Here is a 72,089-nt window from a genome sequence, read left to right as displayed (position 1 = left end):
ATAATGATACACAAATCACCTCGGCGGACAGTTGATGCCGAACGACCATTGGCGGCTGCGACCGCCACGGGCGGCAAGTGGACTCAACAGCAAGAAGTGCACACATTAGATAGGCGTCTGACACACACACACCTGACACACATCCAGAACCCCATAAAACACCCCCAGACACACCCCACAATCCCTTGCAACGAAAGCAGGACAAGAAGACGGAGAGCACCAGAGCCAGACAGTGAACGCCAGCATACAGGAGACGCACACGACCCACAGAAGAGCATCCTTACCTCGTTATCAGTCCCGACACCATCCACCACACTCACCATGTTCCCCCCCAAAAATCCACGCTTCACCGAAAGGGACTTAAGGACCATGGTGGACGAGATCTTGAAGGTGGAGCCACAAATCTTCGGGACGAGGTGCAGCACACACCCATCGCCCGGAAATTGGAGCTGTGGCAGACCATTGTGAACAGGGTGAATGCAGTGGGACACCATCCACGCACCAGGGATGACATCCGGAAGAGATGGAACAACCTGCGGGGGAAGGTCTGGGGCATGGCATCCAGGCACCACATCGCAGTGCAGAAGACTGGGGGAGGACTGCCACCAACACCACCCGACTACACCGACTGGGAGGAAAAGGTACTGGCCATCCTGCACCCAGAGGGACTCACAGGACTCACTGGAGGAATGGACTCGGGTAAGTCATCTACAATTACCCCATATCCACCACAGCTGCAATGCATGCTAAACCCCACCCCACCCACACCCACTTAGACCTACACCCCACCCAGCCATTACCCACTACATCAGCCTCCCTACATGACCTCAAACCCACTAACAGGCCCACATCACTCCCGCTGTGCACAGCCACCCACCCCTGCATGTACCCACAATGGAACACTACCCCCCACCACAATGCAACCCCACACTGGCGCTAAATGCAATGTCACCCTCACAAAGGCACCCTGGTTAGACCACTGAAAGTAACACCAGCACAAAATAGCCCAGTCCTGTATACCTCAAACCTTCATGCTTGTATAACAGACATGTCTATGCCCCCCAACAGGCACCACCACCCATGCAACCCTAACGGATGGGACAAGGAGTGCCCCTGCCTCCAGGGAGACAGAGGCACCTTACAAGACACTGGCGAAGGATCCCTGGACACTGATGAACAGGCAGGCCCCTCACAAAGTCCTGGACTCTCACCATGCAGCAGCCCCACCCAGGAAACCACTGTCACCCCTACCACCCAGTCAAGACCAGCAGCCCAGGGCAAGCGTACCTACATCAGTGTACCCAGGGCACAGACTGGTGGAAGACAGGTACAGAGGCCACAGTCTCCCACTCCCAACATGCAGAAAGAGGCAAGGGCCCCAGTACAAGTGGTACTGCCAGACCTGTGCAGGGGACACAGGCACAGGGGGCTACGGCATGGGTCTCAGTGGGCCGGGGGAGGCCACAGGATGGATGCAGCAGCCCAGGACGTTATTTCAGAGGTATTGGGGGCCTACCAACATACCCAAGACAGGTTGGCACAGATTGTGTCCACCCTGGAGCAAAGTCAGAGGATGCAGCAGGAACAACACCAACAGGCCATGGAGCAGTGGAAAGAGCACAATGCCACAATGACCACCATAGCAGGAGCACTGCTGCAGTTGGTCAAAAACCAGTCTGACACCCACACCGGACAAGAGGCCCCCACAACAGCCCTGGAAACCAGCATCAGATGACCCAAGCAGCAGAAACAACCCAGGACCTACCCTCCCACAGGAAACCCAAGGGCCAACCATGTCACCCCTCGAAGCTCCACAGCAGGCGCCCAAACGTACTCTCAGGCCAAGATATGGCACTGGAAACCCAGCTAAGAACAAGGCCCCCTCCAACAATTGACTCTGCTACAAATGCAAAGCAACCATCCCACCCATTCCCCAACAACACTTAGCTGAGGGCAATTAGAAGTACTGTTCGACAAAATGGACCCATCAATACTACCAACAAGGCTGCCACCATGTTGGTTTTGAGGACCTCCCCACCCCTACGACTCCCATCACTGTAAATAGCACAATTCACTCACTTCTACCAATAAAACACATTTCACGCCTGTAACACTGTACCCTGTCTTAAATTGTGAACAAAGTGGAGTATTGATGCAACTGGCAGAGAACAACTTTATGGTCAATTCTGTGTATGATGGTAGTCCTGTGTGCCCAAATGGTGGCAAGGAGGGAATGCATATATTTTCAGTCAGTACCATGCAGAAGTGGGCCATGTATGGCCTATCATGACCACCCCCTATATGACAGAGCACACTGACAGTATTAGTCACTAACCCCAATGACAAGCTTAAGTCCCACACAGTTATTGGAAGTAGAGTTATATCAGTTGGTTCCTGGAATTGACATCTTCCCCTTCCTCATCCTCACCATCACTCTCCTCACCTCTCTGAGGTAGCTGATCAGGACCTATAGCACCCTCCACCTCCAAGAGAGGGATAGAATGTCTCACTGCCACGTTGTGCAGCATGCAACAGGCCACCACTGTTCTACATACCTTATCAGGCCCATAGGCCAGGGAACCCCCAGAGATATGTAGACACTGGAATCTAGCCTTCAGGAGACCTATAGTTCGCTCTATTACCCGCCTAGTACGTCCATGGGCCTCATTGTAATTCCTCTCTGCATCCGTCCTGGGATTCCTCACTGGTGTCAGGAGTCAACGCAAGTTTGGATAGCCAGAATCACCTACAAAATGGTGCAATAGAGACTCGTCATTGTTATGTCCCTTAATCAGACAGGCTGGTTTTCTGCAACTTACCTATGATCCACCCTCTGTCCTCTTATAGTTGTTCCATCTTCTGTGGCACACTACTGTTCCTCAACACAAAGGAATCATGGATTAAACCTGGAAACATGGCATTCACATGGGAAATGTACTGGTCTGCAGTACATACCAATTCGATGTTCATGGAGTGAAAATTCTTCCTGTTCACTCACTCTTGGGGGGATGATAGCTATGTGTGTGCCATCGATGGCACCTATGACATGGGGAATGTTGGCAAAGGCATAGAAGTCAGACTTTATGGCAGGGAGGTCAGCACTTTGGGGAAACCTCACATAGGACTGCAGAGGTTGTACAAATGCATTCAGAAATCTTGTCAGTACCTGGCTGAACATTGGCTGTGAAAAACCAGCACCCATGCCCACTGTCACTTGAAATGAGCCCGTGGCCAGGAAATGGAGTGCGGAGAGCACCTGCACTTCAGTTGGAATGGCATGCTGATTACAATTTCCCGGAGTTAGTGCAGGATCCAATAATGCAGAAAGGTCCTGAATAGTTGCACGTGTGAGTCTGTAAATGATTATGATCTGACGCTCCACCAAGGTCCCCATATCCACAAGTGGTCTGTACACCGATGGGGCCCTTCCTCGCCACAAGGGTTGGTACCTACGAGAGGTTACAAAAAGGAGTGATGAAAACACATACATAGGCACACTTGTCATCATTTGTGCACAGCATTGTTCATTGCGGTGTCCCTACAATAACTGCTACCTGATAGATATACATGTACATCACAATGAGGGAACAGAGTATTTCATGTGTGCTACAATACTGAATGGACAGAGGCCTATGAGCTTCAAGTGGCTAGTAGGGCCTGCATTGTGAGTATTAATGAATTGTAGATGCATAGGTAAAGGCAAAATGTCTGCCCACTGTTGTTCTGCCCTTTCGTTGTGGAAATGACCTCATACCGCTAGCGGTTGACATCACAGCGTAAGGCGGTGTTTACCGCTGTTCGCACCCTCATTGGTTAACATGGATCCAATGGGGAATCCTGGCGTATCATGATCGCCGCCGCTGTGGAACGTACGTGCGTTTGTCGTTTGATCACTTGAATCCCTGATCTTGTGCGGACAGGTACTCCACTCTGTGTACTGCTCTGGACTGCCTCTGGCTATGGATGTGCCACGTGTTGCAGGTGAAAGGGCCCCGGCCTTCACCCAGGAAGAACTGGAGAAGCTAGTGGACGGGGTCCTGCCCCTGTATGCAAAACTGTATGGACGGCCAGAGGTACAGGTGAGTCTGGGTTTCGGGGTCACTGTTTGTGTGTAATGGATGGTGTTGATTGCACATGTTTGCACCTCTGAGCCTGCATGGGCCATGGTGCATGGCATGCTGCGTGCGACTGTCTTGTATGTCTGAGAGTACTGTCCGTCCCATAGTGGACGATTAGCCAGCTGTTCCTATCGTGCAAGTGCCTGACCTCTGTGTTCCATTTCTGTGTCGCTGTTTTAGGTCAGCGCCCACCAGAAGAGGGCACATTGGCATGCCATCGCCAAGGAGGTACGGACATTGGGGGGTCTACAACCGGCAGAGCACCCACTGTAGAAAGAGGTGGGAGGACCTGTGGCGCTGGGTGCGAAAGATCCGTGAAGCCCAGCTGGGGAAGTCCTCCCAACATGGAAGGGGTGCCCGTCGGGCACTGACCCCCCTCATGCGATGGATCCTGGCGGTGGGGTACCCAGACCTGGATGGGCGCTTGAAGGCTGCACAGCAGTCACAAGGGGGTGAGTACTCATTGACCATACTTCAGTCTGGAAGGATGTCCGGGTGTGTAATAGGGCTCATACTGCTTAGAGGCAGGGAATTTGACTGGTGTCCATCTACTGTATGTTCCCCAAAGGGTGTATGGGTGTCTCTGTCAGGTTTCACCTACTTCTGCTCCGTAGGCATTTCAGGGGGTGGGTGTAGAGCAGTATTATGGTCAGTAGTCAGGGGCATGGCCAGGGGCATAGTGAACGGTGCAGCCTGTTGGGTGTGTTTTCTGGGTGGGTGTATGTCTGGCCATTATGTACCTGCATTCAGCTATTTACTAGTGTCTCTCCTGTTGTGTCTCCCCATACCTGTTCTCTTGTGTTGGTTTGGTACAGCATCAACATCAGGCGAGGGAGCTGAGGCACCGGCATGTGGGGAGGCAGCGGCCCATGGATCCTCCAAGGCAGAGACAACCGACGCCCAGGGGACCAGTGGGTGAGAGGGCGAGGGGACTTCCAAGGGGAGGCTACTACCACAGGAGGTAATGACTCTGAGACCTCCTCCGATGGGGCCCTCCAGTGCACGCACCACTACCGTTACATCTTCTGCCACCCCCCATTCCATCACCGCCCTCCCTTCTGCTCCCCACTGAATTGCCTGTGCCCGCCCACCCAGGAAGGTGGGCGTCTCCTTCGCCCCAGGCACCTCCTCCCCTGCCCCAGTCAGCCCTGCTGCCCTCACAGAGCAGGCTATTGACCTCCTGAGAACCATCTCTGTAGGGCAGACAACCATCATCAATGCCATCCAAGGGCTAGCATCAGAGGTGCAGCAGACTAATGCCTATCTGGATAGCATTCACGGTGCTGTGTCTGCCCTACAGAGATCTTTTCAGGCTCAGGCCTCCTCTTGGACGGCAGCCAGTTTCCCTGGCTATTCCGTCCCCCCTCCAACCTCCTCTACCCCTTCCAGCACCCCACTCCCTTCACCCATCCAAAGCACACATTCAGACACGCTGACAAGCACATCAACACACAAGAAGCACACTTCAGAACACAAGCACCACACATCCCACCACAAGCATTCACACAGCCAACAGACACCTGCACACACAACAAGGTCCACTTCCCCAGTGTGCCCACCTCTTCCGCCTCCCTGTCTGTCCCCTCTACATCCACACCCTCATGCACTGCACCTTCACTCACTGTTACTGCTCCTCTTCCTGCACTCACAATAGCAGACAGCCATACATGCACCCCATACACCACACCTGCACTCACCACCTCTACTGCAGTTGACACATGCAGCACACTCACCAGACTTGCAGACACCCACACAACATACATACACACTAGCTGTCTGTCTTCTCCCACTGAGTCCACCCCCCACCTCCCAAGACACAAAAACGCACCAAGACACCCACCCATCAGACATCCACCACACCACAGCATGCTGAGCAGTCACCTGCACCCACTACACGCACCCCTACACTACATACATCCACTCCCTCTGCCTCCACTCCCACGCCCTCATCCACGCCTACCCCAATTGCTCCAAAGAAACTTTTCCTCTCCCGTGCTGACCTCTTCCAACCCACTGGCCCACCCCGTCTTGTCCCCAAATGTGCTTATCTCCTTGCCCTTTCCGCTCCTTCCACATCACAGCCCACCCTTGTCCGCCCTTCACATTCCTGTGCCCCTTCCACAGATAAGAAAAAGGCCCGGACAGAGCCTAGGCCATCCAGCTCCACCCGAGCCAAACAGCCCCCACCCCTTCAACGGAGTAGCCCACCCCCCTCCACCTTCCCAAAGAAAGTCAAAGGCCCACCCCCACTGAAAATCCCCACCCCACCACCCCCTGCCCCCCTTCTGTGAGGTGCCTGGATGCCCATATGGTGCCCCATTATGTGGAGTACCAAGCACTTGTGGGAGTCAGGTTGGGCCCATTGTGGCCCATGACAGCTGTCAATATACGGACTGGCCATTGGCCCTGTCTGGACTGTTTGGCTCTGTGAGCTTGTGATTAAAGTTTCTGTGTGGCCTGTGTTTGGGCTGCACGCCGTTAAACCCTGGTCATTTGTTTCACTTTTTTATGGGTGTGGGGCTTTTGTATGTACTATGGTCAAGTTGGATTAGGCTTGTGTCGGGTAAGTACCTCTTGCTGTGGAGTGTATGACTTGTGCTGCTGTGAAGGGTTGGGGGCGTTGCAGGGTGGGTGGAGTGGGTGGGTATGTAACTGTGCCTTTTCCTCCCTTGTTTTGTAGGTTGTGGTACTTACCGTCGTCGTCTTTGTCGGCGGTCTCTGTCGTGGAGGTATATGGCAAGGAGCAGGGCTGGCATGATCTGCAGCTCTCTATCCATGGCTGCCGCAGCGCCTTCTGTGGGACTCCGGTGCGTGGTTCCTTAAATTTAGTTAGTGGTTCATAATTTGATGGGCGGGTTGGGCATTTCCGGCGGCCTGTGGGTGGACTTTGCTGTCATCGTCGGCACTCCTCTCCTGGCGGTGGGTGGTTCGTGGGATGCGTGTGTTTCGTTTGGATCATTATTTGGCGGTTCGGACCGCTCCTCTGTTGGCAGTTTCTACCGCCACCGGAGCAGAACTGACCGCCATGTTCATAATGAGGTCCTTTGTTTGCTTTTAAAAGACTTAAGACACTTTATATCACTTTTCAGTGATATCTCAACATATACTTATTGCATTTTTAATCGTTTTGACCTGCATTTATCCAGATAAATATCATATATTTTTCTAAACACTGTGTGGTGTATTTTTGTGGTGCTATATTGTCATTGTATGATTTATTGCACAGATACTTTACACGTTGCCTTCTATGTTAGGCCTGACTGCTCAGTGCCAAACTACCAGAGGGTGGGCACAGGATAATTTTGGATTGTGTGTGATTTACCCTGACTAGAGTGAGGGTCCTTGCTTGGATAGGGAGTAACCTGACTGCCAACCATAGACCCCATTTCTAACACTCTCCTGGAAAATAGTAACTTTTACATATTAAAATGGATTATACATGCACTGATGTACACATCCATTATCTACATACATATTATGCCATTGTGAAAAGGGCTAGTACTAGATTAAAGCTATTATAGGCATCTGTCCTACAGTATTACTACAAAAGACCACCAGATGGCAACAGATTGCAACAAATGGTCATGCTATTATGTCAAAGAGCGCACTGAAAGAACAAAACATAATTTTGCCCAGGGCTTCGAAATTCTTTGCTCTGGAATATTTTGTGCATTGCTAAAAAATTTACCTCATGTGTACCTTATGGATTTTACCAAGAACAAAACACCCTAGAGTAGCTATTTAAGCTGGCAGTAATATTTTAAAGGTGAGCTTCATGGTGCTCTGGGCTTTACAGCACTGCCTGCGAAAAAGCCATCACACAGAACTGGGCTTCTTGCATCTTCTTGAACAGTTGGATGGTTCGGTCCTTCGACTTCTAGTCAACTTCTTCTCTCCCATATGTGCCTCCATCTTCACTCATCTTCATCCACCATATCCTTGGGCACTCCTACTATGATTATGATTCGGCATCAATAAAATAAAGATGACAGAGTTTCCCCAGCACAGATAGATTTTCTCCACCCGGATCTCAGTGCACTTTTAGTTTACAAGGGGTAAGATCAGCGACACGGCATATAGATCCAATAGGAAAGTATCCACTGTAGATTTGTAGGATATCCACACTAAATACATTTACAAAAATCTAAGGTAAATAGAAAGGATGCACCATTTTCGTAACTGTCATGGGAAATTGGCATGCATCAAGACCTGCTGGACCTACGGATACCTTTGGCTGCATTATTTTAAAAATAAGAGCCACCAAGCTTTTAAAGTAATTCTTAAAGTTATGAAGCTGGTTCAATGCATCCTGATTTGGAAGGTAAATTAGGCTGACAAATATTTATTTAATCTCAGAATTTGCTGCAAATATAAAATGGCTTCTGACTGTTGCTGGGATACTGCAGAAACAGAGTGCACAGAAAGATCTAGATTTCTTCTAAATCTGGTGCAAGTCTGTTTGGATGTTTTCTCTGTATTCATGTTAAATTTTCACTATGGAAAAACATTGACAACATTTTTTTCATTTAACATCCTAGAGGATGTTAGTTTAAGTTGTGAATATGTTGTTTTAGCTGTGAGTGGCCATGTATGGTGCTTGCGTGCACCAAGGCTGAGCTGGAGTAAATATACAACTGTTTTATCACCTTTAGGACAATAGTAACTATAGAAGGGCAGTTTGTGAATACCAATGGGCTTGCTCCTTGTGGGTCTGTGGTTGTAGTATCCTGTCCCTACTACATCCCTCCTTACATTTGATTAGATACCTTCCATTTTATAGTAAATGTTCCCCATTTCCTGCCACTCCCCCTTGTCCCTTCCACATTTACCACCAAAAGATTAAGTAGGAGTAGAGGAATCTCCACCACCGTGGTAGAGACCTCTACACATAAAAGGTAGGAGAGGTAGATGTGTCTGTCTTTAGGTTAGTCAACAGCATTTTGTGCTTCATGTACTACAAAATGCAGTTTCTGACTAGGACCCCTAGTGGATGAGAGAAGAGAGTAATTTCCTCCATATATGATGCCCTGCTTTCTATGCCAGAGGCAAGTTCATTCACTTTATTTTGGGTTAACAGAGACTCCAGGATCTTTCTACTATGATTTTTTTTCAACCGCCTGATTCCTAATCCTTTCGCCTTCAATGGCTTTATAGTGACTCTTTGCCCGATGGCAACCGTAAAACTCTATGGGTTCACCATCCAACTGATACCTTCTGTAAAATTTGTGCTTCTTGGTAATGAGGTTTCCACAGGGTTTGAAATGAATGCCCAGCATCTCTTTGTCAGAATAACGGTCATCATCTGTACCTCCCTCCCACATGACTGATTTATGATCCAGTGCTAGACAACCTTCCTGCTTTCTGGGCCAAGGCAATGCTGGAGCAAAACTGACTTCTTTTGGGTAAAAACATCACACTCAGTGGCATCCAAGTAGGCTTCAAATGTTTCCTTCCATTGATGCCAGTCCACATCTGGGAGGCCACGATCTGTATGAAAAGATGGAGGAGGAACAACATTCTGCTGCATGGTGAGTAAAAGAGAATAGATCCACAATCAAGTGAAATGTCCCACAATCCACTAAAGAAGAGAGGCCACTGAACCCAATTGTATCCATGGTGCCACTTACAGTGGAAAAGACTTGCAGTGATGAGTAATGCCAGAATGACGATGTACAGGGTGCCAAGTAAGAATCAGGAGCTGTAGCAAGTTGGCTCTGTATATACTATCTCAAAGTAAGAGATAGTGTGCTCAGAGTCCAAGGCTTCCCCTTAGAGGTAAGATAGTGGCAAAATTAGATAATTCTAATGCTCTATTTTGTGGTAGTGTGGTCGAGCAGTAGGCTTATCAGAGGGTAGTGTTAAGCATTTGTTGTACACACACAGGCAATAAATGAGGAACACACACTCAAAGACTTAACAACAGGCCAATAGTTTTTATATAGAAAAATATATTTTCTTAATTTATTTTTAGAACCACAAGTTCAAGATTTGAAGTAAATACATAAAATGCAAGGTACTCCACACAGGTAAGTTAGGAACTTTGAATTAAAGCAATAACATATACAGTTTTTGTTAAAATTGCAATAAGCTATTTTAAAAGTGCAAAGATCAACAGTTCCTAGGGGAGGTAAGTATTTGTTAGGTTGTGAGGTAGGTAAGACACATACAAGTCTCAGTTCCTGGGCATAGGCAGCCCACCACTGGGGGTTAAGGGCAACCCCAAAGTTACCACACTAGCAGCTCAGGGCCGATGAGGTGCAGAGGTCAAAGAGGTGCCCAAAACACATAGGCGCCTATGGAGAACATGGGTGCTCTGTTTCCAGTCTGCCAGCAGGTAAGTACCCGCATCCTCGGGGGGTAGACCAGGGGGATTTTGTAGAGCACTGGGGGGACACAAGTGGGCACACAAAACACACCCTTAGTGGTACAGGGGCGGCTGGGTGCAGTGTGCAAAGCAGGCGTTGGGGTTTGTACAGGAAACAATGAAGGGACCCGGGGGTCACTCTAGCAGTGCAGGCAGGGCACAGGGGAGCTTCTCGGGCCAGCCACCACCTGGGCTAGGCAGAGGGTCGCCTGGGGGTCACTCCTGCACTGAGGTTTGGTTCCTTCTGGTCCTGGGGGCTGCTGGTGCAGTGCTTGGTCCAGGTGTCGGGTCCCTTGTTACAGGCAGTCGCATCGGGGGAGCCTCTGGATTCTCACTGCAGGCGTCGCTGTGGGTGTCCAGGGGGGTCGTCTCAGGCTACTCACGGGGTCACAGTCACCGGGGAGTTCTCCCTATGGTGTTGGTTCTCTGGATCTCGAGTGCAGAGGGTGAAGTCTCACGCTTCCGGCGGGAAGGGTGAGGTCTTTGAAAGTTTGTTGCAGGTTGTTGAGCAGAGCCACTGCTCACGGGAGTTTCTTGGTCCTGGAGTTCAGGGCAGTCCTCTGAGTCTTCAGTGGTCGCTGGTCCCTGTTGGATGCGTCGCTGTTGCAGTTTTTCGAGTCAGGAGACAGGCCGGTAGGGCTGGGCCCAAAGCAGTTGTCGTCTTCCGTCGTCTCTGCAGGTTTACAGGTCAGCAGTCCTTCTTCTTAGTTCAGGTTGCAGGAATCTGATTTCCTGGGTTCTTGGGTGCCCCTAAATACTACATTTACGGGTGTGTTTAGGTCTGGGAGGACAGTAGCCAATGTCTACTGTCCTGGAGGGTGGCTACACACTCTTTTTGCCTCCTCCCTGAGGGGAGGGGGGCACATCCCTAATCCTATTGGGGGAATCCTCCAAACTTAAGATGTAGGATTTCTAAAGGCGGGGGTCACCTCAGCTCAGGACACCGTAGGGGCTGTCCTAACTGGTGGGTGACTCCTCCTTGTTTTTCTAATGATCTCCTCCAGCGTTGCCGCCAAGAGTTGCTGCAGTGGCCAGAGGGGCCGGGCATCGCCACTAGCTGGGATGCCCTGTGGCGCTGTAACAAAGGGGTGAGCCTTTGCGGCTCACAGCCAGGTGTTACAGTTCCTGCAGGGGGAGGTGAGAAGCACCTCCACCCAGTACAGGCTTTGTTCCTGGCCACAGAGTAACAAAGCCACTCTCCCCACGTGGCCAGCAACTTGTCTGGTTTTGGCAGGCTGGCAGAAACTGGTCAGCCTAGCACTAGGAGTTTGACTGGTAGTCAGGGGGCATCTCTGAGATGCCCTCTGGGTGCATTTTACAATAAATTCCACACTGACATCCGTATGCATTTAGTGTGCTGAGAAGTTTGATACCAAACTTCCCAGATTTCAGTGTAGCCATTATGGAACTGTGGAGTTCGTGTTTGACAAACTCCCAGAGCATATACTCTTATGGCTACCCTGCACTTACAATGTCTAAGGTTTTGCTTAGACACTGTAGGGGCATAGTGCTCATGCACATATGCCCTCACCTGTGGTATAGTCACCCTGCCTTAGGGCTGTAAGGCATGCTAGAGGTGTGACTTACCTATGCCACAGGCAGTGTGAGGTTGGCATGGCACTCTGAGGGGAGTGCCATTTTGACTTAGTCATTTTCTCCCCACCAGCACACACAAGCTGTGAGGCAGTGTGCATGTGCTGAGTGAGGGATCCCCAGGGTGGCATAAGACATTCTGCAGCCCTTGGAGACCTTCCCTGGCATCAGGGCCCTTGGTACCAGGGGTATCATTTACAAGGGACTTATCTAAGCGCCAGGGCTGTGCCAGTTGTGGAAGCAAAGGTACAGTTTAGGGAAAGAACACTGGTGCTGGGGCCTGGTTAGCAGGGTCCCAGCACACTTTAATCATAACTGGCATCAGCAAAAGGCAAAACGTCAGGGGGTAACAATGCCAAGGAGGCATTTCCTTACAGAAGCGCTCACAGGCCAAAGAAGGTCTGCACGTCACCGGTGCAGAAGTAAAAGAGTGTACTGTGTAAAGCCCATGAGGCTCGGGTAGAGAGTACTGCTGTGTCAACACCAGAGTGCACAGCCTGGTGCTGTGCCAATACCTGAGAGTACCAGGAGCAGCAGGGAGAGCCAAGTGCTCTGCCCACACCAAACAGTGCAGGGAGCCAGGTCCAGCTTCAGTACTGGTGGCGCCTGGTGCGACCATCTTTTTTGGTGCCCCCCACCTCACGTCGGTTTCCCTCACTACTACTGAGCAAAAGTGTCCCTCATCTCTCCATAGCCTCTCTTTCACATACATTTCCTTTGTTTTAAAGCGCTAGTAAAAGCTGGTTTTACCAACAAGAATGTATATCTACCGAAAAGGACTCTTTTTAGCAACATTAGGTATAGAGAATCAAAGACTAGGGGAAAAACACATAGGCCCTCATTGCCTGCCAATGTCATACCGCCATCAGGTCACACGGGCGGCCTGAACCCCGCTGGCGCTATTTTGAGTTCCCTGCTGGACAGGCGGGGAACATGGCCTTAACATTGCAGACGGCTCCTAATGGAGCCGGTGGCAATGTGGCGGTGCAGCAGCACACGTCGCGCATTCCACTGCCTGTAATTTGGGCAGTGGAATGAGCAATTGGGCTGTGCATGCGGGGCCCTGCACTGCCCATGCCAATTGCGTGGGCAGTGCAGGGGCCCCCATGAGCCCCCCCACTGGATCCCCCATTCTGCCAGCCTTTCCATGGCGATGTAAACCGCCATGGACAGGCTGGCGGATGGGAACTCGTAATCCCCAGGGCTGCGCTGCCCTGGCGGATTACAACCATCGGGACCACCAGGCTGCATTCTGGCGGCAGCCTGGAGGTGTCGGCAGTTGGTCATATTGTGGTGGTCGGACTGCCACAATCGCGGCGGTCTGACCGTCACCATGACCCTGGCGGTCTGGGGACCGCTGGGGTCATAATCACCCCCATAATGTCCTAACCTGTTTTATGCAGTTTGCATGCACCTCTTTGATGACATTTGGTAACAGTCAATGTTCTATATTAGAGTTTGATCTTATGAACTGCAGCAACAAAAGAACCTCTGTGACAAAAGCAGTAATCCACTGAGCAATCCACATAAAATACAGTTCTGTGATCTGCGCCGTTGCAGCAGGCATATCAACCCTCTGTGCAACTTTATGGTGAGCCAAAACTTCCACTAGTCAAAAATCCATCTCTCTAGCAGGACCAGTCATCACGGGAGTTATCTTGACATTTGTATTGCTGCCTGAAAGCTGGACGTACAAGGAACTTTGCAGCAGGAGGTTTTAAATCGTGAGTATTTGCTAAACGGAGTGCCACCCCATCCCCTGTGCGGCCGCACCAGTCGCACTGCCCCAAAGCCGGCCTGCAGGGAGCCCAAGGGACAGCCTGTTGATGAGAGTGCCAGATGACCCAAGGAGAGACCAGCTCTATGAAGAGAGAGAGGGAAAGAGTGTTCGGTACCGTGCCCAGGAAGCTGAGGGAGAGCTTGGTGCTGCACCAACACCTGAGAGGCTTGGGAACACCGTAGAGCGATGCCAACCCTATGAGTGCCAGGAGTAGTCAGGAGAAACGCTCTGTTGTGCCTTGGAGCCTCAAGGACAGGTCGGGGTGTGCCAACACTTGTGACTGTCTGGAGTACTCAGGGTGAGCTTGATAGCGCGTCCAGTCCTTATAAATTACTTATGCTTGGACACGCCGGAGGTCGGTGAACCTTTTGACCGGGTTGAGTTCTCCTCATCCAAAGAATTGTCGGATCTCTCAAATCAATAATCATTTATAATCAATAACCAATACTCGATTAGTAATCAATCAACAAATTAAACAGAAAATCAGTAATTAGACACACCATGACCTTTCAGTCATGAATAACCACACCTGTTTATTAAAAGTTAATGAGTTTATTTCCCTATATTAACAAAGCTAACACAATATAAGTAAGTCTCAAAAGCAAATGATATACATATACGAACATTACTGGCTGTCCATAGCGACGGAAGAAACGCAATCTACGCAAAACTTGGATTATAATGCACTCGGCTATAGCAATGCAAATCACTAATAAAAGTAACTGAATTTGACTAATTGCATACATTTGTCAGCATAACAAGATTTCAATTCAGCATGGTGCATCAAATGAATACCTCAACTAACCTCTGATTAGCATTGGCATGTGGGGCTTCATGCAAAACTAATTTAGTCAACATAAATTTAGAAAACTTCTAGCTTGGGCTCTGTCAAAATAAGCAGTTGGTACCTAAGAAGGAAAATACAATGAATAATACATTTATCCTTTCATAATTACCAAATACAATCAGCATTCAAGGTAAGTCTTCGTCCTTCAGGTACCAGTTCAATCAGCATGGGGCAAACTTCAAGAGGGCAATGTTTAAGGCAAGTTTTCCTTGCAGCAGCAAGGAAAATGGGGCACAAGTTATTGTATGGGCAAAACACTGTAAATTCAAGTTAAAGTCTCTAGGGTGAGAATTCTTTAGACTCTCACTCTCTCTCTGGGATAGAGAAAAAAGGCATCAAAGTGTCATTAAGGTAAAAGTGGCAAATGGCATCAAAATGGCGTCTCAAAAGTGGCGTGAATAAAAATGGCTGTCTTCTCTTTGTCCGGTGGGTTTAAGTAAGAAAAGTTCCAAATTCTTCAGGGTCTTCCATTGGAGGGTTCATAGGGTGACTTCCCTTTGACCAATGAATAGAGTCTTTTCTCTTAATACTCATCTACGCATAAGGTGTCCTTGGAGTTTTGGAACACAAGTAGCAACAAAGTTGCCAATTAATTCTGCATCAGTGTCTTTATTGTCTGCACCTGCAGAAACTGACCTTGCTTCAAAGGGGATGAAAATTGCCTAGCACGCAACCTTGAGATAAGGGTATTAGTCATTCTACTGGAAAAATACAGCTTTTAAAGGTTTAAAACTTCGTTAATACAAGTGAAAACTACGCAGTTAAAATTGAGACCAGGCAACTAGGCCAAAGCCTCTGCTAAATTTAAGCTAAGCATATAACAGTTTAACAAGAAAATCATAAAATATAGCTGCAATTATGACATATTCATGCATTTGTCGATTTTCATGATTAATTAAGCTTGTTTATACTAAGTGGTGATCTACTTCGTGGGCACAATTTTCTACATACATTATTTTCTTTGCTAAAATCACATTGTCTTATACGATTTTGTTACATGATATATGAATGTTTGTTAGTCTTTCTTTTCCTGCTTCATCAATCTCTCTGCCGTGCCCAGGACCCAGGAGCTTCAAAGACAGGTCAGGATGTGCCAGCAATGAGTCTGCCAGGAGCACTTAGGCGGATCCCTTTGCTGTGCCCAGGAGCCTCCAGGACAGGTCTGGGTGTGCCAACACCTGAGAGTGCCAGGGGGACTCAGGGGCGGCCTTTTGCTGTGCACAGGAGTCTCAAGGATAGGTCGGGGTGTGCCAGCACTTGAGACTGTCTGAAGTACTGAGGAGAGGGGAGGAGTCGGGGGGGGGGGGGGCTATGGTGTACCCAGGAGCCTCAAGGACAGGTCTGGGTGTGCCAACACTTGAGAGTGCCAGGGGGACTCAGGGGCGGCCTTTTGCTGTGCACAGGAGTCTCAAGGAGAGGTCGGGGTGTGCCAGCACTTGAGACTGTCTGAAGTACTGAGGAGAGGGGAGGAGTCGGGGGGGGGGGGGAGCTATGCTGTGCCCAGGAGCCTCCAGGACCGGTCGAGGTGTGCCAACACTTGAGAGTACCTGGGGTACTCCGGGGAAGCCCTCTGATGTGCCCATGAGCCTCAAGGACAGGTCGGGGTGCCACGACTTGAGAGTGCCTGGAGTACTGAGGGGGCTGAGCCCTCTGCTGTGCCCAGCTGCCTGAAGGACAGGGGGTCGTGCCCAGGAAACTCAGGCAGGGCCTGGAATAGACTGGTGCACCTTGTACTGTGGCGGAAGAGCAGGGGAGTTCCGGCGCTGCACGCACACAGCCCTGAGCTGCCTCCAGCCCGGGCCACACAACAGGTGACAGCCCACCTCTGCGCATGCTCCAGGTCTGGGCGAGCAGCCAGGGACATCATGTGATGGGGCTCGGCTTCCCCAGCAGGAGGGCGGGAGAGGGGCTTCAGTGAGCGGGGCCGGTATCTAGGCAGGTAAGAGGCAGATGAGGGGAGGGGGCATGGGGGGTAATGGGAGAGGATGTAAGAGAACAGGGGGAGAAAGCGGAAGGCGCCAGAGGAGGGGGAGGGGCTAGGGAAGAGGACGAAGAGCCCCTTGCAGGATATGTCTGAACGGGTGGGGGGCAGCGAGAAGACCAACTGAAGAGGGAGTGAGGGCAGACGACCCAAAGGAAAGTGACAGGGCAGGGAGCAGGTGAAAGAAGGGAGATAGATGCGCATGGAGAGAGAGAGAGCGCGACAGAATGAGAGAGTCTCAAGGAGGGGCAAGAGACAGCTGGAGGGAGATGATAACGGAGGTGGGGCAGAGGTTATCGCGAACAGTCGGCGGGAGACACTGCAGTGCAGAGGGAGAGGGTGAAACGGGAGAGAGACCCGTAAGAGGCATCTGACAGAGACCTCTCTCGGCGGAGAAAAGCAAAGTGAAAGTAAGTAAGACCGAGAGGGCGTGACTCAGCCCATGGGCCAAAATAGCTCTGCGCGTAAGTGCCCCTGCTGCAGAGATCGTGCGTGCAAACAACGGGCAAGTACTTCGGATTCTGGAAGAAAGCTCAGGAGGTTACTGCACCCACTGCACATGCTTATGCGCAAACTGTTGGCCACGGGCTCGGATCCTATGTGATATTTCGGGCCATTATTGCGTGCGGCAAAGATGTTGTGACCCGTCGGAGATCGCAGGTTTGAGTCCCGAAGGAGCCAGACAGTCAGTTAGAGCCGGATGTAATAAGGCACACCTTGTCTGGAATGACGTTAGGGATGCAATGCCTTGGAAGGCTTTCAGTTCATCAGTCGAGGTGTCCAAGCAATGTTAGCTTCTCGAGATTGAAACTGAGTGTGGCGGACCCCGTAGGGCCCTATGGTGGTGCCACTGATATGAGTAGAACTTTGATTGAACTGCTGGTGATTTTGCAACATCTTTATTATTGCAATGCTAAGATTTTTAAAAAAATGATTACCCTTAATTGTATTGTACGGAGCACTTGTGCCATCTTGTGGCTAAAATCATTAGGTCACTAAGATTATTATTGATTTCCAGGGCCCTGCTATGCGCAGGTCGGTCAGTAGTTTACTTCCACAACCGCTTTTATGACCCCAGAATTGTTTTTTTGTTGTTGCTGCGATTGATATATTAATGTATCAAAGCGCAAAGAATGACGATGCCATAGGAGTCACATAGTCGCACAACATTAATATCAACAAGGCTGGACTCTGCTTGCAAATGTTTCAGAAAGGGCTGCAAATGCAGGTACGGAGGCCTGCGAGGGACAGCAGATCGGCATCCCTTAATTCACACAATGCCCTTCTAGTTCGGGACAGGGACTGGCACTGCGATACAAATGGCATGATGCAAAGGGTCCAGGGGAGCTCAGTGCTGTGCCAACTGACCTTAGGGAGTGGCTGGTGCTGTGCTAACACCTGAGACTATCCGGAGCCTAAGAGAGAGCACAGTGGTGTGTGGACACCCGAGAGTGCTGGGGTGCCTCTGGAGTGCCCGATGAGGTGCAATCCCCTGAGAGTGCCAGCGAGCCACACCATCTTCTGCCAGTACCAGGAGCCTCAGTAAATGCTCTATGTTGTGCTAATACCTGACAGTGTTAGAAGACTCAGGGAGTGCCCAATGCTGTGCAATCGCCTGAGAGTGGCAGGGTTCCTCAGGGAATGCCCGATGGTGTACCATATCCTAAGAGTGTCAGAAGCCTTAGAGAGCGCCCTATGCTGCGCCATCACTTGAGAGTGTCAGAAGCCTCAGGGAGCGCCCAGTGTGGTGCCATCACCTGCAGGGGGTGCCCGACACTGTCACATCACCTGAGGGTGCCAGAAGCCCCGGGGAGCGCCCGGTGCTGTGCTAAAACCTGAGAGTGCCAGAAGCCTCAGGGCATGCCGGATGTTGTACCAACACCCGATAGTGCTAGAAGCCTCAGGGCATGCCGGATGTTGTACCATCAGCTGACAGTGCCAGAAGCCTCAGGGAGTGCCCGATGCTGCGCATCAGCTGACAGTGCTGGAAGCCTCAGGGACTGCCCGATACCGCCCCATCAGCTGACAGTGCCAGAAGCCTCAGGGAGTGCCCGATGCTGCGCATCAGCTGACAGTGCCAGAAGCCTCGGGGACTGCCCGATACCGCCCCACCAGCTGACAGTGCCAGAAGCCTCGGGGACTGCCCGATACCGCGCCATCCCAGACAGTACTAGAAGCCTCAGGAGTATCTAGCACATCTGTGACTACTAATCTTGCAGTTTACGGGTTTGAAGTCAAAACCCTAAGCTGCCTATGACTTTGGGAATCGCAGACTTGCCGTCTGCAAAACCAATTAATGCATCTTGCTGTAGACCTCATGGGGATCTCATTCATTTTTTGATGATATCGGTCGTGACATGAAATGACTTTTGATGCTATGAGTGACATAATCCTGCACATCATCATTGGTGACATCCGTGCTCTCAACACATTTGACACCACTGATGACATCAGCGTTCTCGAAACCTCTGGTGACATCAGCGCTGTCAACACCTGTGGCATCACTGATGACATCAGCGTTCTCAAAACCTCTGGTGACATCAGCGCTGTCAACGCCTGTGGCATCACTGATGACATCAGCGCTCTCAGCACCTGTGGCATTACTGATGACATCAGCGCTCTCACGCCTTTGGCATCACTGATGACATCAGCGCTCTCAACACGTGGCAACACTGATGACAGCGTTCTCAGCACCTGTGGCATCACTGATGGCACTGGTGAAGGACATCTGGCGGCAGTGAGAAAGTGACACAACGCGTACATGGTACGCGCTTTGTGGTTGTGCTGTACAGAAGTGGTGAGTGTGGTGTAACGGTGTCTACATATCCCCTTCCTTTCCGCTGCCACATGTTCCTTTTCTTCAACGCTGCGGTGGACGCGGTTTGCATGTTTCCTTCTTCACACGTCTCAGACCTGCTGGCTGATGGCGCAAGCGCATTGTTAACTACAAACCTGCAGTGATTTCTCTTCTCGCGCTTGAGTAATTGTCACTTCTGGCCCCTCCGGCACAGGATGTGGTTTCCCATCCTGCGGTGTCTTGTCTGTGGGCGCTTGACTCGACCGAGTGGTAGGTACATCTTGGCTCATTTAGACATCTCTTTCCTCACTTCCCGCTCTAGTTCATCGTTGCGTCGCCAGGGAAGGGACGTGCCACCTGGGAAAGGTGAAGACCTGCTCAGGATGCTGGCGGTGCCCACCAGATCTCTAAAGGAGTCTCGGGAGGCTCCGCGGTAACAAACCAGCATGGCGAGAAGAACCGAAGGCTACGTGTCCAGCGAGGACGAGGCTGTCACTGGCGCCGCCCCATGCGTGGAAGAGGAAGGTGTGGGATGTGGTCCTCAAGGTGAGCGCATGGTGTTGGGTGACTGTGGCATTACACGTCCGTGTGAAAGAGGAGGTGTTTGCACATGCTAGTGGTGACATCCGAAGACTCAGTCGGAGATCTAGGGCTCTAGTCCAGTGGTTCCCAAACTTTTGACTTCTGTGGACCCCCATTTTATCATTACTGTAACCCGGGGACCCCCACTGAATCAGTATGGGAATCCAGGGACCCCCTACTAAGTCATTACTGAAACCTGGGCACCTAATCTGTTAATATTATTTAATTTTCTTAGCAGTCGCGGACCCCCTGAGAATGCTCCGTGGACCCCCAGGGGTCCCCGGACCACATGTTGGGAACCACTGCTCTAGTCCTTGATCCTGGGGGAGGTGTAATATAGATAGGACAGGACAGACAGGATGTGCGGAGTCCATGGTTCTTGTGTTTGCTGTTGGGGGACAAGTACTGTACCAGGGGAGACTCATGCCTGTGTTGTCCAGCCTGAGCTGGAGCAGGCGTGGGGTAGAGGTGAGTGTTTAGCCATGAAGTCAGAGGCTTACAGGTGCTGGACCTGGCTCAGCTAAATGATTCAAGATTATCTCATGTGAATTAATGAGTTGTAGTATAAACAAAGTAAGATATGACATTGCCTTTTTTGTACCACTGTGTTGGACCTGGCCCTTTTTGCAGGGTCATCCTCAAACTTTTTGCTTCCTTCCTCCTAATTTCTGACCCATTGTTGTTGGCTTTAGGACTCTGGGCACTTTACCACTGCTAACCAGGGCTAAAGTGCATATGCTTTCCGTGTAAATTGTATTGTTGATTGGATTATCCATGATTGGCATTTTTGATTTACTAGTTAGTCCCTAGTATAGTGCACTAGAGGTGCCCAGGGCCTGTAACTCAAAAGCTACTAGTGGGCCGGCAGCACTGGTTGTGCCACCCACATGAGTAGCCCTGTGATCATGTCTCAGAGCTGCCAATGCAGTGTCTCTGTGTGCATTTTAAACTGCCAATTCGACCTGGCAAGTGTACCCACTTGCCAGGCTCAAATCTTCACTTTTATTACATGTAAGGCACTCCTAAGGTAGGCCCTAGGTAGCCCCATGAGCAGGACACAGTGTATTTAGAAGGTAGGGCATGCACTGGTGTGTTTTACATGTTCTAACAGTGAAATACTGCCAAATTCGTTTTTCACTGTTGCAAGGCCTATCTCGCTCATAGGTTAGCATGGGGGCTGCCTTTAAATATCCTTAAAGTGCAGCTCCGTTTGAGAGCAGATAGTAATATGGAATTTGAGGCATCTGAACTCACAATTTAAAAATACATCTTTTGGTAAAGTTGGTTTTTAGATTGTCAGCTTGAAAAGGCCACTTTTAGAAAGTAGGCATTTTCTTGCTCAACCATTCTGTGCCTCTGCCTGCTTGTGTATTCCACGTCTGGGTCAAACTGGCAGTTGGGGTGTTGTGAATTCCCTCTAGGCAGTGACACAAAGGGAGCTGGGGTGTAGCCTGTATATCCTGATGGGCCATCTGGGCTAGAGTGGAGGGAGGAGTGTTCACTTACACCTGAAAGGGCTGTGCCTGTCCTCACACAATGCAGTCTCCGACACCCTGGAGTGTGTCTGGGGCCAGGGCTGGTCAAGGCAGGATCTTGTCAACAACACAGACTTTCCTTTGATGTTTGCCTACTTTAAAGGCAGAACTGGGTGTAAGTAGTGGAACAAAAACCACAGACTTTTAGAATCTTTCTGGAATCAAGAGGAACCTCTGCCAAGGAGAAGAGCTGGAGGAGGAGTACTGCCCCTTTGCTGTGGTGCCGGGTTGGCCTGCAGTTGCTGCTTCTGCCTTAAAAGAGAGCAAGCAAAGGGTGAACTTTGCTGTGTATCCTGCTTAAGAAAGTTCTCCAAGGGCTTGGAGTAGAGCTTACCTCCTGTTGGAAGTCTCAGGGATATCAGTTTTATCTGTCTACAGCACTGGGAACTGTGTGTTGTGTGCTGTTCAGGAAGAAAAACCACAGCGACACCCTAACGATGCCGCTGGCCTGTCCCGCGACCTGCCGATGCCGCACGGAGTCGCACTGCCCTGCTTTGCAACAAGCCGCTGCTTGCACAGTAACCTGTATCCCCCCCCCACTCTGGCATCACCTTGCTCACACCGCAGCCTGGGCATCCCCGACGATGCCTCTCCTGCTGACACCTGCGCTGCTTCTGAGATAAGTGTGACTGCTCGTGGCAAGCTTCCAAGGGGATGAGCAGGGGTTATCTGAGCGTGTATCTCCCTTATCCTGACTAAAGTGAGGGTCCCTACTGGGACAGGGTCTAAACCGACTGCCAACTAGAGACCCCATTTCTAACACACAGAAAAAACACCTTGATGAAGGAGCTTGTCAGGTCAGAAATTCATTAGGATCTGTATAACATTTATTAAGAGGGGAATACAAATACCTTTGTTGTATAATTGATTTGGATAAAAAATGAAAAATAGTGGAATTTGGAATCATTCAAGATAAACAAATGATAAAAACGTATAATAGGAGATTGAAACAAATGAAAACAACATGGAGACAAAGATGAAAATCCATTGGGGTGAATAAGTAGTGCCAGAGGGAGAACATTTCCTAGGAAAGGAATAGTGCGATTTAACTATATGAAGCTGCACTAATGATCAGAAAGTGACACCCTTCTGGTACACAAATGTCAGAGGAATGTTGTTGATTAAACCTCGAGTACAACAAGATACCTGGCTTAGCTGAAGCAGGCATGGCTAGTGGTGAGAGCTCACACATGAAGTCAGAGGTATGTTGGTTCAAGTCCTGGCTCACCTGTAGCAAGCGTAGGGAAGTGGTGGGAGTTCATTCATGAAGTCAGGGGTAAATCGGTTCTAGTCTTGACTGTGGGAGGAGTTGTCGATGGTGGAGAGAGCTCCTGCATGACTTCATTGGCATATTGATTCTGGTCCTGGCTCAGCTGAAGATGGCGTGAGCTAGCGGTCACACATGAAGTCAGGGGTGTATAGATTCTAGTCTGGGCCCAGCTGGAGCAGACGTGAAATACTGGTGAGAGCTCAACCGTGAAGTCAAGGGTATACTGATTCTAGTCCTGACAGAGTTAAAGCTAGCGGTGAGAGCTCACACTTGAAGTCAGGGTTATTCTGGTGTTATTCCCGGATGAGATGAAAGAAGTGTGGGCTTGTAGTGAAAGATCAGGCAAAAAGTGAGAATTCCATAAGTTTAGTTCTGTTTGTGGGAGGAGATGTGGGCTTGGTGTGAGAGCCCTGACTAACTTAACATTTATTGGTTCTAGTCCTGATTGAGGTGGAGGTGGTGTGGACTAGAGATGAGGTCTGAAGCATGAAGCCACTAATCTATGCTTCTAATACTGTTGAGAGAGCACTGAGAGCTACTTGTGAGATTTCAGGCATGACGTCAGAGGGTCTGTGGCTTCAATTCTTGGCTGCATGGGGAAGTGGTGTGGTCTACTTATAAGAACTCAAACATGAAGATGTGGAGCCCTTGGCTCTTGTCTGTGGTTCTAGTTGTGGGTGTTGGGAAAGGTGTGGACTATTGTTGAGTGTTGAGGGCTTAGTTAGGAGTCCATGGGTTCTATCCTGCTGAGAGGGAGATATGGGCTACTGGTTAGAAACTAGGCATGAAACCATAGTCTACTGATATTAATTCCGGCTAAGGAAGAGGAGGAACAGGCTAGCCGTGAGAGCTCACTCATGAACTCGGGGGTCCGTGGTCCTAGTGTTGGCTGTGGGATAGTAGTCATGCTGAGAGCCCCGTCTTGAAGTCAAAGGACTATTGGTTCTGGTTCTGTCTGAGGTGGGGGAGGTGTGGGCTAGTGGAGTGGGCTCACGCATGCAGACAGGAGTCCATGTTCTAGTGTATGCTGTGTGAAGAGGAGGTGTTTGCTAGTGGTAGCTCAGTCAGGGTCAATGGGTCTGTACTTGTATCAACAGTGATGTTAGGGCTAGGGGTGAGAGGTCATGCATGAAATCAGAAGGCAATGGTTTTACTCCAGGCTTCAAAGAAGCATAAGTTGCCTGAGGAGAGAGGTCAGAGTTCAGCCAGGGGTCTATGGGTCCTAGACGTGGTGGAGACAGAGGCGGCATGGGTTAGTAGTGACAGTTCAGGTATGAACTTGGGAGTCAATGGTTCTAGTCTTTGCTGTGTGGAGGAGAGGCATGCTGAGACCTCAGGCATAAAGCCAGGGGTCTGTCCTAGGCATGACTGAGGTGGAGGAGGTGAGAACTGAGGTATCAAGTCAGAACGTAAGTCCATAGTTCGATCTTTGGACACCTAGAAGGTTAAGTGGTTTGAGGAGAGAGCTTCTGGCCAAATCAGAGCTCAATGGGTTCTAGACCTCTCTGAGAGGGAGGAGTTGTGGGCTAGTGAGAAGAGGTCCGACACAACATTAGGAGTCTGTGCTCTAGTACTGGCTCAGAGGTAGTAACTGTGGGCGTGTATGAGCTACCCAGGACTCCATATGTTCTAGTTCTGGCCATGAGAAAGGTGTTGTGAGATAGATCTGAAACCAGAGCTTCACCGAGGATTCTGTAGGATACCGTAGCTTGTCAGGTGGCAGAGACGTGTGGACTAGGGCTGAATCCTCAGCCACAGGCTCACGGCCTGGGTATTTCACTTGCATTGCTCAATATCGTAATCAAGAGTGCTTTTCCCTTTTCCTTGGGTGAAATTGTCACTCTAGCACCAGTGGTTAGAATCTAAAACATTTTAAGTCCAAAAAATCCAAGTCCAAGAAGTCTTCTGTGTGCACTTAAATTTAACAATATAAGCTGATAATTAGGTGATCTGATCTGTTTTTAAATTGTGTCTATACCATGGATAATGCCCCCACAAAAAATACACGAAAATGAGTTTTCTCAAATTAAGTATACAGCAAAATGGGTAAATAACTAAACAATGTGTAAGCGCACACAGTCGTTCATAAGTACAATACATCTTCCATGGTTAATAGGATTTAAAATTATTCAAAGATAATATTCCTACTGATGGAGTAATTGGGGTAAAATGGATCAGCAGAAACGTGGAAGAGAAGACGGCTGCCACTCAACACATCTCTGGGACAAGCCGACAGGACAAACCACTTAAAATACACCCCAGTGGAAACGCCTGTATGGAACAAGTTTGTTATAATCCACATATGTATATATATGTAGAGGCGCATTTTCTCGTTAAGTAAGATATGAATATAGTTATTACAATGTACAATGTTATAAAACAATTTCAAGAAAAAGATAAGGCAATATATATATTAGAGATAGGAATTGGTATGTTCCGTTGTTCCTTGGAATGTGGGGAAATTGGTATACCCGGGAGCTTACTGTAGAATGTTGAGAAGTGTGAGGCATGAGAAGATGTGAAGACGGAGTTCGAGGAGCGTTGAAATAAACAGCTGGAACCAGTAATACTTCTTATTTCTTGATTTCATTACTGTGAAGATTACAACATAAATTATTGTGGCGACGAGTGAGGGACAGCTGTGCAGGGGACAGAGAACGCTCTTTGCCCCTGATTGTTATTACCGTCTTCAGTGGGTGGTACAGAATTGGTGCCTACCTCGTATTGAAGTCCAGTTCTGGTGTCAGATTGGAGGGACGGTGGAGAGCTGTCTTACCGGTGGACACCACTGGTGCACGGTTGGCTGAGAGTAAGCTGAGAGGAGAGCTGCAGTCGGAGGATCTGTACGAAGACGCGCTAGTGTAGATCATCGGCGGGGGCAGCGGCATTCACACGAGGAAAGATCCACAAGAAGTTTCCGGAATCGAGGTGAGGAGAGCTGCAGACGGAGGAATAGCATGCGCGGGAGAAGTTTCTGAAAGACGCGCTCTTGCAGATCAAAGGGGCGGCAGCGGCACTCACACGAGGAAGGATTTCCATCATGCTGCTTTCAAAATAGGTGAGCTGAGGTGGAATTACACGGTGTGGCAGCTCGCGTTTCTAGTGACAATAGCCAGGATCGTATTGCAGCTGGAAGAAGAGTGTCCTGAACGGGAAGCGATTCCCAGGGGCAATTTCAGGCAACACACGTGACAAACAAGGTGGAGTCACGTTCAGCAACCACAGTTTAAAACACTAGAAAGCATTGCTGAACTGAACAGTGGGGATATGTTGGACCCATCTTTTCAGGAGGAATTTTCATTATAGAATCTGGATTTGGTCTGCACAGAAAGTGACTATTGTATGAATAGTTACAAAAGAAGTCTGAAAAAGCTGAAAGTGGAAAACTTCTGGCAATACACAAGTAATATGCGACAGAGCGATTAATTGCAGACAGTGTATAAGGAGTAGATAATTCACCTTTTACAGGAATTCAAAGCTTTATAGGATTGTATAAAAGATTTTCACGCAGCATACAATGGCGGCAGCGAGTATGTCACAACCACCTCCCTTCCTTAGTAAATTTGATGAACCGAACCTTTCTTGGAAGGAGTGGATAAAACTATTTGACTCATATTTGATAGCCATAGGAGGGGAAAGATTCACAGCATTGAGAAGGCAACACATACTACTCCATAATTTGGGTATTCAAGGACGTAAAGTGTACGAGAGTCTTACAGATCTTGATGAGGAGGAGGATGATGGGGGAGAAGTATTAGATGACTATGAAAAAACGATCAGGAAATTAGAAAGCCATTTTGGGCATAAAGTTAACGTGGTGTTAGAGAGACATACGTTTTTCAGTAGAATCCAGGGCAAGGATGAAAAAGTTTCTAGTTATATTGCATGCCTTAGACGTTTGGCTAACACGTGTGAATTTGGAAGCTTAGAGGACTCTCTAATACGAGATCAGTTAGTAAGATGTACTAACAATCTTAAAATTCAGGAGAAATTATTAGTTCACAATCCTGCTCTAAAAGAGGCAATCAACATAGCCAAGGGCATAGAACACACAGTTGAATGTATGAAACTAATTAAGCACACCCCAAATATGGAGGAAGTGAAAGAGGTCAAGACATGTTCTAAACAAGAAGACAAAGAATCGGATCCAGAAGGAGGGAGTAGAATTCATGAAATAGCAGTTAAAAGGAATATTACGAACAACATAGATATGGGTAAAAGTAAATGTTTTAGGTGTGGCAATAATAGACACCTAGCTAACAACCCCATGTGCCCTGCTAGAAATTGTGTATGTAGGAAATGTGGTGTTAGAGGACATTTTGCGCGTGTGTGTAAAAATGAAAAGAGTGAGAATAATGAAAAGAAGGTGGTACACAAAATTGAAGACTCCCAAGAGGTTAGAAACAGGTATGTGCTACAATTAAAAGAAACAGATGAAGGGAAACAGTGCGACAACTCATATCCTACGTGTAATATTGAACTTGATGGGGTGAAGGTAAAGGCATATGCTGATTCATGCTCTCCGTTTACATTCATTGAGTATAGAGTGTATGAGACATATTTCCAAGGTAGGGGATACAAATTACAGCCAGCTGATATCTCTCCGGGTGGGTACAACAATGGTCCCATACCCTTAAAGGGTAGGTTAGAGTTACAAATAACATTTAAAGGCCGGCAAACCAAAGGTAATGTGCATTTTACTAACAAAGGATCAAACCTACTAGGATGGAAACATCAAAAGGAATTAGGTATTAAATTAGACCCAAATAATGATGAACAAGTCCTTGTGGTGGCCAAATCCAAGGAAGGAGAAAAGGTGTGTGAAGAATTTCCTACATTGTTTAGTGACAAATTGGGATTGTTGAAGGACTACCAACACTTAATAAAAATAAAGGAGGGTACCATACCGGTTGTTCACAAAGTCAGACCTATCCCATATCTAATGCAGGAACCTTTGAAACTGGAGTTGGAAAAGCTGGAAAAATTAGGAGTCATAGAACCAATAGAGAGCTCATTATGGTTGGCTCCCATAGTGATTACCAAGAAAACGGAAGGCAGGGGAATACGGGTATGTGTGGACTTGAGAGATCTTAATTCCAATATATGGGTTGACAGGTTTCCCCTGCCCAGAATAAGTGAAATGCTGAGTACCATGAGTCCAGCTAAGTTCTTCAGTGTGATAGATCTATCATCGGCGTACCATCAGGTAGAGCTTCATCCCTCATCCAGGTCACTCACCTCCTTCATCACTCCATATGGAGCCTTTAGACATTGCAGAATGCCATTTGGCTTGGCTTCTGCTGCTGCAGTTTTCAAGCGTATTATGCAAAGAGTATTACAGGGAATAGACCAGGCATTGTGTTTTCAGGATGACATCCTAATATATGGTGTTACAAAAGAGGAACACGATTCCACCTTGAGGGAAGTTTTTAAAGCATTGGAGTGTTCAGGAATGACCATTCGGAGAGACAAATGCCAGATATGTGTACAATCAGTTGAATATCTGGGGCACAAAATAACAAAGGAAGGAGTAGAGCCAAAATACGATCTAGTAGTAGCAGTGAAAGAAGCCCAGGCTCCCACCAATAAGCTGGAACTCAAGTCCTTTTTAGGGTTAGCTGAGTAGATGGCTAAATTTGTACACAACTTTGCTGATGTAACAGCCCCCATGAGAACACTGCTAAAAAACCCGTTATCTTTGATTGGGATCAAAATTGTCAGGAAGCCTTTGAAAAAGTAAAGGAAGCCATTGTCAAATCCCCTAATTTGAGAAATTTTGATTTCAGAAAAAAAGCCATAGTGACCACAGATGCTAGTGGTAAAGGGTTGGGGGCTACCTTATCTCAGAGCGCAAATGGACAAGAGGATATTATAGCTTTCGCTTCAAGGTCTCTTACAGTTGCGGAAGCAAATTATTCTACTATAGAGAGAGAGACATTAGCATGCTATTGGGCTATAAAACACTTTAAGTTCTTTCTATGGGGTTTGCCTTTTACCATCGGAACAGATCATAAACCCCTTACTGGGATGTTCACCACTAAAGGGAGAGAGCGAGCTACTCCTCGTATTGCAAAATGGATCCAAGCTTTAGAAAATGTTAATTTTAGAATAGAATATGTTCAAGGGAAAAGAAACATAATTGCAGATTTCTTGTCTAAATCACCTAGGGAGGTAGAAATAGAGGAAGATACCGATCTATTGGAGCCAGTGTTGCACATAGACCTTGCTGGTCTTACGAAAAGTGAGTGGAATGAAGGAATCAGAAATGACCCAGTGTTAACAATGTTGAAAGAAAAAATTGTCAAGGGTTGTCCGGAAAGGTCGAAAGATTTGGAAGAAGAACTGAAGGGGTATTGGGAAGTAAGATCAGAACTTCATATTCGTGATGACATCGTGATGAGAGGGGAGAGAATAGTACCTCCCCGTGTGTTATGGGACAAGCTTGTTACCTTGGCACATGAAGGGCATCTAGGAAGGAGCCTCACTAAAAATAAACTAAGAGCCACCTACTGGTTTCCGACTATGGATAAATTAGTAGAGATCAGTGAGAGAGAGTGTATTAAATGTGCCACAAGTGACAAGATCAATGTAACGAGAAAAGCCCCTCTGTCACCAATTGAAGTTCCAAGTAAAACATGGGACGAGTTAGGATTGGACATCTTAGGTCCGTTAGATCAGGTAGGAGTTAGTGGAACATTTTTACTGGTGCTGGTAGACTACCATTCACACTGGATAATGACCAAACCTGTACACCAAGTAATCACAAGAGGAGTAATAGCCTTCCTAACAGAGGCATTCATGGTTGAGGGAATTCCCAGTACATTGATAACCGACAATGGGGTACAATTTACTTCAGACGCCATGAAGGAGTTCCTTAAGAAGGCTGGCGTCAGTCATTTTAGAACGGCCTTATATCATCCACAGGCAAATGGATTAGTTGGGAGAACCAACAGAATGATCAAAGAATGTCTGCAAATGGCAAGGGTGGTCCGGGAGTCAGGTGAGATAGCTCTAAAACAACTGTTGTGGTCATATCACACCACACCAGATTTGGTAACAGGAATATCACCGTTTACATCACTCAGAGGTAGGTTACCGGGTGCTAAACTGAACCCCAACTGGTTGGGTGGTGGTAAACCCCAATTTGTGCAATATGAAGAAGCCACGGCCCGAGTCCAGCAAAACCAAAGTAGGTACAAAAATTGGTATGACAATAAGTTTGGTACCAAGTATAGGCAATGGAAGGTGGGGCAGTGGGTAAAAGTCAAACTACCTGAGAGAGGGTAGCAAGTTTTCATGCCCCAAAAGAATTATTGAAGTACAAAGGAATGTGGTAAAGTTGGAAGATGGCAGAGTGTGGAGTATGGACAAATTATCATGCAGTGGAAAACCAAAGATTAGACATGAAAATTCACAAGATGAAGAGGAAGAAGGAGAAGCCTTGGATTAAACGAGCCAAGATGGCGAGACGAGGAGCAGAAGACGACCATCGTGGCACAAAGACTACATGTTCAATTATTAAGGGAAGGAGATATGTTATAATCCACATATGTATATACATGTAGAGGCGCATTTTCTCGTTAAGTAAGATATGTATATAGTTATTACAATGTTATAAAACAATTTCAAGAAAAGGATAAGGCAATATATATATTAGAGATAGGAATTGGTATGTTCCGTTGTTCCTTGGAATGTGGTGAAATTGGTATACCTGGGAGCTTACTGTAGAATGTTGAGAAGTGTGAGGCATGAGAAGATGTGAAGACGGAGTTCGAGGAGCGTTGAAATAAACAGCTGGGACCAGTAATACTTCTTATTTCTTGATTTCATTACTGTGAAGATTACAACAAAGTTGTAAAACATAGGCCCTCATTACAACAATGGCAGTATTGACCGCCTACCACCACGGCGACGGCAGCCAACATACCGTCACCGTGACTACCAGCCGCCCACTTGCATTATGACTGTAGACCGAATTCCGCCTGAAGGCTGTCGGAATACCGTCGATGGTCATGGCGGCGGATGGCAGTAAGGTGGCACTGCTGTCAGCAGCAGCGCCACGCGAGCAAAACACAGCTGACTGTATCATGAGCAATGATACGGCCTGGCGGTGTTTTGCTGGCGGTGTTTTGCTGGCGGACTCGGCTGCTGACAGCAGCGCTGCGTCCCATGTCCTGTCGGAGGACCCCCTGCAAGCAGGTAAGTCGGGTTCTCCGGCAGGAGAGGAGGGTGGGGGTGGTGTGTGCATGTGTTGTGTGTGTGTGTTTTTGTATGTGTGCACGCAGATGTGAGTCGCGTTGAATTAGTGCTTGAATGACTGAATGTGAGTGTACGTGTATGTTGTGTGTTGTGAATGCGTGTGGGCGACAATGTATGTTGGTGTGTGCTGCGGTGTGTGGGCATGTATGTGTGCATGTGTGGGTGGATGTGGGTATGCATGTGTGTTTGAGTGTGCATGTGTGCGTGTGGGTGTGTAATGTGTGGGGGGCAGGAGAGGGAGGGTGAGGATGGGGGAGGACTCTGGGGAGGGGGACGGGGCGGTGGAGACCACTATCAGTGCCAGGGAAGGAATTCCCTGGTACTGATAGTGCCTACTGCCATGGTTTTCGTGGCGGTACGCTTGCCACGAAAACCATGGCAGTAGGCGGGGTCATAATCCCGAGGGTGGGATTGTGGTGGCCGCCTGGCTGGAAACCGAAGTCTCCAGCCCAGCGGCCGTTACCACCCTGGCGGTCGGAGTGGTACATTGGCAATTTGGCTTGAGCCAAACCACCAATGTCATAATTTGGGAAAAGGTATCGCCAGCCTGTTGGTGCAGTACCTTTCCCCAAATTACCACAGACCGCCAGGGTCATAATGAGGGCCATAGTCTCCACCTCTGGTGAGGCAGACTTCAGTGCAACTGTGTTGTAAACCATATACAAGACCACAGACCAGCATGGGCTCCATGTACTGCATTCCCTCCACAAGAGGGCCTTTCATTTTCTGGAGTTAGATCATGCTGATGGTCACTTTTTGGATCCCTGTAGACAGGTATAGTGTCCCTTAGATGTGAGGTAGAGCAGGGGTGGATTGTACAGTTTTGTCCTACGAACAGAGGCTGTGCCCATTCAAGTGTAGCATAGGTTTTCCTTCTGGTTCACATCTCCTCTCCCCCCAACTTCCCCGGGAGCTTTCCTACTTGTGGCACTAACCTGCGAAGGAGGGAGCACACTTCCTAGAGGACTCATGTGCTCTGTTGAAACATCATATCTTCAACCAAACATGACCATGTTTCCATTCTCGTTTGTGAGCTCAGACAATTTCCACTATTGGCCTCGCCAGTAAATATGTTCACAAGATGGCTTGTTGCCCAATTCGAAAGTGTATTGGGTTTACTTAGGTATCGGGCTAGGACTGTATTAACTGGCTGGGATATGCAAGGCTTTGGACAATGGCTGTGGTTCAAATATCTCTGAGCAAAGAATCCTTCTGAAGTTGCCCCCAGAGCCCTGTTACACAGCCACCAACCCATGCGGTCAGTGGTGATTTGTGGCATTCCTTCCACCTACTTGCAAACTCTAGGAATTGTAGGTCTAAGGTGGTCATTCTGACCCTGGCGGTCTTTGACCGCCAGGGCGGAGGACCGCGGGAGCACCGCCGACAGGCCGGCGGTGCTCCAATGGGGATTCCGACCGCGGCGGTAAAGCCGCGGTCGGACCGGCACCACTGGCGGGGTCCCGCCAGTGTACCGCCGCCCCATTGAATCCTCCGCGGCGGCGCAGCTTGCTGCACCGCCGCGGGGATTCCGACCCCCCCTACCGCCATCCAGATCCCGGCAGTCGGACCGCCGGGATCCGGATGGCGGTAGGGGGGGTCGCGGGGCCCCTGGGGGCCCCTGCAGTGCCCATGCCACTGGCATGGGCATTGCAGGGGCCCCCGTAAGAGGGCCCCTACATGTATTTCACTGTCTGCTGCGCAGACAGTGAAATACGCGACGGGTGCAACTGCACCCGTCGCACAGCTTCCACTCCGCCGGCTCGATTCCGAGCCGGCTTCATCGTGGAAGCCTCTTTCCCGCTGGGCTGGCGGGCGGTCTGAAGGCGACCGCCCGCCAGCCCAGCGGGAAAGTCAGAATTACCGCCGCGGTCTTTTGACCGCGGAACGGTAATCTGACGGCGGGACTTTGGCGGGCGGCCTCCGCCGCCCGCCAAGGTCAGAATGAGGGCCTAAGTCTGGAAATCCCTGGCCTTTTTTCATGCATCGATGTTCTTTACCCAGCTGAGCTGTTAACCTAGGAAGCCTCAGAAATTTGTCTGCGGAGGCCGGTCGAGGTTCAGTCCTTGTCCACCTAGCCCGTGGGCCCCCTCAAGTACGGTCCTTTCTGTAATGCTGGAGCCCATATTTAACTGCGCTCCTTACTTTAGGGCTGATTTCACATTGCTACACTTGTGCCTGGCAGCACCAGTGAGTGTGACTCTACTTTCCATAGAGTCCAGCTTTCCTCCAACTAACACCCGCTAGAAATTCCCTTTGCTCATACACTTAAATACATACGTGGCAGCTAACCAGACAACAGCTCTCTCTGGTCATCCAAGAATACATTATGTCATCAGTTCTTGCATCATCCCTTCCTCCTGGAGGAGATACAGTGCCAGTTTCCTCCAAGTCCTCCAAACTCATGAATTGCCATGTGCTCAAATAGCAATGGACCTTCTGCAAATCTGTAATACATACAATCCATCATGCTGGCAACAACCTTTATTGCAGCCCAGCAGCTGACAGGCAAGACTGTGGAACAACCTTGCAAAGTCTCAAAGACAGAGTCTGACTATCAGACTGGTAGTGGTAGCCCTTTCCTTGCGGCAGATGGAAAAACACAATAGTTACATGTCTAGTAGGCTGCAGCAGCAAGCCTCGGCCAAGATGGTGCAAGAAAAGTCAATGTAGATGCAGGCAAGATTGGAAAGTTTTTGTTTTTTGTGTGCCTACAACTGAGGAGTCATGAGCGTGTGCCTAGAAAGGCACTATCTCAGGAGATCCGTCGTCCTCTTGGCAGCTACCATGAGGGTCCAAGCTTGTGCTCTTGGTGAGAACTAGCTAAGCCTTGCTGTCACCGTAGCGAGTACCATCTCAAGTCTTCATTCCAGATGCACCAGTAGGGGATGAGAGGGAAACTATGGGAGCGGAGTCCTCATTTAACCTTCTCTCTCCATACTACACCACCTTCACGAGCCCTGCACCACTTTAGCTCACCTCCAGGAATACCTCTATCTGATTTTCTTATATATATGTTCTGCTTATGAAAATGGATTGTTTCCCACTTAAAAATTGGCTGCTTTTCTTTCCTTTTTCTCATTCATAGTGTACTAAGAGGACTACTTTTAGCCTCTTTTCCAGTAATAATTAATTGTTTTAGAATTATATCCCGAAGGCCCAGCAGTTCCTGGGACGTCCTTTCTCAGCACTGTAGCTTATGGATGAGGCTTGCAGCAGTACTGAAGTAGATGGATCAATCTGTAATACTGTGGGCAGAATCCAGCGTTCATGGTAGGAACTGGATCCCCAGCCAACCAGCCTGCCCGAAGAAAGAAGTAGGACAGCCTACTCCTTCATGACAAAATTAGCTCATAGCAGCCACAGATGAGGCTCTTCCCTAATGGGCTTCTAAGGCCCCCTCATAATAGGCACTGTCGAGGGAGGAATCTAACCACAGAAGCATGCTTCCCTTAGAGACTGTAAGAGGGGTAGAAGGAGGAATTTATATATTGTTAGAAATGGGGTCTCTGGTTGACAGTCAGGTTACCCCCTGTTCAAGCAAGGACCCTCACTCTAGTTAGGATAAAAGAGAATCACCCTCAGCTAACCCCTGCTTACCCCCTTGGTAGCTTGGCAGAGCAGTAGGCTTAACCTCAGAGTGCTGGGCGTAAAGTATTTGTACCAACACACACAGTAACTTAATGAAAACACTACAAAATGACACAACACTAGTTTAGAAAAATAGGAAATATTTATCTAGACAAAACAAGACCAAAACGACAAAAATCCAACATACACAAGTCAAGTGATGATTTTTTTAAAGGTTTAAAATAAAAAGAGTCTTTAGGTAGTTGTAACAACACACTAGCGCGGCTAGCGTGTAAATGTACCTGGTTTGCGTCAAAAATAACCCCGCACGGGCGGTGTGCGTCGAAAGTAACCCTGCACGGCTGTGTGCGTCGAAAACAACTCGGCACGGCGGTGCGTGTTGAAAAAGCCAGCCACACGACGATCCGAAAGTCCCGCGGCGCAGGGTGCGATCTCTCAGCCTCCGTCAGCGATGCTGCGCGTCGTTTCTCCTGCTCCGGGCGTCGGTTTTTCGGTCGCGTTTCCTGCGGCGTCGTTTCTCAGCTGCGGAACCGGCGTCGCGTCGTTTTCTCAGCCGCGATCGGATTCGCGTCGATCTTTTCTCCGCACGGCGCTCGGTGCGTGTATTTTTGTCCTTAGGCTGCCAGCCTCTCCTTTCAGGGTCCCAGGAACTGGAAGGGCACCACAGAGCAGAGTAGGGGTCTCTCCAGAGACTCCAGGTGCTGGCAGGAAGAAGTCTTTGCTATCCCTGAGACTTCAACAACAGGAGGCAAGCTCTACATCAAGCCCTTGGAGATTTCTTCTTCAAGATGGAAGGCACACAAAGTCCAGTCTTTGCCCTCTTACTCTGGCAGAAGCAGCACTGCAGGAAAGCTCCACAAAGCACAGTCACAGGCAGGGCAGCACGTTTTCCTCAGCTATCAGCTCTTCTCCAGGCAGAGGTTCCTCTTGGTTCCAGAAGTGTTTCTAAAGTTTGTAAGTTTGGGTGCCCTTCTTATACCCATTTTAGTCTTTGAAGTCACCTTTCTTCAAAGGGGACTCACACCTTCTTGTGAAATCCTGCCTTGCCCAGGCAAGGCCTCAGACACACACCAGGGGGTTGGAGACAGCATTGTCAGAGGCAGGCACAGTCCTTTCAGATGAGAGTGACCACTCCACCCCTCCCTCCTAGCAGAGATGGCTAATCAGGAAATGCAGATCACACCCCAGCTCCCTTTGTGTCACTGTCTGGTGTGAGGTGAAAAACAACCCAACTGTCAAGCTGACCCAGACAGGGAATCCACAAACAAGGCAGAGTCACAGAATGGTTTAAGCAAGAAAATGCTCACTTTCTAAAAGTGGCATTTCCAAACGCACAATCTCAAAATCAACTTTACTAAAAGATGTATTTTTAAATTGTGAGTTCAGGGGTCCCAAACTCCACATGTCCATCTACTCTCTAGGGGAATCTACACTTTAATCATATTTAAAGGTAGCCCCCATATTATCCTATGAGAGAGACAGACCTTGCAACAGTGAAAACGAAATTGGTAGTATTTCACTGTTAGGACATATAAACCACTTTACTATATGTCCTACCTTATCCATACACTGCACCCTGCCCTTGGGGCTACCTAGGGCCTACCTTAGGGGTGCCTTACATGTAAGGAAAGGGAAGGTTTAGGCCTGGCAAGTGGGTACACTTGCCAAGTCGAATTTACAGTGTAAAAATACACATACAGACACTGCAGTGGCAGGTCTGAGACATGATTACAGAGCTACTTATGTGGGTGGCACAACCAGTGCTGCAGGCCCACTAGTAGCATTTGATTTACAGGCCCTGGCACCTCTAGTGCACCTTACTAGGGACTTATTAGTAAATCAAATATGCCAATCATGGATAAACCACTTACATACAATTTAAACCGGAGAGCATATGCACTTTAGCACTGGTTAGCAGTGGTAAAGTGCTCAGAGTTGAAAAGCCAACAGCAACATGTCAGAAAAATATAGGAGGCAGGAGGCAAAAAAGTCTGGGGATGACCCTGCATAAGCAAAAGTCCAACACGACCCCCTACCAGCCTAAAGCCAGGGGAGAACAATCAATACCTTGATGTACTTCCCTGATTGGGGCGATAGAACAAGGACCCAGGCCCACAACAGCAGGGGCATGTTCCAGTTCTACGCCTTCCTGACTCCAGTTGGATCCCTCTGTCCATACTCTCAGGGCCCACTAAGCTAACCCATGGGGAACCCTTCTCCACATCTACAGACACCATCTGTGCAACACCTAACTTTACTTTGCTCACAGATGTATTGCAATGGGCAGATAGTACCACCAGGGCCAACACAGTGGTGTTGCCCACTCCACCCCCGGGGTGTGACTCTCGTCCTTCCCCCCCCAGGGGCAACTCTGTCCACCAGGACAGCAAGCCACAGTGGCCCCAGACAACTGTCAGGGATGAGAGCCCGACCTCAGGCCTCTCTAACCACTGTGACTGTGGAGAGTGGGGGGTGGTAGCCCCAGGTGCCTGGCACCCTTTGACCACTCTCTCTTCCACCAGGTCAGGGATGACAACCTGACCCTGGTCCTCCCCTCTGGGGCTCTGTACCCTCCCTGCAGAAGCGGCACCCCCAGAGTCAAAAACTGTCAGGGTGCTTGTAGAAGCAGTCCTGCACAATTCTTCCATCAGTGCAGGGATGTTAACCTGCAACTGATCCTCCAACCTGGGGTCTGTACCTTCAGGTTGGACCAGGGCCAGGGGTGAGGCTTCCCTCCCCCTGCCCTCTCTTCTGGGGTCCTGAACCACCCAACTAGGAGTGGCCCCCCCAGAAGACAACATGGTAGGGGCACTGTTAACAGTAGCCCCTTCCTCCAGGTCAGGGGGGACACCCTTAACCTGGCCTCCCAATCCAGGGTCTGTACCCACAGACTGGATCACTGCCTGGCAAACCAGGGCTTCCTGGGGGGCATACCTACCCCCCACCAGGTCAGAGTTTACCCTCTGAACCTGGTCATCCAACCCAGGGTCACCACCCTGCGGTTGAACCACTGCCTGGCACACCAGGACTTCCAGGGGGGCACACTCACCCCCCTCAAGGGACACTCTGTCCCGAAGGGCCACACAAGAGTCTGGCTGGCGCAGGTCCCCTGACCTCTGCCCATCTGACAGAGTCTGGATTCCCCCCAACCCAGAAATGGTCTCACCAAGGTCATTCATGGGGGGCTCTGCTCTCAGAGCTGACCCCTGACCCTCCAGGTTCTCCACTGGGGTCCGCAACCCCCTCTCAACCCTCTGTCTGGACTTCTGCACCCCCTCACTAGGAGTGGTACTGCCAGACACCAGAACTGGTGGGACGCTGGCTACAGCCGCCCCCCCAAGTTCTCCTGACACTGTGGGGTCTCCCTCAACAGATGGCCCTATGGTACAGGCTAGGCTCCCCTCCTGGTGTTCCCGCAGGGAACCCTCCAGGACCTGGGACCAGATCTCGGGTACCTTGGGCCTCAACCCATCCCCATTCCCTCTCCTCTGAGACTGGACATGGGGTCCCTCACCCATCCCACTACACTGGGACCTACCTGGGACACTACAATCCTTCCCTACCTCACCTGGTTGGGAACTACCTAGACCACTCCTCTCAGGAGCACCCCCAAATGCCTCTTCAGACTCTCTGGTACTCACCCAGAAGTCTGCCTCCATTGTAAGCTCCCTGGGGTCAGAGAACTCACACTCCACCTGGTGTTGGCATAGCTCTGGAAAATAAGGACTAGACATATGCTCTCCAGCAATTACATCACTCAGCCCCTCGCATGAATTAACCAAAGTACCCTTCACCCAACCATCCAGTGACTCTGCTTTGAAAAAGCACCCCACATCACCCTCCTGAGACTGGTGAGACAGTACCTGACTGTCCCTGACACTCAACCCACACTCTTCTGGGATGTTTTCACACTCCATAACCAGGACTTCTACCTGGGGGGAAACCCTCTCCCTGTCACTCTCACCTAGAGTCAGTAGGGTGTCCCTCCCACCAGTAGGAATATGACTCCCCATGCCAGTTCCCCAATCCACCTCAGGGACCCTGTGCATCACTGGAGCGACCTCATACCCCTGAACCTCCTGGCGTGTGTTAACTCCCTCCTTCAAGTAGGGCACCACCTCTCTGGGCATGTGCACTTCTGCAGCGTCACTGGATATACAATTGTTGCTGCCACCATTCCAGCTGGACTCAGCCCTCATGACTTCCAGCTCTTTCAATTTAAGCTCGTAAGCATAAATCATTTTTTTAATCTCTAAGTTCCTCCTCCTTTCTTCCAACTCCCAATCGAGCTTTTTCAGCTCCCATTGGTACTCCCTCTCTGCCTGTCTGTCCTGTAACTCTTCCGGAGTCAGACCCTTGGGTGACACCCTGCCATCCCTCCTGGGGACCCTCCCCCCAGGCGTAACAGGTTCCTCCACTACACCACTGTGTATCCTCTGCACTTCCCCACCCATATTCTCCTCCTCTGTGTGCCCTCCAGCCTTCTTGATTGTCACCCAAGCCCTCTGTGCCTGTTGCAGCTCCCCCTCCCTGGTGGAGCTCTCAGTGGGACAGTCAAGATCTTTAAGGAACTGTTTCAATTGAGCAACTGAGTACTCCTTCAGTTTCTCCATTTCAAACACAGCTCCAGCTGTTGCATCTCCAGATTGAGACATGATGGTCACAAGTGCAAAGTTCCAAAAGGCAGAAAAAAAATAATTTCCCAATGAAGTAAAAAGAATCAGTCAAGGGATCAGCAAAATCATGGAAGTAGAATAAAAAGAGTCCTTAAGAGAAAAATCAAAAGATCACCAAACAAGTAGTATGTGGTCACGTAGTGGTCTGAGATCAAAACAGTAGTGTACACTTAATTACTGTATGTCAAGTACAAATACAAGTCCAATCCCGACCGCTGGTCACCAATGTTAGAAATGGGGTCTCTGGTTGACAGTCAGGTTACCCCCTGTTCAAGCAAGGACCCTCACTCTAGTTAGGATAAAAGAGAATCACCCTCAGCTAACCCCTGCTTACCCCCTTGGTAGCTTGGCAGAGCAGTAGGCTTAACCTCAGAGTGCTGGGCGTAAAGTATTTGTACCAACACACACAGTAACTTAATGAAAACACTACAAAATGACACAACACTAGTTTAGAAAAATAGGAAATATTTATCTAGACAAAACAAGACCAAAACGACAAAAATCCAACATACACAAGTCAAGTTATGATTTTTTTAAAGGTTTAAAATAAAAAGAGTCTTTAGGTAGTTGTAACAACACACTAGCGCGGCTAGCGTGTAAATGTACCTGGTTTGCGTCAAAAATAACCCCGCACGGGCGGTGTGCGTCGAAAGTAACCCTGCACGGCTGTGTGCGTCGAAAACAACTCGGCACGGCGGTGCGTGTTGAAAAAGCCAGCCACACGACGATCCGAAAGTCCCGCGGCGCAGGGTGCGATCTCTCAGCCTCCGTCAGCGATGCTGCGCGTCGTTTCTCCTGCTCCGGGCGTCGGTTTTTCGGTCGCGTTTCCTGCGGCGTCGTTTCTCAGCTGCGGAACCGGCGTCGCGTCGTTTTCTCAGCCGCGATCGGATTCGCGTCGATCTTTTCTCCGCACGGCGCTCGGTGCGTGTATTTTTGTCCTTAGGCTGCCAGCCTCTCCTTTCAGGGTCCCAGGAACTGGAAGGGCACCACAGAGCAGAGTAGGGGTCTCTCCAGAGACTCCAGGTGCTGGCAGGAAGAAGTCTTTGCTATCCCTGAGACTTCAACAACAGGAGGCAAGCTCTACATCAAGCCCTTGGAGATTTCTTCTTCAAGATGGAAGGCACACAAAGTCCAGTCTTTGCCCTCTTACTCTGGCAGAAGCAGCACTGCAGGAAAGCTCCACAAAGCACAGTCACAGGCAGGGCAGCACGTTTTCCTCAGCTATCAGCTCTTCTCCAGGCAGAGGTTCCTCTTGGTTCCAGAAGTGTTTCTAAAGTTTGTAAGTTTGGGTGCCCTTCTTATACCCATTTTAGTCTTTGAAGTCACCTTTCTTCAAAGGGGACTCACACCTTCTTGTGAAATCCTGCCTTGCCCAGGCAAGGCCTCAGACACACACCAGGGGGTTGGAGACAGCATTGTCAGAGGCAGGCACAGTCCTTTCAGATGAGAGTGACCACTCCACCCCTCCCTCCTAGCAGAGATGGCTAATCAGGAAATGCAGATCACACCCCAGCTCCCTTTGTGTCACTGTCTGGTGTGAGGTGAAAAACAACCCAACTGTCAAGCTGACCCAGACAGGGAATCCACAAACAAGGCAGAGTCACAGAATGGTTTAAGCAAGAAAATGCTCACTTTCTAAAAGTGGCATTTCCAAACGCACAATCTCAAAATCAACTTTACTAAAAGATGTATTTTTAAATTGTGAGTTCAGGGGTCCCAAACTCCACATGTCCATCTACTCTCTAGGGGAATCTACACTTTAATCATATTTAAAGGTAGCCCCCATATTATCCTATGAGAGAGACAGACCTTGCAACAGTGAAAACGAAATTGGTAGTATTTCACTGTTAGGACATATAAACCACTTTACTATATGTCCTACCTTATCCATACACTGCACCCTGCCCTTGGGGCTACCTAGGGCCTACCTTAGGGGTGCCTTACATGTAAGGAAAGGGAAGGTTTAGGCCTGGCAAGTGGGTACACTTGCCAAGTCGAATTTACAGTGTAAAAATACACATACAGACACTGCAGTGGCAGGTCTGAGACATGATTACAGAGCTACTTATGTGGGTGGCACAACCAGTGCTGCAGGCCCACTAGTAGCATTTGATTTACAGGCCCTGGCACCTCTAGTGCACCTTACTAGGGACTTATTAGTAAATCAAATATGCCAATCATGGATAAACCACTTACATACAATTTAAACCGGAGAGCATATGCACTTTAGCACTGGTTAGCAGTGGTAAAGTGCTCAGAGTTGAAAAGCCAACAGCAACATGTCAGAAAAATATAGGAGGCAGGAGGCAAAAAAGTCTGGGGATGACCCTGCATAAGCAAAAGTCCAACATATATGTATTTTGGATTTTTTTTAACACTGACCTAACCAAAAGACAGTGTAGTGCTGTAAAAGGTCAAAGACAAGCATACATTCGAGAAGTGATAGGAGAGGTGCCTGGAGTGTGGACGGATTACTTTATTACTTGGACAGCTCATGCAATGGTTTGCGTTCTGACAATGATTTCAGCTGGGATGTTGTCGTAAAGGAAAACTGTGAGAGGGAAGCTGTGAAGATGTGTCCTGTGGTGACCAAGTACTACCAGTTCAGCTTAGTGCCCTTTCAGATGAAGGCTGTTGTCCCATATTAACGCTATGGAAGATTATAGGGCATTTGTGATGCCCATGTCCATTTGTTGACGATGGAGATGAAGTGGATTCCATAGCCAGCAGTAGGTAAGAGATAGGGCGCAGAGGATAATCATAGTTAGAGAGCCAGAGGTAGCTTGTAATTCAGTCCTGACCACCACAAGAGTAGATTCTATTCTGTGCCTGAGCTGAAACCCAGACTAGCTTGCGTCTAGGCGGCCAGGCTGGATGAGTCCATGTTGACCTCAAGTTGCTGGAGTTGTCATGGGGATTTAGTTGCCAAGCCCTAAGAGGTCAATTGTTGTGTTTTTAGGATGGGGTGGCATAAAGTGTTTAAAGGTGGGGATCCTCGTCCTGGATGAGGTTGATGAGGTCAGTAATCAGCAGCACAAGGAAGACAGCTTATCATGATGCTATCACCCTTGGGGACAGATAGCCTGACACATTGATGGCTTTCTTTAGGGCCTAAAGTGGTGCATGGAGTATTTCTTTATGGACTAGAATTCAGGCAAACAGTTAGTCTGTGCTTAGAGATTTGGGGGCTTGTGATTAGAGGACATGTAGGCACAGGCTGGGTCTTTTGATCCTTCAACGTTTTTCTCAAAGCCAGCTTGTGTAGTGGTACAAGGCACCGTTAGGAGTCCAAGGACTTTACTAATGAAAATGGATGAACAAGGCAAATAAGAAGGGCTATGGGTATATAGTTTATTAAACTGTTAATTAATGGGTAGGTGATTGTGGAAGTTCGCCGAATGTTGAACAGTTTTGTTAATGATTGGGACAGTAGATCTAGCAACAGTAGACACAGTGTTAAATGAATGGGCAAATGGCTGAGAATCATAGGTTCAGGAGTGAAGTGAGAAGGGAATGCATGTGTTGATGGGTAAATGAGTGAAAGATAAGTGAATGCATGGTATAATAAAGAGATGCATGGATGAGTGGATGTGTAAGTCACTTAATGAATTAATAGTTCTTTATGTTCTTTATGCATAACTATTGCCACCCACAATAGCATTACTTGTGCTCTCTGTAGGTCTGTACAATGGGCACCTCGTTCTGACGATGGACACAGGGTCGGCGTGCTGGGACCCCCGGTTTGAATATGATCAATGCAGAGAAATGCTGGCTCAACATGGATTTCAGGTTAGTGTTGCCTTATATGTTTGATTGCCTGAGCGGGGAAGGTAGGTCTTGTATAAGGGAGTTGTGTTCAGCAAGAAAACAAGTTGGAGAAGGCCCTGGAGAGATAATCAGAATCTCCAGATGTTCTGGGTTTGGATGCCATTTTTAAAACTGCATACAGGGAGACCAAGACTCAGAGAGGCAACTTAAAGAGAGTGAGAGAAAGTTTCTTGGTGGAGTACACCAAGACTTAGGGAGGCATCTTCATTTCAAGGAAGAAAAAAAGATTCTCAATAAATGGGGTCCAAGAGAAAGACCACCAAAAGCAACAGAGAGGAAAGCCCTCTTAGTTGATGGGATCATCTTTGGTACAGGTGATGAAGACCTTATCAGTAGGCTGCTTATTAATACTACATGTATGAATGTATATGTTATTTGTGTAGTGCAAACCTACCCAAAAGGCAGTGGGAAGTTGTACAGGGTCAGCGACCACACATTACTAAAGAGGTAATTGGGTTCTGGGATGAGAAGTTGATTGTTACTGTATCAAGATGTAGTATTTTTTTAAAGAGGTGCTTCTTCAGGTCTTGTCTAAATTAGAGCAGGATTGGAGCAGTCCTGGTGGATAGAGGGATGTTCTAGTTCGTGGGTGCCCAAATGCAGAAGGCCAATTGCCTAGTTTTATCTGTTGTATTTTTTTTGCCTGTAGCATGATGGTGCTGGCTTTGGTTGTGCCGAGAGCCACTGGAGTTGGTGAGCTTGTGAGCCAACTAGGCAGGGGGAGCCTAGTGATGGCTTTGTAGTTGATGCACCTGGTTTTGAAGATGGAGCAGGCCAGCAATGGGAGCCAGTTGGGTGTCAGAAGGATGAGGATGATATGGTCCTGTTTCTTCGGGCCCTGGTTGAGGGGTGCAGCGGCATGTAGTATCCCCTTTGGGGGCAGTATAGGTATGGGAGACAAGGATGTTCCCACCATCCAGATGCGACTACTAGGGCTTGAACAGCAGTTCTAAAGTCACTTTCTAGCAATAACTTTTCCACTTTTTTGGCCTACACACTTTAAGATAATTTGGTCCATATCTATGGTGCTGGAGTCCACCCACTTCTCTGGTAATCATTACCCTTGGCTTCGTAGCTAATGTAGACCTTTACCTGAAACCCAGGAAATTCAGACTCTTGCAATTTTGGCTTTCAGATTTAAAATTTAACTTTATGGTCTTGCTATAAATATTTCCAGTTTGAGGCGGCTTGATTATGTCAACAAGCTTTGCTTGGATTTTAAACAGAAAGTAACAGTATGCCATGAAAGCATGGCCTTGTGTCTCAACCTTGAGGTCTTTCCAATTGTGAACAGTGTCAAAAAGGATCAAATTCTGGTCACTCTGTATGCACATTTGGATCAATATCAAGTCATTGTGAATGCCCCTTCGAGTCAAGTTCGAGTGACTGTATCATCCTTCGGATCAAGTTCAAGATACTGTGTAAGCCTGTTCGAGTCGAGTTCAATTTACTGAATCATCCTTTGGATCAAGTTCAAGCCACTGTATGTGACCTTCGGGTCAAGTTCAAGTTACTGTGTATGCCCTTTCGCGTCAAGTTCAAGTCATTGTGTTTGACTCCTCGAGTTGAGTTCAAGGCACTGCGTATGACCCATCAGGTCAAACTCAAGTCAGTGTGTATGATCCATCAGATCAACCTCAAGTCACTGTGTATAATCCATCGGATTCAGCTCAGTTCAGTGTGTATGATCCATCAGCTTCAGCTCAAGTCACTGTGTATGATCCATCAGATCAACCTCAAGGCACTGTGTATGACCCATCATATCAACCTCAAGTCACTGTGTATGATCCATAGGATTCGGCTCAAGTCAATGTGTATGATCCATCGGATTCAGCTTGTCACTATGTATGATCCATCAGATCAACCTCAAGTCACTGTGTATGACCAATCAGATCAACCTCAAGTCACTGTGTATGATCCATTGGATTCAGCTCAAGTCACTGTGTATGATCCATCAGATCAACCACAAGTCACTGTGTATGACCTATCAGATCAACCTCAAGTCACTGTGTATGACCCATCAGATCAACTTCAAGTCACTGTGTATGACCCATCAGATCAACTTCAAGTCACTGTGTATGATCCATCAGATCAACCTCAAGTCACTGTGTATGATCCATCAGATTCAGCTCAAGTCACTGTGTATGATCCATCAGATTCAGCTCAAGTCAGTGTGTATGATCCATCAGATCAACCTCAGGTCACTGTGTATGATCCATCAGATTCAACTCAAGCCACTGTGTATGACCTTCAGATGAAATATGGTAATGGAACTGGCAAGACAGCGCAGGAGATTACGAGTTTTCTAATAGTTCCAATGAATGATTTCCATAGTCACCTCCTTGTGTTTGTTCTTTTTATTATGTTTGTGATTCACAATGTTTTTGTTTATCGGAATGGACACGGCTGACGTACTTTATCAAGGCTATTTTGTAGCCAAGCTTATAGGGATATGTTTGGTACTGTTCAATAGCTCTGTGATAATTTCTCTGGTGTCCGTCAGTCATGCAGCACCTTGGGACTCCTGTTAGAAATGGAGATGCTCCTAAAACTTTTCTGGCAAAGATATACATAAAGTGTATAGTGGCAGGAAGCCCTGTGGCCTATAGAAGTAGTTTTAGTATAACTTAACACATCTTCTGCAGCACTCAGCCAGCCCTTAAAGTATCATTGTCCAGTATATTTGATTGTGTCCCCAAATGTCAGCTTCTCTGCACAGAATAAGGATTGGCGACTTTAATGACCTTTTCTAGGCGCTACTATCATGCAGTACCTGTCCCCTAGGGGAGGGAATCGTGCAAGAAAACGGCACTTCTAGGAAAGCTGACTTCCTCCAGCGCAAGCTTCTGCTCATCCTGGGGGCTACAGTGGCCCAGGTGGGCTCTGACTCTGTGCCAGGTGGTCCATCGCACACAGGATGGCACAGAAGAGAAAGAGGATATAAGTCACTCACAAAAGTTGAGGGCTTAGGACAAATGTTACTGAAATGGTCATGACATTCACACCTTCGACAGAACCCGGACTCCCTGGAGAAACAACTGCATAACCCCTAAGGGTATCAGACCCCGTGCTATAGGGCGAGGATGCCTCATTCGTGTCAGTGCTGACAGGTGGAGCAGGGGAGTCACCTTCAGTGAGGTGGATGGAGCACCTCAGGGGGGGCGATGGGTGTGGGGTTCATGGCCTGATTTTAAGTACCAAAAGAGAGCGAGCTTTTATGTGGTGGGTCACAAGTCTCACTACTCATTCATTTTCTCTGTCTCTCAGATCATATTTCGGTGCCTTTCCTGCTCAGACATTTTACTGGTGTCTGAATTCCCCATTCTTACCAGATCTTAGATTCCTTTTATCGCATCTGTCTTTGTAATTGGTTTTAAGGACCATTTGTCTGTCTCCAGTTTTGCTTTCTGTTTGTTTCCACATCTCTCTTTTGCTCAGTTTCTGGTTTTCTTTCCTTCTTCTGTATTGGCTCGCCCTCTTCATTGATGAATCTTCATTCATTCACTATATATGTTCCTTCTTTGTTTTTCTTCTGCACTGTCTTCTTCCTCCGTACATTTCTCTTTTTCCATTTTATGACTGTTCTCCCTGCTCCTGTCTTGTCTCCCTTCCCTCCTTTCTCCTTCTCTCTTCCTTTCTTCAGTCCCGCATCCTCTTGTGCGTTCTCTCACTCTGCTTGTTCACCTTCTTTCCCTGCTCTCTTCTCTTGTCCTTCGCCCCTTAGTTCTCTTTTTTCTCCTTCCCTTTGCTTCTCAGTGCATACAATCCCTGTTAATTTGTCTCCTTGCCACCTAGTCGTCTTTCTTTGCTCCTTCACATTCCCTGTCTTTCATTACCCATCCTTCCTTCTGCTCATGCGCCCCCTTTCCTCGCCTGTCTTTGCTGCAGTCATTCTCATTTCTCCATTCTTCAGCCTCGTTTTCTCATCTTTCCTCACCTCTCCAGGTTCTGTTCTGTTTCTTTGTCCTCCCTTCATCCATCTTCTTCCTCTCTGAGCTTTTCTTTGCTGTCTCTCACCCGCCACCCTTCATCTCTCTCTCACTCTCTTCTTCCTTCCTCCATCTGCACACGTCACAGGTGCCGCCCGAGGACCTGGAATTGCCCTTGCGCCGGGCCTTGGACTCCCCGGAGGTCAGAAGGTTCCTCTTCTTCAGCTCCACACTCTTCCTCACCCTCCTGGCACCTGTGAGTACATCTGAGGGTCCGGGGGAGGCGCTGGGGTAGTTCATGTGCCCGAGGTTCCATGGGGAGGGTTGCTGTGCCTGAGGGCCCATAGGGAGGTGTTCTTTCTGTGCCGTAGGGTGCAGGGGGAGAGGGGCTTGCTGTGCCTGAGGATCCCAGGGGAGAGGGGGTGGGGTTGTTGGGTAGGGCGGTTGCTGTACCTGAGGGTCAGGGGAGAGGCTGTTTACTGTGCCTGAGGTTACATTAGTAGGGGTGATTGAGGGTCCAGGGGACAGGTTGTTATGGTGCGTGGGGACTCAGAGGGTGATGTTAATTTTCCTGGTTGTCTGGGTGGGCAGACGGGGAGAAGGTGAACGGTTACTGTGCCTGAGGGTGGAGGGATGGGTTACTGTACCCGAGGGTTGTAGTGTTTGCCTGCGTTTCGGCAAACCCATTGGAGCGATTCCCTGAGGGGTCAGAGCGGACACTCCCCTCCTCTGCCAGGAGCCATGGTCGTGCCATTATGATGTGTGGCCAAAGGGTTGATATAGGAGCCCACGGCGGCGCGAAAGATTATTCGGGGAGTGCAGCGCGCAATGGCCAGTTAATAAAGGTATGGTTACCAACTACTCTGGGCCTAGTGTTTCATTTCGCAGAGCGCCCACTCTACATTGGCAACAAGGGCGTGTCACCCCGTGCCTGCCTACCTGCTCCTGTGCCAGCTTTGTGCCTCTGTGTCCACACCACGCGACATCCAGGTCAGCGGCTGCCTGCATCCTTCACCGGGGACGCGGACCGCGTCTGCCCCGTCTTCACTCCAGCAGCTGCATGTGTGCGCCATCGTCACGTCAACACCCACCTCCTGCCCACTGCTGCCGGCCGGTGGTTCGCTTTGAGCCCTGCACTGCTGATCCTTGGTGCCTGAGGGCACTCCTCTCCACAGATCCTCGTTGCTCTGTCGGCTATGACCATCGACTGTGGTTCCCCTGGCAACGAGGGGCCGCGTTTGCCTGTGACTCCAGTGAAGCTGCCTGTCACGTGCCCTAGTGCACGGCAGCTGCCTGTAAGGTACTGTGTTTTCCTGCATTCTGGGACGGCCTGTGTGTGCCACTACGAGCATTGCTTGTCATGGACTGCCCCACCGTCCATATCCTGCCACAGAATAAGCACCCTTCCGCTTCCTGGCTGTACACCACGCCTGATTCCACATCAGACAGGCCCCATGGACTTTTAACCTATCTGGGGAGGAAGTGTCAGGTTCCAACACTGGCCACTCTACCCAGCCAAAGGGACCCCTCTCAAGACAACCAGCAACAGCCTTCTACCCTCCAAGACGTGGCCAACATACCAGCTCTGGAACAATTCACAATTCCGGGGGCCCCTCCCACACAGGCAGTGCGATGGAAAGCCTGGATCGAATGTCATGAAACCTACTTCGAGGCGCTGGAGGTTAAAGAGGAACGGAAAAGACCTTTGCTCCTACACCTGGGTGGGACGAACATACACAAAGTATCCAAGTCAGTGATCAAAGCAGCCCCCCACACGTACGCCACGCTGAAGGATGCCATCCCGGCACATTTTGAACCATATGCAAACCCAGGCTATGAACGCTTTCTGTTGCGCCAGGCGTGCCAGAAGTCGGAAGAGTCAGTGGACGACTTCTATGCACGCCTTCTTGAACTAGGTAGTACGTGCACACTACCAGATGAGGAGGACGAGATCAGGGCCCAATTTATCCAGGGGTGTGCTTCCTCAAAGCTCCACGAGCGCATTCTGCAAGAACCCAATATGCGGATGAGGGATATCCTTACACTAGGGCACTCTCAGGAACTGTCAAAAGGAAGGGCTGCCCACATAGAGCAAACTATGACAGTCCAAGTAAAATCTGAACCTATCAACGCAGTGGTCACTCGTAACTCCAAAAGCGGTGCACGGTGAGGTGAAGACAAGAGACAGACCTTGTAGATGGTGTGCCAGCTCCCTGCCCCACCCAGACGGCTGCCCTGCCCGAGGAAAGACCTGCAGTGCATGTGGCAAACTCAATCATTTTGCGAAAGTATGCCGCTCGACACCCAAGGTACCACCCACCTCCAAGAAAACTGTTAAGGCTGTTGCTGCGTTTCCCAACACATCATCAGAAAAGGACATGGTTGATGACCCGCAGGTTTTGCGTGTGGTAAGGGCAGTAGACAAAGGAGCTGCCTGCAGCCGACGGCTACCCACCTGTCAATTCACCATGCAGAGCCAATCCATTCCAGCTCTAATCGACCCAGGGGCCTCGATCAACCTTATGGCTGCCGAGATGTTCCACAGTCTAAAGACGCAACCCCCACTGAAACCAACCAACGTACTGGTGTACGCTTTCGGGAACACCTGACTACTTAAGATAGTGGGCGTCTTCACAGCAGACGTCTAACACGAGAACACAAAGCTCACCAAAAAGGTCTAAGAGGGATCTGGTTTCCTGCTCAGCTGCCAGACCGCACAAGACCTGGGTCTGGTTCACTTCACGTTCAGCATCCATGCCATCTGTTTAGGAGACCTCACCAAAGAGTTCGACAAGAGCCACCCCTCCAGCTACACATCGATGACTCTGTAGCTCCTGTTGTAGAGTGAGAACTGCTGCTCCTAGAACAGGCTGGAATCATCGAAAAGGTGTCGGGCCCACCCCCTGGGTCATAGCGAAGAAGCCAAACCAGCCAGATGTAGTCCGCATCCGCGTGGACATGCGCCTTCCCAATCAGGCCATCAGGCGGGAGGGGCACCTTACCCCGTCAATCTACGACATTATAGGAGAACTCTCGGGATCCAGATGGTTCGCCATAATGTATCTCCGCTAGGGTACCACCAGATGGTGCTGCACCCAGACTTCCGGCCAATAACGACATTCTCCACTCACATGGCCTGTGGAGGTACATACGCCTGAATTTTGGCATATCTAGCACCACAGAGATATTCCGACATATGGTCAAAGGAGTTTTGGAAGGGCTTGTCGGCATTTCGAATGTAAGTGACGATATCCTTGTACGCGCCCGCACACTTGACTGTCACCTGCCTTGCCTGCGGGCAGTGTTCACCAGACTGCAGGAGAATGGACTAACGCTCCATCGTGAGAAGTGCGAGTTCCTAAAAGAAGACATCAGCTTTTTTGGGTATCGATTCTTGATGCAAGGGATTGGCCCCAACCCAGCCAAAGTGAGGGATATCAAAGAGGCCCTGACCCCCAAGTCTGTTTCTGGGGTCAGGAGATTCCTAGGTATGGTGACGTACTGTGGCCGTTTCATGAGAAACCTGTCTGACCTCACTGGGCATTACGAGATCTCACTAAAGCTGACCACCCCTGGGTCTGGAGCGAAGAGCAAAACCAGGCGTTTGAAAACACCAAGAAAGCCCTCTCGGCTAACACCACTCTGGCCTTCTTCGACCCCAGGCAAGAGTCCCAACTATCCATTGATGCCAGTCCCACTGGTTATGGGGCAGTCCTAGCCCAGAGACAGTAGTGTGGAGAATGGACTCTCATAGCATTCGCTAGGAGGACTTTGACACCCAGGGAGCAGCGCTATTCCCAGATAGAATGAGAAGCTATCGCCATACACTGGGGGTGCCGGCATTTTTACATCTATCTGTACGGAAAGGCCTTCACAGTGGTTACCAACCAAAAGCCGTTGCTTCCCCTTTTTAAAGATTTGTCATCAAAGCCGCCACCGTGGATTGAAAAATGGATACTGCAGTTGCAGGCGTTCGATTTCCACGTTGAGTACCTGCCTGATGCGAAGAATACAGCGGACTTCCTGTCGCGTCACGCTCACCCAGCCATGCCCTAAGAAGCCGAAGAGGCCATTGAAACTGAAGAATATGCCAACTTTGTAGTCGACCAGGCCAGCCCACTGCCCATACCCCTTGCCGAGGTAGAAGAAGCCACAAGCCAAGATGACTCCAATGACTGGCACCCACTACAACACCCTGCCAGTTTCCGCACAGCGCAGGCCAGAGCCACACTTCAGGCCCTTTCCCACTTCTGATACGAGCTCTCGGTGAGTGAGGATGAGTGCCTCTTACGAGGATCCTTGTGCTGCCTGCTTGTCTGGCACATAGAGCCGTTTTGTTAGCACACAGCGCTCACCAAGGCATACTCAAGTCAAAGAACCGGCTTAGAAGCAAGGTCTGGTTCCCAGGACTTGATTAATAGGCGGAGGGCGTAGTCAAAAGGTGTTTAGGTGTTTAGTCTGCCAGGCAAGTGGAGCGCATGATCCCCCTGCACCCGTCATCACCGAAGAATGCCCCACAGCCCCCTGGCAGAGGGTTAGAGCCAACTTTGGGACTTGGGGGTGTGCTTGATGGTCTGGGGAGGGGTGGTTACATGACCCAAGGGTGTGGTGGAGGGAGGTTGCTGTAGCTGAGGGTCCCGGGGAAGTGGGTGGGGTGTTACTGTGTTGATGGTCTAGGGGAGGGCTGGGTACTACACCTGAAGGTCAGGGGGAGGGGTGTTTACTGGGCCTGTGGGCTTAGGGGAGGTGTGGCTTTATGAGGGTCAATGTATCTAGCTTTCTTTTACATGAGGTCAGTCAGTCTGGGGTTCTAGTTGCATTACTTTGGGGAATCACTGTTACTCAGGTTCTAATTGGGGGTGACTGTGCCTGTTGTATTATTTTGGGGATCACTATTTGTGAGGTTTAAGGTGCGGGTGAATGCACCTACTGTATTATTTTGGGGATCACTGATGTTCCAGCTGGGGGTAACTTTTCCTTTTGTATTATTCTGGGGACCACTGTGAGGTCCTAAGTGTGTGTGTGTGTGGGGGGGGGGGGGCAACAGTGCCTGTTGTATTATTTTGAGAATCACGGTTTGTGATGCTCCAGTTGGGGGCAACTGTGCCTGTTGTATTATTTTTGGGATCACTGTTTGTGAGGTTCCAGTTGGTGGCGAATGTGCCTGCTGTGTTATTATGGGGATCACTATTGGTGAGGTTCCAGTTGGGTGTGGCTGCTACACTATTTTGGGGATCACAGTTTGTGAGGTTCCAGTTGGGGGTGACCCGTTGGATAGTATCTCAGAGTGACGCAAAGTTGCACTATGGGCTCCTGTGCTTTACTTTGTGCCAAGGGGGGGCTTCCACGGGTGGTGCATGGGCCTTTCCATGCAACCACCCAAGGATTTTGATGGAAATCCCTATCTACAGACAATGGTAGACAGGGAGTTGTGCCAAAGCTTTACGCCTCCTCAAGGCAGGCATAACAAGTAGACTTCTTTTAATTTGTCCTCATGTTTATATCTTTGCATGTCTGCTTTATTGTACAGACGACATGCAAAGTGTTAATACCCTTAACAAATGTTTATGTACTGGAAATGAGACTTTCCAGTACAAAACGTATCCTTCAGAGAACGCACACACCCTCGCACTATGGCACAAGGGTGTGTTTCTTCGTGGATGGCTGCCAAAGGTGCACGAGCGCTGGGGCAGAGAAAAAATGGACCATATATTAGATATTACACATTTTCTCCCTCTCTCTTCAGTAAGGCAGAGTAGCAACTTTAGTGCACTGTGGCCTTGTGTCAAAGAATAATAAATCTGGGCCAAGCAATTTAAGCTGTTTGTGGGAAGGGTGACAGTGTCACTATATACTTTAAGGAATAGTACTCCCTGCCATACATTTTAAGGTTATTGCAAGTCACCCTGGAGTTCTATGACCACTTAAAGGAAATCAGCCTTTGGTCTAGCTCCTCGCAGACTTGGATATGACAGGGCGGTACTTAATCCAATATATATTTATTTCATTGAGCTACCCAGAGACCACTTCAGAGAATGCTAAGAGACACAATTGCATTAACATATTTCTTGGAAAATAAATACAAGATGATATCATTCTCTACAAGCTAGCCCTCTGGAACGAAGCTGGTGCTTCCTTTGTTTCCTATTGGCACAAAGATGTATTCACTGCATAATACCAAAATATGTACTGAGTTAATATTCTGCGATAGGCTCATCTGGAGTTCAACGGGCAGTAGGCAAAAACTTCTAAGCTGAAACAATCCCACAATTTAAAAAAAGTCTCATTGGCCCATTATTAAGAACGATGCGAAGCAAGAGTTTTCTAAATCCAGACTGAAGGAGTGAAAGGTGATGTGTGGTCGGCCGCCTCTGGTGATCCTGAGTGTGTGTGTGGTGTTTGTACAGCAGGAAACTATCCAGAAAGGCAGTGCATCTCCACGTACGGTTAGGGCAAGGTAATGTTCAACAAGAGAGAGGAGAGATGACTAGCTTGTGGACTGTTACCATCTGTGCAAGAGTGATGGCTTGTTTAGGAGGGTACCCAAGTGGCCTGTTTGGATGGGGGATTAAGTGAATTAATGGTCCTGAACTAGGCCACTTCTTTCCCCAGTCTGTGGGTGCTCTTTGAAAACAGGACTCAACTGGGGTCTAACAACAGGGAACTAACACTGCTTTCCAGCAACAGATGTTTCTATCTGTGCCAAGTGGTTACAACACCTTCTCTTCTCTCAGGTGCTCTACCTTGTGATCTGGTGCAGCCTCTACTCCTCCTTCCACCTGTTGGGCACACCCTTCTTGCAGAACTACTTTGCTGCCTTTTGCGTGATGCTCAGTGCTGTCACCGTCGTGGTCACAGGAGCCATCGTACTAGTGCTGAACCACTACCATGGCAAGGTAAGGCAGAATGAGTATGTCCTGGCTGACCCAAATAAAGCCACTAACTTCAATGGAGCCTACGTCAAGCAATTACCTCATAATATTATGTGTCACCTAATGACCTTTCATGACTTTATAGATTTCACAACATGAGATAAGGTCTCACTGATGGCCACAGATCCTTCGATGAAGGATTTGCCATCTCACTTCTAGCTGTTCCCAAAAACGTCACTGACATCACGGGCGCCTCATATTTAGAAACCAGGAGCCAGATTTATCATTGGATTGCCTTGCCTTTGCATCACACATGGTGTGGCAAGGGCAACGCAGTCCATAAGCGAGATTTACTAAGCAACGCAAACCCACCTTGCGTGGTCCTGCATTGCTTGGTAAATCTGGAGTTGCTAGCTTGCGTTACTCTGCCCTGGGAAAACGGTCCACAGGGGGAGCGTGGATGTTCTAATGCATCCACCTATGGAATCTGGTACATTCCTAGATTTACAAAGACATATAAACCTGGGAGTACGCAAAAACGCGACGCCTTCCCGATAGAGGCACCACGAGGAGAAATATCTTAGTTTCTCCTTGTTTTTTCTCTTCTTAAGTGTCCTGCATTCTGCAGCACAGTTAGAAAGAGTAAAGCACGTCTAAGGTTTGTTTTTGTGTCCATGACGCAAGGGAGCCTGCATTGGCGCCAGGCTCCACTGCGTGCGCCTGCACAAGGCGAGAGCAGGAACTTGCCATATCTTGATAGACTTGGCACATTTCTGCCTTCTCCATTTGATGCAGAACAGCTGCATTACGCTGCATCAAAGTTTGATAACTCTGGCCCGTGCTCTCCCTCTCAGATATTCCCATTGTCTCCATAGACATCAATGGGGCGTCATATTTATGAATCAATATTTCTGTGTTTTGACGTCCTGTTTAGGCACAGCGTGCTAACATTCATGACTCTGGGCCCTTTAAACCTTGAGGTTCCCAGAAGAGCTGGGGTAGAGTGAACTTGATGCAGTCAATTTATGGCAAGGAGATTGTGAGGGTACGAGGGTAGAGAAGGAATGAACATGGCAGCGAGGGAAAATGAAGAAATTGAGAAATTTAAGATGCAAGAATGGCAAAGAGCATAGGAATCTGACTTGGACACTTAAGCTCATCAGTGTACAGAGAGTCAGTGACCCTGTAATGAGTCAGAAAGAATCAGGTGGGAAACAAGGGACATAAATGGCAGAACAGGAGACGGAATAAGGCTAGAAGAAGCTGGGTTGGTGGGTTTCAGAAGAGGAATGATGGGTTGGGGACAACACTGAAGGATAGAATTTTAAAGCATATCAAACTGAAGGGCTTTCAGAGGATCCATCATTCCGACTAGACATATAGTACAATGTGAATGGCTCAACGTAACCATTGAATCATGTTTTTTGCCTGGTCCCTACATGAAGCTGAAGCGATGCAGGTTGGCAAACAGCAAAGGACTAGCTGTATAGCTATTCCCCTAATCCTGCTGTGAAGGACTGGTCCAACAGCACAGAGGACTACCGAAGAGAAAATAGAATAGTGTTCATATGTGCAGATGCAGACCGCCCATTCTAAGCTTGCCTTGCGACTTCTCCGCCTCTCCCCCACAGATCTCCGTGAACACGGAAGTCCGTCTAACTCAGGCCAATGAGTTGCTAAGAAGGCATCATCTGCTGGTGGGACTCTCTGACCGAATGAAGAACTGCACATGCCAACTTTTTGTATCCTTTACTCGGCTCATCGCAACCCAGGTCAGCAAGCCACTGCTGTCACTGCCAATAAGATCACAAAATAATGGTCTAAATAAATGCTTCTTAAGGGCCCCTCTTAGGTTCACACAAAGATGTAGGCTCATCTCTCGCTCAGCTCTAGATTTTGTTTGTCTCTGTTGTTCCTTAGTTTATTTGTGAGAATTGTTTCTTCAGATTCACTCACAGATGGAGTATTTCAAAGAATATCAAGTTTATTTTATACACAAACCTACAAAAATATTTACTGCAGAATATTGACTACCACTATACTATTTTACTGAATTGTATCTGTTTTTTGGGTTGTTACCCATAACAAATGTCTGTCACTAATTATATTGTTAAGTATATGTAGATAAGTGTAGATTAACTGTAGTTAACACCACATCTGTTTACCATGATGATAAATCTTCAAGCTATGTTGATGTACCGTTTGGGAAGGTAAATGTAGATTTGGGTATTTATGGCCACCTTGACAATACAGTGAAAGATGACATCCTGCACTTGGTGTTGTAGGATGATATTTTGTCACTCGATATTGTAGCGTAAACCAGTGCAAAGGTGCTGCCTGGGGTAATCGCTGACTTCAAAGAGCTGGTGTTAATTTCATCCTGTATCCTCACTTTATGCAGCAGTGGCAGCAGCTGGTGAATGCTTTCAATGCAGCTCTGGAACCTGTGTAGTGAATGGGAATATGCACACTTCAATTATCCATAGAAACACAAGGCCAATTTACAATTGCCCATTTCTCTAAATCTTGTGCGTAAAAGAAATTGTGTGCAGAGAGCTTAGCCTTTCCATGCCCATGTGAGGACCAGGACATGTCCTCTGACCAGGAGGGTCACATCTGCATGCCATCATTGTGGGCTATACTCTGTCCCGGTTACATCGCCTAAAGTGATGGTGGCAGCATACCATGTGTTTAGAAAGATTAGTAGGCTGATCAGACCTTTGTACCTGTGCCACTGGAAGCAATGCCTACTGGACACTTATGTTCTTCAATGTACCTATGCCCAGCTCCTTGTGCTTGCATCCTCTCTGTATGTCAGGTGTGTGCAAGTTAGTGTTTATGAAATTTGTTGTGATAAGTTGTATGTATGAGTAAGCCTGAGTAATACAGTGCATTTTTTATGCCTCTGGCTGGCGTAGTACAAGAAGAAGGATGAGGGCTGTGTTTCCAAACAGTAGAAGTGTTTTACATGCACTCCTGTAGCTAGAGGGAGGAGCATCAGACAGTTAATTAGGGTGAATGGATACAGGGCTATCTTTAGAAATTTATTAAAGCCATTTGTTAGCAAGGAGCTGCTAAATATACTTCCTGAGCACTGTCGTTTGGTGGGTGTTGTGGGTGAACTTTCGTTGTATGATATGAGAAATGTCCAGGTGAGGCCTGCCATTTTTTCTGTCATTGATTATTCCTTCATGTGGACTGATGACAGCTAGGTGCACAAACCTCCCACCTTATTGTGCCTCCATTGTGGAGGTTGGAGAGAGCCCCAGTGTTACATGTTGCGGAAAGCATCACTCAACTCAAATACTGTGTCTGGACAGCTTTCTGAGGACACTTGAAACAAGAACTACCCCCAACTCAGTTCTTTAGTTTTAGAAGGTGGATCCTCATCCCCTGTCTAGACGTGTATAAAAGTGGGTTCTAAACCACTTCTCTTCATTTCAGTTCCAAGTCCTTTATGACCACAGAAGGGAGAGCCTCACAGAGTATTTAAAGGACTCCTGACAAGCAGTTTCCCAGAGGTGAGGGGACATCACCTAATGACCTAATGACTTCACGTTCTGCAGTAGGATCTGGGGATCTGCCTGAGGCACCTCTAATTCTTGGCCCTGGAGGAGGAGAGACTGTACAGGAACAGAGAGGCCCAGTATTTTCCTGGTAGCAGAGGGACATCCAGAGAGATGTAAATGACCAAGGAGGAGCTGGGAGAAACCCTGATGACAGATAATTCCTCCTTGTCCACAACAGCTGCATGATCATCGTAGCCCTGGATGGGGGCAGCAACTGCTCTGATCATCTGAGGCCCAGAGAGGGCTGCAGCTGCTGTGATCATTTTAGGACCGACCAGATGCACCTACCTCTGGCCCAATCAGGGTTGCAACTGCCATGACTACCACTGACCCCAGCGGGACTGTGATTGTAATCGGACATTGGGGGGGGGGGGGCACATTACTGCAGCTGTCAGTTATCACTCTGGCCGGGTCAGATTCAGTGCTGCAACCTCTAGAGGCTGAAACTGGACAAGTGCGTAGCCAAACATGGCCTGCATCTGGCTTCCCCGCAGCCTTGCAAAATTACTGCTCACCGTGCACCTCATAGCAAGAAACAGGAAGGGGCTGCCTGAGCTACAAGAAAGGAACAAGAGAACAATAGTTGCCTCCCTTCCCCGAAAGGGAAACACTTGCATTGAGTGCATATTTGACTGTGTGAGAACAAAAAGGCACCATTTGCACTTCATGCAAGGTGGAGAACCACAGAGGAGGAGCGGATAAGGGGGATCAGGGTGAGTGTAGTGCCTTAAAGAAAAATCAAACCCAGGGGCACTAGCATGTATCAGATTGTAATCAGATTGTGTGGTATTTAGTACAACCCAGAGATTAAAAGTACTTTCTTCTTCCAAAAGGCACACACTGGGGTGTACATTGGAATTATTGTGTCTGTTGGTTGATTGTTGAGTACTGAGACTCGAGCACCCCACTCTACATCCCTGAGAAGCCTGTAACTGCTCGTCCCCCCTACTCTGAGAGTCAAGTGCGGAAAGGGTGTACTTGGCCTAGTTTGTAGAGCCTTCGTAGGATAAGCTCAAGGACACCAGTCACAAACACCCTCAATGACTGTGATTTAGCCCCAGCCTGCCCTTTCACACCCAGAACGGGGGCTGATAATAGCAACATTTAGCAGCACATACTTTTATGAATAGATGTGTACGTTTGTGGATGCAAGCTGAGTGCTGCTTTCCTTAGCTTTCCTCATAGCTCACATTTTGCTACTTCGACGCCTCTGAATGTCTGACGCAGTTGACGCATCTGCTGGACAGAAAGCACGAGAGCAACCGAGGCCTGCAGGTAAGAACTAGGACCTCTTCATTCCTGAAGACTGTCCCAAGGTGCCTTTATTTGCATGATCCCACACCTCCAGTAGAGCAAGAACTAGTGTCTTCAAAAGAACCAAGCAAATAGGGGAAATGGTGCAGCAAACACTCAACTGATGAATGAAGGACCATCATGCGTGTTTGTGATGTTTCTGAAGTGCATCATCTGTAGTAATTACTGTGGTTTGTCAAAGCGCTCACTCAAGGACGTAGTTTCAGGGGGGCATTTGGGGCGTTACACCCCCAATTTATTTTCTGATGAATAGTTGGCAATAGTTGATTTTAGTTGGGTATGGGGAGATGTCTGCCGGATTTCACTTGGGATTTTTGCATGCATACACTGACAAAAAAACACACTCTGTCTCATCTCTGTTTTGAAAGCCCTAAAAATGTTGATTATTTTACAAAATATTGTGTGTCTTTCACTTAGTACTCCTACCAATTTGCATTCCTCTCCCTTTCCACTGCCTCTTAAGCCCATTGTATGCAGCCTGCTTGTCCAATAATGTATTTCAATTTTATATGCCAACATCTTTGTCTGGAAATCTGAAGCTGACATCCCCCCCCCCTAAATCTTCTGCCCAGGATATGCCCTTGTGCTCTCTGATGGGTGCCATCCATGCTCCGAAGCCAAATGTTGCTGGTCACCGGACTGATTTGGATGGGAAATTGATTTTGGACCAATTACTGATGACCTTTTCTAGTCACAACCAGCAAACTGACGCAAGCATGGCTGGCACCTACTGTCACTTTCCCCTAGAACTGTCCTCAACTCTGACTCACTAAGGCTCAGTTCCTGGTGGCAGTGGCTACCCTGTCTCTCCTATGACCTATCACAAGAGACATATCTCTGTCTATCTGATGATTGTGTGATTGCATTGCCCCATGTGTCTCCATTTCCAATTTTAAGTAGTGATTTCCCAGTAGAGCGGTGCCCATAAAAGGGCACTAGTGCCTCATGTGAGGCATCACTTGCCATGCTGCTAGCAAGATGCTTTAGCTTGCAGACACATAGGTCCACCACTGCTGAAATATTAGTGCAGATTGTGTAGACGTGCTAATCTTTCTGTGGCTGGGATATGAATTTACAGCTTGCTGCCAAGTAACCATTAAAGATAATCTGCTGAGGGATAAAAGGGGTTGGAGTGTGTGTGTGGCTTTTTATTAGCAATGTTTATGGTCTACTGGGGCTTCAGTTTAGTCCCCATGTCGTTATGTGCTTGAATTCTTGGTACTGAGGCACTTGGAAACTTTTCCTCTGTGAGGTTTTTACTACAACGTTTCTGATTTGTCTTCCTTTCTTTTCATGATCCGTGGGCAGAGGAGGATGAAACGCAAGTTTGGGAGGCTCTGTGTAGTGGTGATCGGGGACAGTGGCTGCCCTCGGCCTCATGGTAGCAGGGATGAGTGCGTGGATTCAGAGGAGACCCCGCTACTAGAGGCTGAGAGAGATGTGGAGCCTGGAAGGCCACTTTCAGCGACCACCTCCAGCTTGGCATGCTGTTTGGCACCTGGGGGGCCTCCTCAGGTAAACTGATGCCCCACTGTAACATGTCCTTGGGATGCCATCCAGAGTATTTCCAGTGAATCTGCCTGGTCAGGCCATTCAGATGTGGGATTGAATTGCATTTTGGGATGTTATCTTTTCTCAGTGGAAAAATCAGGAATACCTGTAAGGGTCCACCTTACAGGGTAAATAATGCCTTCTTCATTATGTTCCAGGCCACAGGTGTGAGTTAGATAAGGAGTATGACAAAGCCCTGTTGGAGTTATATACATCTGCCCTAAGTTAGCCTGGGTGTACAGAGATAATTTCCGGTACCCCTGTAGCCTGGGTGGATAGAGATAACTGCAGGAACTCTCTGGTATCAGGAGGGTGGAGGAGACGCTGCCTTGTGGGATGAGAGGTTGGTGAATGTGAATGTTGTTGGGTGGATTTCTAAGGGAAGTGACTGATATCTTCCTGGTCTGAAGGAATTCTTGAAGGATTAACTGAGCACAGAGAGGGCTGATTAGAGCTTACAGGGTACAGAGCTGCAATGCATCCGCTGTAAAAGTTTCACCGGGAGCGATACAACTGAGAAGAATGCCTCAGCCTGAGAAGGCTCCCTGGGCTAGGTACAGGATCTAGGGAGAAAAGTCTACACATGTCCAAGGAACATAGGTTTCTTCCCCATCGCTGCTTGATGTTCCCTTGAAGAGGTCTAGCTCCCCGACGGTGTCAGCCTCAGAATTGTTAAAGCAAAACTAGGGAGAAAGTGGGTGACATGTTCATACAAGCCAACATTTTAGAGCAGGGAAGTGGGAAATGTTGAAAACAAATCAGGGAATGGATTTTTCCCATTGACTTCTATTGAAGCAAAGGCACCTTCAGGCTGAGACAGCTAAAATAAAGCCAATTTGGCTTCAAAAGTCCAAGAGTCTCCCGCTTGAATCGGGTCTTTTGGCATGTAAGCATGTTTGGGACACCAGCTGAGGCTGCTTCCCAGTGGGTCGACCCCTTACGTTGCACTTCTGAGACAAGTGTGGGATAACTGGATGTATTTCCTAGTAACACAAGGGTGGTGGTGAGATTGCATGAGATGTTTTTTCTTGCAGCATCTATAAGGTGATGGCAAATGGCTGGGTGGCCAAGGTCGTGTACCTGAGGTTCGATAGGTCTGAGAATATTGTTAAAGGATGAGTTGCATTTGAATTCAACTGGTTAGAGACAGCAAGACCCCCTGTGCAGCTGTCAGATGGTCCACTGCGAGGGCTGGTCCCCACATCAGAAAGGGAAAGAAATGAACAGCAAGCATGCAACATGTTTCAATTAACACATATGGCTACTAACTTTGTGAGTGCATTAGATTTCATCACACAGCCCAAACCTACGACCTTATTGGATGCGGGCCCCATCCGAACTGGCAAAGCATTAGTTCTAGTCCCCATCTCATGGCTCCTGCCAACCCCTTTTTAGTTGGGTGCACCCCCAATGAGACCTGAGAGAGGGAGAGACAGTCTTCTCTTAGGCAACCCATAGGCCCATGCATGCAGACCAAGGCACCCTGACTGCCTGTAAATGGTGAGACTCCAAAATAAAAGTTAGAAGTATCCCTTCACAGCACTTTTGGGTTTAGTGCATTGACATTGGAGTCCTCAGGTGCACACCCTGGCAATGGTGAAACGCCGTCTACAGCCAGGGAGAGTGGACAGCATGACTGACCTACAGAGACCTGTCAAGGTGCAATGATCTGGCTTATATCCCCAAATGAACCCCTTATTTCTATGGTGGACATTGACAGTGCTCTCCAGCTGAGAGGTTTCTCAACAGTGAACCCTTGTCAGTCAGTGTGGGCTCGTTGGGTCTTTGTTATCTTAAACAAAATTGAGGCTTCATGTATGTTTAGATGTAGGTTACTTCTGAGGCTAAATACATAGCATGCATTAAGCGCGCCCGCTTGCTGCTGCTAGAAGGTGCAGGTACTCTCCCTTACAAATTGAAGAAGTGCAGACACGCAGTACAGGACAGTACTTGCCCATCTGAAGCACTGCGAACCTATAGGAAAACCTGTAAGATGTTGAAGATATTTTCTGTGATGATTCATCTGAGGGGACTCTTATTCTCTTCTTTCATCTGCAGGCGGTAGCATCTCAACTTGTGTCCTTACACAGCGCTCTCTATGTGAAACTGCTCGTAACACGAAGACTCCCCAGGACCAGCTTCTCGCTGCATGCCAAGGAGGCCGGGGTCCCCTGCCTTTGTCAGTTCATAGAGTCCGCTCTGACCAGCATCTGCACCCTCTGACCTTTAAAACTATTGTGAGTGAAAACATTCTGTGTTGCGAAGGCAGTAGTACCATAACCTGTCAACTCTCCATAGGGAGGTCGTTTACGTCACTTTCTGCTATTGGTGTGGTAGCAGGATGCTGTTGTCAGATTATCATCTGAAGTCAAGTCCTCAATGTTGTTTACAAAAATATCGCCCCATTGGAGTTAATAATAGAAATTGTTGGGAGGAGGCACAGCTGGGCACCCTTTTGTGGAATTCTTGCCTGCTGCTGGGCAGTACATCCAGAATCAGTAGCACAGAGTTGGAGCTAAGAGTGAAAATTCAGCTCTGTTGGTCACAGTATGAGGGTTGTCTGCTCAAGCGAAGCATCTCCTGGAATCCAATCACATCTTGCCTTCCAACATGAAGGAGTCGTCTCAAGAGCGGGACCCACCGACCGTCAGAGGCACAATCACACTTAGTTCTGGACATCCGAAGTATCCGCAGGGAACACAATGGTCCTTTCTGTGTATGCATGTGCTGTATCTCCGAGGCACCCTACCTCGCTGTGTGCTTTACTCCAGCCACTGCCAACTCTTTATAGAAAGTCCATTTAGTCTATGGTTAATTTTAAGATGCGAGTTCTATAGGAAAGAACCTGTTCCTTACTTACAGCAGCAGACCAATTTTCACCAGATTAAATACAGTACATTCAACAAGAATTTCCATATATGGTGCGCTGGCCACATATTCCAGGGTCCATATGAAGGAAGTGGGTGTTTGAAGGAGACAAGAGAATATTGAGGGGTCTCACCATTTGCACATTCCCCATCATTTCACATCTTCTGATGAGCCCTGGTAACTAAGCATTTACTAGACTTGTGTTAAGAGCCATAACTATTCAATAACAGGCTTGTCAATAGTATCCTCTGAGTACTGTGTAAAATGAGTATGTCTGTCTCAGCTGGTCTGTGATGAATCTTTTTAGTTATTAATACATCCCTAGTGACATAAGCACACGCATCAAAGGTGATGATGTAGTCTGTGCTTCAAGGAGGAAATTAAGGAATACCGAGGCTGGTAGAGTTGATTAAAGGGACTATCCGGTGAGTGCAAAACCCCAGCTGACATCTTCAAGCAAAGTAATGTCCTAAAATGCCTATTGGTGGTGATTGTTAGCAGGGCAGGGCCTGGGAAAACAGAACTGCTGTTTGCCTGCGCTGGACGGCTCCTTTAGAAATGTCTCTCTCTTCCTTGTGATAGCATCCTCCTTCTCTTGGCTAGCTTGTGGGAGGCACGCATGTGGAAAAGACATTGGCCCAGATTTAAGAAAAGTGGGGCTTCATGTCATCAAGCGCCACTTTTCTTGCGGCCCATTGCGCCCCCCTAACGCCACCATGTGTGCGCCGTGTTTAACATGAGGCACATCGTAACGCAGGTTAGGGACAATAGCGTCATAATTTTTGACGCTATTGTTGTACTTTGCAGGATTAGCGCCAAAAATGTTGGTGCTAATCCTGCAAAGTACATACAGGCCCTTTATAAATGATGGTGTGCCTCCTTTTAACGCCTGCTCTGTGCAGGCGTTAAAAATGCAGCAAAAAATGGCACAGTGGAATCTAATTTTTTCGGGCTTCCCTTTGCAGACATTATGCCTGGTGCAGGCATAATGTGGCGCAAGGGTTTACAAAGTGGTGCAATGCAAGCATTGCGCCACTTTGTAAATATGGCGTGGCGTTTTTGCCGCACTATCGCCACATTAGTGTAAAAAAAAGTACGCAAATGTGGCGATAGTAGGTGCAGGGCCCTTTTTACATTTGGGCCATTGTTGTTACTTTGAATGGATGAGCTCCAATTGTAATGAGGAGGCTCTTGACCCCAGCATTTCTTTCTAGTGTGCAGCATAAATCCCCTGTCCTCCCCTGCTCTTGCTTCCAAGGGAGTTTTCAAATATCCGCAATGTGGCACCGCGCGGCACTCATGAAAACGCAATACAAGTGCAAACTAGGTTCCAACACACAGGAGATACCAGTAGTGTGGCCATGGCGTCCTGGGCCTGGTACAAGGAAGAACATGGGCCCTTTTGCTGCTGTTTGAATTACAAACTAAAGCAGAAATCAGGGTTGAATGGCCACTTGGCCCCGGTGCACTGCACCTGCTGCACCAGTGGAAGCTACACGCCTGGAGGGTACTGTGTGCCAACTTGAGAAACAATAACACTACATATCCGTGAGTTTGAAAAGTTTGACAATCTCCAGATAAATGTTTTAACATGTTTTGCTGATTCTGTTCTATGGCCCATAAGACAATGCCCTGCGAATAAATGACTTTGATTTTAATTAAAAGATGATAAATAATTCTGCTTCTCGTGCCATTGTCATTTTTAGCTGTTGCCTCGCTGCTTTATTGTTCTGCTTCACTGAAATACATTACATCCCAATAGTATGTAGGGCAGTTTGTGATACACTAGAGCTTGGATCTTCTGCCCCCTAGTGGCTGAGAATCACCTGGTCTTCGTGTCATGTCCTGAGTTGCTGTTTGGTACTTCCTCTGTGCTTGTTAAGGGATGCCTTGGTGGAAGGATAAAACATTTTGTAACTAGTGCGTCAAAAATGTTGCTGTCACAAATGGCCCGATTTCCAAACAAATCTCTTCCAAATGTACAAACACCCAAATTGTGATTCTGGGGAATCACAGTTTGAGTGTAGAAATCGCTATTTTGAAGGGGTGTGTTTAGGGCGTCCCTTCCAAATAGGAAGTTCCAGTGTTATGTATCAAAGTTTTTGCGACCAAAATGCGGTTGCAAAACCTTGATGTTTTACCACCAACTTAAAGTTGGTGGGAATGCATTAGCAAATTGGAAGGGGTCCCCATGGGACACCATCCAGTTTGTGAATGATGGAAAACGTTTTTTAGGAGCAGGCAGTGGTCCCACGGAGCACTGCCTGCTCTTAAAAAATGAAACTTCAATGTTTCATTGTTTTCTTTTTAAACACATCCTATTTTCCTTCAAGGAAAATGTTATGCTTTAAAAAAAATATTGCTTTATTTAAAAGTAATTAAAGGCATGTTGGTCTGCTGACCCCAGCAGGCCACCATCGCTGTGATAGCAGCGATTCCTAATGGGTCGCAAAACCTTGAGTTTCATGGGAATCTGCTCTTGTCTAACTAGGTCAATACCAATTAAACCTACAGAACCTTCAAGAAAGCTATGTCATCCACATCCATAGTTTCCATCTTTCTTGCACAGTTGAAATGTGCAACTCCTCTCAAATTCTCATCTCACAATCGACCATCAGAATGACCTTGAAAGCTTCTCCGTGTGTTGTACACAAACAGGAGTCTTTTCTTCTCATTTTTTTAGCACTCCTTGTCCTTGCCAAAGTATCCTCCCATACCCCACTACCTTTCATTAACTGTAAACATACACGTATACACCTGCAAAGAAAGAATATTGAAGGTTAAACAGGAGAAACCATGTTTCAGGCCTTTGGGTATGTTAACTTAATATGGCATCCAATGCACATTTGGAATACATGATTCTAAGTGCATCTTGCAATTATAAATGAAACATGATTATAAATAAAACATGATTATATGCAGTTTCACGATGATACCATAATCTGAAAACAAGAATATAAATGTGCATGAGTACTACAATTCAGTATGGTAAAATCAAACATTAGAACACACATATATGAACTTCTAATCCTCTGTACTGTGAATGCACCTTCAGTAATACGATATAGATTCTCCACTTCACATTAGTAACGTTAAAGCACTCAGTATATGTATGGTTGATTACATTATTATGTCACTTGGGTAAAACATGATGGTGCAACCAAAATTATGCGTTACCACCAGTAGCTAATGGTTGAGGGTTAATAACCATTCCATATGATGAGAAAGAAGATGTGTGCTCGAGGCTGTGATTCTATATAGTGCACGCCTGTGAAATATCTTACAGTTTCCGAAGTCCATGTCGTCAGTAAATACATCTGAAATAAGCACGAATAAAGAAACACTCTCTAAATAGATCCAAAGTAAAATGCTTTGGGGGTAAAAATGTTAATATTTGCGAATTAATTCAAAATGCATATAAAGATCAAGGCCCCACACCCTTCCCCTCCACCCCTCATACAGAGGACACGTTTCTGAGGTTGTGAACAACAGTTGCAAACAATGTGCACAGATTGACAACACTGTGCAGTTATGAAGAACGTATGGAAGGATACGCGTGTCTGGGCACTCGATATTGGGAGCAGGAAAGATCAGGCTATTTTTCAGCCACAAACCACATAGCGTGCAAGAAAGCGCTTACTCTGTGGTGCTCTTGGCCAGCATCACATCTCTGAGTGCTGGAGTACTTTGAATGTGGGGCCTACGCTATGTATGTTTCAGGTTTTTATTAAGTGAGCAAAGTCTTGTGTAAATCTTGATTGCGACTAATAAAGTTCCTGCCTGAATGAGGAATTACAAATCACAAGCGAATACTGGACACCCAGTGCCTCACAAACTCTCCCCAGACACTTCACCAACTAACAGCTCCTGGAATCTCATTTAGAGAGCAACTGAAAATGCAGAGTTACCGAATGAAGGGTTGTGCACGGTTATCATCTTAATTGTACAGGCAAGTAGTTGGGTATATCTACGTTATTGACATCCATAGTATCAGTATTGATGTGTAATTACCAAAATGTTTTGTAATGTTCAGAGTTGTGTCATATACGACAACTTTGACCCATATTCCCAACCCAGCAGGGATGCAACTAGACCCGCAGTTCGGGGGGCAAGTACTTCAGGCACTGGTGGTGGTGGGGGGTGCTGCCATTTCACACAGTGGAGGCCCAGACAGCCTCGAAGCCAGTACTAGAATACACATTTGGAAAGCCAACAGGTCTTGCTTTAGTGTGTTAACATGTGCAAACAATATATGTGCATGTCTGTTTCATGCTTTAGCACAATAATGCCAGATCTATTGGCTTTACCAATGCCTTTCCCTGAGACACTGAGCACTGTTGGAGCCAGAGCGACCACCAGACCTGCAAGCATCGGGTGTCTGCAAGATGCTTGGTACCAGGCTAGTCCCGTGCATGGCTGGCACGCAGAAAAGAAACAACTGAAGGGCTACTGCAAATGTGTTTTGTTTTCACTAAAAGTAGCACAAACTGCATATTGAACAAATGCTCCAGGAAACAAGAACAGGCGTGTGGAGAGAATCTTGCAGTGAGCTCAAGAAAGTACTCCCAATGACATTGAGAAATAGACATATGAACTCCATTAAGCTGTGAATAATAAACTGGGATAAGAAAATCATGGAGAGATTTTATTGGGCTCTCACAAAATGAGGGCAGCTCACCAACAGCTCAAAAGGAAAGGGTATCCACAGAGACTAATAATCTGGATACCTGTTCAGAATGTACAAACACAAGACCTGCACCCTCAGTCTGTGCTGAGCTGATGTTCCTTCATCTGAGCATATGTCTTGTGCTCTGTCACAGGAAGAAGCGAGGTATTGCTAGCAATATAGGGAAGTTGGCAGTCTGTCCCCTCTGGGCACCATGATCTACGGTGCCACCAAGCCATACACTAACTAAGCCTCCTGCAGGAAGTCCTTCCTGTTGTAACCTTGAAGTTGACTTGCTGTCAAAGAATTTATGCTTTACTCCTCCATCCCTCACATTGGGGTTTGCCTGCTCCAACCAAACCCAGGGAGGTAAATATATAAAACAACAAACTCCTTCAATATGTCAGAGGTTTACGTTTGATGTTTCACGTAAAACACATTTCAAAGTGGACTAGTCAGGAGACCATCTTGCACTATTCAAAAACATAGATGCCGAGTGACTGTCGTGTGTGCAGTACCTACACCCCCACCCAGTGCTTAACTTGTTAAAAAAACAACACGTGCTGATGACCAAAATATTTCTTTGTAGATTGGTACCTGTAATATCCACTGCCAGCACTGACATCACCTACTGACATGGTGACTGACAGGCTTGTGGTGAGGAAGGGAGCAAAACATGGGTGAGATGTGCTGTAAAGTGAGCCTTTGTATAACTGTTGTGCAGCTTGCTCACACTCCTCTCATAACTCCATCTCCTCTTTCACTCCTATTATCTTTTCCTTCCATCTCAGTCATACTCTTCTCTCATTACTTTCTCTCCATATTCTCTCACACACACTCACTTCTCTTTCGCTACTATTTGCCTTGCCTCCCCTCAATCTCTTCTCTAAATCCCTTCTCTCTCACTGTCATTTCCCCTCCCACCTTTTTCTCCTGACCCCCTTTAACAAACAGGCCATGTGCAAGTCTAACTTGGGTGAGACGCATGTGACACTCCCACAGAATATTAGCTGGTCCCAGTTTCTCACTCCTCACAGAACTTCAGCTTGTATAGGAAAGTTTGCTGAGTAAGCCTGGGAGCTTGCTCCCCACGATCTATGTCTGTTCATGGGTTCACCTCTGTTTGCAATGGAGCTCAGCTTCATAACTGCAAGGGTGCAGCTCTGTCTGCCGGGGCCTCGGCGCTTTGTATGTAGGATCTCAGCTTCGGCTCAGTGAAAGGAATGACCTCTGCTGTACCTCTACGGGGGTTTAACACTGAGCATGCAGAGACTTGGCTGCATCTCTTCTGGAACTGAGCTAAATCTGCGAAGGAGCTCAGTGCCACAGATGATGAGGTCTGTTTGTAGCAGAGCCCCATGGTCTCTGTGCGCAGGAACACATCTCCATCTGCAAGAAGCCGCATATGTCTTCCTGGTGTTTACTCTATAACCAGAGGAACAACCAGTTTCAGTTTTGGCTTCCTCTCAGTAATGAAACAAGTACCTCACCTTCTGATTGGTACTTTGAGCTGCAATAGTTTGGACACAGGGTGCACTGCTCCTCAGATGCTCCTCAGACCTCATATTTACCTTGTTTTCTTGTCCTCTCTATGCTTTGTTATGAGCGTCTTCTTGGGGGTCATTGATTTTATGCCATTTTAGTATGTCCAAAGGTGAGATATAAGAGGTGAGATGCAGGATATGGCCAAAAATAAACAGGGATAATGGCAGGGAGCAGGAGAGGATGCATTGGCATATGGACAGAGTGACTACAGAGACAGGTGACAACCTATAGGCAATGCAATAGAAATGAAAATGCACTGTAAGGAAAGAAAGAGTGAGCCAGGGCAGAAAAGCAAAGGCAAAGAAAAAACATATAAAATATGAAATCGTGTTACTACTGCAAGCTTGAGCTACTCTTCAGGCAAACATTAAAATGAGGGGAGACATATGCACCATATCTCAGTAGCAGGTGCATTCACCCACAGGACTACAGTTACTGATTTTGAGTTGGCAATGGGGATTGGAAGGCAGGGTGGGCTCCAACATAACTAGGTCAGCTTGAGAGATAAGTGCCAGCAACTGCACAGCCAGTATACATTTGAGTTGAGGCTTTGACATCTATATCTGTTGTGGACCTGGAGCAGTCACCCATCTCCCTTAGGCTCAAGGTTTTCCAACCACCACCTGACACAGAGATAGTAAGGATTATCAAGAGGTTGACCACACAAGGGCAGAGTCGTCTGGTGAACACCATGCTGTTGCAGCAGAAGGATTAGGTGGGAGCCGTGTCAGGTGCACCCCATACGCAGTGTCATTCTCCTCTCCCAATTCAACCTAGTACATGTCTGTCCAACAAACACCGCAGGGGAGAAGCACACAAGGGCCTACTGTGAGGTGGAGTGGAAGAGGTCAGCACCCAACAGCCCTTGGCTATGCTTGGGAGAAAATTGCACAACATGTGTGTTCCTACTGTGGTGAGCATGTCCAGCTCTACCCAAATTGAGCCTAAGAGCAAGCATGAGGCACATGGGCACAGTGAGGCGCGGCACTGCACAGCTGCATGTCTATGGACTGTTAGAGTAACTGCGTGACATGACGTCATTGTGAATCCACCTTGCTGATGCCAATACTGCCTCACAGGGAACATCAATGCTTGGGCTTTAACTGGCCTTCCCATGGGCAAAGGACAGGCAGCCAAGAACAATTTTCACAGAGGATTGGGGTTGCTACCTGTTGGACCACCTTTTATGAGTCTCTGTCCCCACTAATTGGTGATGGTGCTGTCCACGAGCCCCACCCCTATTTAACCATCATTGTGCATGTTATTATATTTAGGTCTCACCTTACATAGTGTATGTACTGTCTCCTGAGAGATATTTTGTTTACTTACTAGCTTAGAACCCACCCATTACTTACCATTGGTTGGCTTCATTGTCACTAATTTCCTTGCTTCCCTTTGGTCAGCGCTTGCAAGCTTTTACTTCCACTACCTTTTTTATCCCTCCCCTGAAGCATAGCCTAAGTACTGCTTCCTTGCCAGTGCCCTTCCACAGCTTGTACTTCACAGATACTTTTTTCTTTAGTTGCAGCACTCCATAATAGTGCATGTGCTTGCAGGCCGTCTTCCCCCTCTTCCCTTCCCTTCTGTGCTGTGTTTTTGCTTGTCCCCTCCCATCTCGTGTTTTTGCTTGCCCCCTCCTGCCATGCGTTATTGCTGGGCCTGTACCACCATCCCACCCCATGTTGTTCCTTGGCTCCTCGCGCCCTTCATTGTTCCTTGCCCCTTCCCAGTCTGCATTTTTGCTTGCCTAGTTAGTTGCGTCCCTCTCCCTCACTCCGCTCCCACATTGTTGCTTGCCACCTTCCACCCTCCTGTCCAGTGGTGTTGCTTGCCCCCATTGCAGCTTGCCCCCGCCCACCCTGTGTTGTTGCTGGCCACTTTTATTGTTTGCCTCATCCCATCCCATATTGTTGTTTTCCACTTCCTCCTGTCGTCCTTTATTGCTTTCATCCCCACCCCCTCCCGCTTGTTGCTTCCACCCTCTTGCCCCGCATTGTTGCTTCCACTCCTCACCCTCCCATCCTGCAAGAAAAAAAAGCATTGTCAAAGCCAGGAGGTCTTGCCTATGTCACCTATTTGCTTTGTCATTGTTTTTAACCGTGTTGCACAACAGTGTGGTTGCAAAGTAGCTTGGCTAACAGTTAAAAAAAAACTATGATGTGGCGAGCACTGGTCGCATCATGGACCTTTTTTTAAATTGCTAGTGGGAGTGCTGGGCAGGGGGCATCAACACTCTCTGTGTTACATACCATCCTTCGCTCCGAGATGCCACTTGTAGAGGTGGAAGAGCCAATACATTTGCAGGATTGGTATGACTCGGATCCTAGGGCCAGTGCACAACCCGAGCCCTGAAAATGTCTTCTTTGTAAATCACAGAACAAACGTAACATAAGATATGATAAAGGTGCTTCAAAATTCAAAAATGTGTATTTCTTTAACGTGAAGTTTTGACATTAATATGTTCTATATTATAACACTGCACTAAGAACGACGTACTAAAAGTAATAGTATTTTTAAACATAAACGATTGTTGCACTAAGAGGCAATATAATTGTCA

At 48.1% G+C, this 72,089-nt stretch overlaps 1 protein-coding gene across 3 annotated transcripts; it reads left to right on the top strand.

The window, feature by feature from the left end:
- The first annotated feature begins 16,545 nt into the window (after positions 1–16,545).
- Positions 16,546–65,002, top strand: LOC138299133 (transmembrane protein 268-like). Of its 3 annotated transcripts, none has more exons than XM_069237180.1 (9): positions 16,546–16,641; positions 19,803–20,026; positions 43,070–43,179; positions 47,296–47,403; positions 53,882–54,043; positions 55,651–55,761; positions 58,774–58,863; positions 60,211–60,417; positions 62,512–65,002. In XM_069237180.1, the coding sequence occupies exons 2-9, from the start codon at positions 19,927–19,929 to the stop codon at positions 62,674–62,676; spliced, it is 1,053 nt and encodes a 350-aa protein (XP_069093281.1). In that variant the 5' UTR covers positions 16,546–16,641; positions 19,803–19,926; the 3' UTR covers positions 62,677–65,002. The 3 variants fall into 3 exon arrangements, with proteins under 3 accessions (XP_069093281.1, XP_069093282.1, XP_069093280.1); XM_069237179.1 differs by lacking the exon at positions 16,546–16,641 and adding an exon at positions 16,720–17,093; XM_069237181.1 differs by lacking the exon at positions 19,803–20,026 and having other exon boundaries at positions 16,601–16,641.
- Positions 65,003–72,089: the final 7,087 nt, after the last annotated feature.

This window comes from Pleurodeles waltl, chromosome 6 (genome assembly GCF_031143425.1).
Source record: "Pleurodeles waltl isolate 20211129_DDA chromosome 6, aPleWal1.hap1.20221129, whole genome shotgun sequence".
NCBI lineage: Eukaryota > Metazoa > Chordata > Amphibia > Caudata > Salamandridae > Pleurodeles > Pleurodeles waltl.
Note: the sequence above shows the minus strand (reverse complement) of the source record. Positions and strands in the feature narration are given on the sequence as shown.

Coding starts and splice junctions, on each gene's coding strand:
- LOC138299133 (XM_069237180.1), top strand. CDS start 19,927: ATGGCGAGAAGAACCGAAGGCTACGTGTCCAGCGAGGACGAGGCTGTC. Junction 43,180..47,295: donor TGGCTCAACATGGATTTCAG/GTTAGTGTTGCC, acceptor CACACGTCACAG/GTGCCGCCCGAGGACCTGGA. Junction 58,864..60,210: donor AGAGCAACCGAGGCCTGCAG/GTAAGAACTAGG, acceptor ATCCGTGGGCAG/AGGAGGATGAAACGCAAGTT.